General features: G+C 35.1%; 5 protein-coding genes and 1 long non-coding RNA gene across 20 annotated transcripts in view; 4 read left to right on the forward strand and 2 right to left on the reverse strand.

The window, feature by feature from the left end:
- LOC131595968 (rust resistance kinase Lr10-like) overlaps positions 1–1,504 on the forward strand; it is a 2,319-nt gene extending 815 nt beyond the window's left edge. The window contains exon 2 of the mRNA XM_058868509.1: positions 223–1,504. Coding sequence (XP_058724492.1) covers positions 223–1,407 — 1,185 coding nt within the window. The 3' untranslated portion in view covers positions 1,408–1,504. The remainder of the gene's footprint in view (positions 1–222) is intronic.
- Positions 1,505–5,903: 4,399 nt separating this feature from the next.
- Positions 5,904–8,834, forward strand: LOC131600317 ((+)-neomenthol dehydrogenase-like). Its single transcript, XM_058872500.1, has 4 exons — positions 5,904–6,100; positions 6,364–6,622; positions 6,828–7,022; positions 8,075–8,834. Exons 1-4 carry the CDS (start codon positions 6,000–6,002, stop codon positions 8,468–8,470), a joined length of 951 nt encoding a protein of 316 aa, XP_058728483.1. The 5' UTR covers positions 5,904–5,999; the 3' UTR covers positions 8,471–8,834.
- Positions 8,835–12,476: 3,642 nt separating this feature from the next.
- On the forward strand, positions 12,477–15,313 carry LOC131600318 (nudix hydrolase 25-like). The gene is made up of 6 exons (XM_058872501.1): positions 12,477–12,778; positions 13,544–13,594; positions 13,705–13,797; positions 14,168–14,262; positions 14,381–14,492; positions 14,578–15,313. The coding sequence occupies exons 1-6, from the start codon at positions 12,713–12,715 to the stop codon at positions 14,680–14,682; spliced, it is 522 nt and encodes a 173-aa protein (XP_058728484.1). The 5' UTR covers positions 12,477–12,712; the 3' UTR covers positions 14,683–15,313.
- Positions 15,314–22,524: 7,211 nt separating this feature from the next.
- Positions 22,525–37,602, forward strand: LOC131595969 (ATP-dependent DNA helicase homolog RECG, chloroplastic). 2 transcript variants are annotated; one of them, XM_058868510.1, is made up of 17 exons: positions 22,525–22,735; positions 22,890–22,981; positions 23,097–23,223; positions 24,224–24,766; positions 24,872–24,984; positions 25,453–25,681; positions 27,313–27,476; positions 28,043–28,124; positions 32,030–32,119; positions 32,362–32,595; positions 33,696–33,767; positions 34,342–34,494; positions 34,606–34,749; positions 35,829–35,990; positions 36,174–36,257; positions 36,567–37,139; positions 37,255–37,602. In XM_058868510.1, the coding sequence occupies exons 1-17, from the start codon at positions 22,733–22,735 to the stop codon at positions 37,345–37,347; spliced, it is 2,958 nt and encodes a 985-aa protein (XP_058724493.1). In that variant the 5' UTR covers positions 22,525–22,732; the 3' UTR covers positions 37,348–37,602. The 2 variants fall into 2 exon arrangements, with proteins under 2 accessions (XP_058724493.1, XP_058724494.1); XM_058868511.1 differs by having other exon boundaries at positions 22,899–22,981.
- Positions 37,603–38,697: 1,095 nt separating this feature from the next.
- On the reverse strand, positions 38,698–41,376 carry LOC131600319 (pentatricopeptide repeat-containing protein At1g62350-like). Its single transcript, XM_058872502.1, has 2 exons — positions 40,976–41,376; positions 38,698–39,884 (listed from the first exon to the last, which is right to left on the reverse strand). Exons 1-2 carry the CDS (start codon positions 41,267–41,269, stop codon positions 39,459–39,461), a joined length of 720 nt encoding a protein of 239 aa, XP_058728485.1. The 5' UTR covers positions 41,270–41,376; the 3' UTR covers positions 38,698–39,458.
- A 19,046-nt stretch (positions 41,377–60,422) lies between these two features.
- LOC131595970 (uncharacterized) lies at positions 60,423–64,586 on the reverse strand. Of its 14 annotated transcripts, none has more exons than XR_009282121.1 (6): positions 64,216–64,586; positions 64,026–64,092; positions 63,641–63,948; positions 61,620–62,540; positions 61,085–61,191; positions 60,423–60,718 (listed from the first exon to the last, which is right to left on the reverse strand). It is a non-coding gene; the product is annotated as an uncharacterized LOC131595970 (long non-coding RNA). The 14 variants fall into 14 exon arrangements; XR_009282124.1 differs by having other exon boundaries at positions 63,641–63,765; positions 63,872–64,092; XR_009282119.1 differs by having other exon boundaries at positions 63,641–63,765; positions 63,856–64,092.
- Positions 64,587–72,089: the final 7,503 nt, after the last annotated feature.

The raw sequence follows: 72,089 nt of genomic DNA on the forward strand, positions 1-72,089 counted from the left end.
TTTAAGTTTTTCTCTTAATCTAAATTTAATCGTTCTTGCTATATATTATGGGATACAGTTCATGATGTCCACACTAGACAAATTGATAGTTTGATTGTTAATCATGTTTTGTGTATGTTCTTGCAGGAATTGGCAAAAAAATTGTTATAATTGCATCTATCTCAATTTACATAGGTATGTCCTCACATTCTCTTAACAAGATGCAAGACATGTGAAACAAAGTGTAAGACTTATTTTTCTCATTTCCTCTTCTTTATAGGTGAGTTGGTTTTTCTTTACATTCTCAAACTTGTTCTTGGAATGCCATGTATCATTGGATTATTGATATGGAAATGTCGACGGAAACATTTATCAATGTACGATGACATCGAAGGTTTTCTACGTAGTAGCAATAACATCATGCCATTAAGGTACTCTTACAAAGAAATAAAAAAGATAACCAACCAATTCAAGACAAAATTAGGTAAAGGAGGCTATGGATCTGTTTTCAAAGGACAACTTCAGAATGGTCATCTTGTAGCTGTCAAAGTATTGGACAAAGCCAAGTCCAACGGACAAGATTTTGTTAATGAGGTTGTTACCATTGGTAGGATTCACCATGTTAATGTAGTACAACTGATTGGTTTTTGCATAGAAGGATCAGAACGTGCTCTTATATACGAATTCATGCCAAATGGGTCACTTGAAAAATACATATTTTCTCACATTGAAGAGAGTTATTCCTTGAGTTGTGAAAAATTATATTCCATTTCTCTCGGAGTGGCTCGAGGCATTGAGTATTTGCATAATGGTTGCAATATGAAAATTTTACATTTTGACATAAAGCCTCATAACATCCTTCTTGATGAGAATTTTAATCCAAAAGTTTCAGATTTTGGACTAGCGAAACTTTGTCCTACAGATAACAGTAATGTGTCATTAACTGCAGTAGGAGGAACCATTGGATATATGGCCCCTGAACTATTCTATAGAAATGTTGGTACAGTATCTTACAAAGCCGATGTGTATAGTTTTGGGATGCTGTTAATGGAGATAGCAAGTAGAAGAAAGAACTTGAATGAATCGGCTGAGCAATCCAGCCAACTTTATTTCCCATTTTGGGTCTATGGTCGATTACATGATGGAAGAGAAGTTACAATTGAGAATGACACCAATCAGGAAATGAAATTGACAAAGAAAATGATGATTGTGGCTTTATGGTGTATCCAGACAAAACCTGATGAGCGTCCTTCGATGGATAAAGTGATTGAGATGCTTGAAGAAGAAGATGAGGATTTGCAAATGCCCAATAAACCATACCTTTATCCACAAGATTCACTTGATGATGAGTATGTTAGAAATAATAGTACTAGCGGTTCATGGTCTTCTTCTGGTACATTAATAACTAATCCCATGCAAACAACCTAATCTTGTTGTAGTTCTCAGACGAGTAACTCTTCATTTACATCTAACTTTTTTTATTATAAGCAATAGCTATGTATTTATAGATATGTAAATGTTCCTGGTACCCACATATGTTCTTGAATAAAACCTAGAAAGAGTTGAATATGAATTAAAATTTTTATAAAAATTAATTATTTAATCTATCTATCTATAATATAAGAACACAAGATATTTTGGAAAAGTTGAAATTGCCCTTGCTTCTTTTACACACTGTCACAATTATTATTTTTTGGGTATAATTTATCTACTTTGCTGCTTCATCTAGCTATGCTTCCAATTAAACCTATTATTATATTATTCTTACTTTGCACTTTATTTTCAAATTTCTTCCACATTTCCTTTCACTTTTTTGATAAAGATTAACATCTAATCGGCCTGCTCTACAATAATTTCTCACCAGGATCTTCCAAACTGCATCTCCATCTTCTCACTAAATGAAATCATCTTCATCTCTGCTTCTCTATTTCTTCAGCAACTTATTTCTCTCTCCTGCGTTTCGTTTTCTTCATCCATTATTTCTGATCTCTACACCCAAAAACATTCAATCATGTCTACCTATGCCATCAACTTCAGCCTCCAAAAACGCTCAATCATCCTACTATACCTCAAAGCCATTGAAATCCTTGTCAAAGAAAGCAATGTTCAAAGGGTCGACGCTCTTGTCACCGTTAGTCATTTTTTTCTCTTTCAATTTCTCTCTCTATAATATGTTAGGTTAATAATAAGAACTACTCTTACTTGGAATGTCAATTTATCTAGGCCACATTGTAATATTCAATAATACATTTTAGGGTCAGTGTTTCAAGGAGATTTATTAGGTTTTGTGTTTTTTTTCCTATTATTTTCATCAATTTTGAATTTATTTACTATAATATTGCTTTGTGATTTTGTTATTTGAAATGGAACTGATAACTACTTTGCATGTTGTGTTTTTATTGTGTGTGTATATATGTGGGGACATCCATGGACAAATTTATGATATGAAAGAGCTTTTTAAAGTAGGAGGTGATTTCCCCAAGACTAACAATTTGTGCTTGGGAATTTTGTTGATAGAGGATTTTATTCGGTCGAAACGATTTTATTTTTTCTCGCTCTCAAGGTGATACTCTTTTGTTTTTCTCTTACATAATTTTTTGATATGATGTAATTGTAAGTTAGAACTATTTTAATAGGTTGTTTTAGAGAATATTGTAGTTTTGGTTTTAAGTTATGGACCTTATGGTGTATGTTTAAGATCTATGTTTGACTTCCGTGCAACAATTTCAAGAATGCTTCAGTCAATTTGCTCAATGGTTAATTTATCATAGAATAGAAATGTGTTCTTACGGTTTCTAGGTTATGAGATTTAGGATAGGATATTGTACTGCGTTCGAGTGAACTTGATGTTGTTTTTGGGATAAAAAATTGTTAGTTATTGGAATAAAATACTACAAGTCTTCGTGTGGGATGACGTGAGTGACAAAACTTGAAAATCTTCTAGATGAGGCTTTATTGGTTCCAGATGAAGCTTTATTGGTGGTCTTTTGTAATCAGGTATTGAGGTTTTGTTGGTGAAATAAAATCGATAATGAGATGCTTTTAAATTTTGTTCTCATCATCATTATTAGTTGTATTTGTTTGCTTTTTTAAGTCTTACACTCTTACATTTAAACTATATTTAAGATGGATACTAGGTGTTGGAAAACTATCAATAGTGATGGAAAACTTTGTCAGAAAAATTATAAATAAACAACCAACAAGGTTGGAAAAGTACTATGGCGGGGGTGATCCTTGGGGGTGTAGTGTTCAAAGCTAGAGTCAGGGGCACCTCAATGGTTTTGGTGTTCAGTTTGCAGTGCAGCCAAGTTAATTGTGAGTCATCTTTGTTTTATTTTAATCATGCAATGACATGGAAGTTTTATAATTTTGTTAAGGAATGGAAACAATTTTTTGCATCACTTCTGTAATTATTGGTAACTATGACTCGCATTTTGAATCAAAGGATTGAATATGGTACCTATTTGTCAGGTGAGTAAGTTAACCATTTCATGGTTACTGTTATCCATTTGTTGTCTCATGGCCACCATAGAATTTGTGGTGATAGTTTGCATAGCTTGGGAGGCGAATCCCATTCCCAACTGAGGTTGAGTGTTTTGACCAGGGTTACTTATGGCCGATCTTGAAGCTAAAAACGGTGAGTAAGCATTCGTCTCTTTATGAAAAACATTGACGTATTCGTTTGTAAGTCTGCCACCATTGATGTTGGCATGCCAAAAGGTTGTTCTCGACCAAGTATAGGCATTGTGAAACCCGGGACATAAGGTATAAAATCACTTGCCACTGTTGGTCTTAGGGTAGTAGTGATACTCACCTTTATTTTCTAGGAAATTACAGCCCTTTCTAGTGCAATCGATGGTGTGGTTGTTGCACTCGCTGTAGAAGCATTTGCCTTAGTCGAAGTCGCGGCGATGGTGCCTCTACCTGTAGTATTAGGCAGTTTTTCTCTATTGGTGTTACTCCTTGGATTAACAATTTTTCTAACATATTTCCTAGTTGGTCTTATGACGTCCTTTTTGGTTATCCTACCACTCATCAATCTCATGCACACTTAAGACAAAAGTTTCATGAATGGAGAAACGTATATGCAGATTTTAAAGAAAAAGATTTTCGCACAAAGAGTCTCACTAGGCGTGCCAATTTGTTAACTAGGAAATTTGGTAAAGAAAGACAATTTTGATTTTGCTTAAGGGATTAAACTCGAAAAGATCCCAACACAGATTATGCGGAAAAAAACTATAAGTTTGAAAATGTTTGACGTTAAATTCGAAATTGAAAATAACTTTAATGCAGTAAATGATAATATTGAAAAGCAAAAGAAACTAAATTCATAAATGGAACGCAAGAACATACATTTTTATATCACTCCTCTCTCTCTCTCTCACACAAACACAATTGGATACTATAAGTTGTAAAAATTTTGTGAATTTGCATATCCCTTAAACTGCAAACAATCATTTTTTTATATATTATTCCTAATGTTTCCAACGTCGTGCAATTTTCGCCTCTGCAAGCCTTACACCTACTCTTGGATAATCGTCATATGTTATCCGTTTATCATTTGTTCTACTGTGTGCAGTTAGTAGTGTTATACTGAAAACTCCAAATTTTACTAAGTCCAAAACCTACGCGTCCTTGGCCTTTTAGCCTAATGAATATTGCACCAGGATTAACATCTCCCTTCAATGGGGCGAGGCGACAACACCTCCTCTATAATAAAAAAATATATATAAAAAATTGAAAAATAAAATAAAGGGGAGGTGTTATCGCCAGGGGGTGGCGGCAACACTCAGTTTTTGTACATAGTCGTCAGGCTCATTGGCGACATCATTGGATTTTAAGTGTTGTCGCCACCCCCCTAGCGACAACGTGTTTTTTTTTAAAAAAAATTGGCCATTTGTGTAATTATTTTGAAATATTGGTTATTTCTGATTTTTTTTTTAAAAAAGTGGTTATTAAAAAAAAATTGTTTTTGGTCCCTATAAATATTTCAAATTTTATTTTTAATCCCTATTAAAAAAAATGATATATTTTAGTCCCCATAAAATTATTATGCACGTAGTTTTAGTCCCTACTATTAAATCAATGCGTATTTTTGAATGCTTATTTTACAGATATGTTTAGAACGTTATGAAAAGTTTTTTGAAAAAAAGAAACTCAAGATTTGATTTCTAAGTCGAGATTTGTATTACTTTTATCATTATCTTTAGAAATTAAAAAAATTCATATTTAATTCATCTCATTATAAAAAATCTATAATTTGATAAAGAAATATACGGATGAAAAAAATTATTCAAAAATTTAAAATTTTAAGGGTAATTAAATAATTTTCAAAATTTTAAAAACTAGTAGGGACTATAACTCCATGCATAAATTTTTTATAGGAACTTAAATATGTCATTTTTTTAATAGGGACTAAAAATGAAATTTAAGATATTTATAGGGACCAAAAATATACTTAACCTTATTTTTATGTTTCAAATTATTTATCACTTTAGAATATCAATGTGATATTTATTATTTATTTCCAATAACTTACCCTTATTTATTGTATTTTAATTTATGTAACTACTTCACTACCTATTACTAATAAAGTTGTTTTAGTAAATGAGATTCATTTTATCGTTGAAATCAACTTAATCAATTATTACCATTAAAAGTGTGTAAATCTCAAATAAAACATCTATTGTGAGACCGAGGGATTAATATATTGAAAAAAGAATAGTTGAGATTAAATTGTGATCTTTGATAAATCATGTGTCATTAAGAGGAAAGAGAAATTATTAATCAAATTTTAAAAAATATCTTTTAATCTAAATCATTAAATATAAATTCAATTATTGTTATTAGATTCTCACATTCTCATATAACTTACTCATTCTCAAATGGTTGTTTTATATATATATATATATATATGATGAAAATAGTTTTCCAGGCACGGTTGCAGTTACAGCAGCGGCAACACTGATTCTCAAGTGACGTTGCAAAAGCCGAATAGTGGCCAAATTCGGCGAATCTTGATGGGTAAGAAGGAAAAGAGTGAGAAAGCAAAAGAACGAAGAGAAAAGAGATTACAAGAGATACAGCTTTTAAGATCCATTCCTTATTCCGATCAACAAAGGTACTATCACTCCAATTTTCTCCCTTCTTTTATATTTCATTTTGCATTTCACTTTTTATCTTGCATTGCTCTTCTCATAGTTAAGGGTTACCTTGTTATTGCCACTTATCCACAGCTTTGCTTGGATAATCATACATATATAGTATAAGTGCTTTTTATATAAGCTATTTCTAATAATTTTTTGGAATAAGGATGAAATTACATTTTTCTCAACTAGTGGGGCATGTTGATTGTAAATTTTTGGTTACTCTGAGTATATATAGGTGGTGGTCAAAGGAAACTATAGCCGTGGTTACCGGCGGAAACAGAGGAATTGGGTTTGAGATTTGTAGACAACTTGCTTCTCATGGATTAACTGTTATACTAACATCAAGAGATGCTAGTGCTGGTGCTGAATCAATTAGGGTTTTGCAAGAAGGTGGTTTTGATGTGGTTTTTCATCAACTTGACATAGTTGACGATTCATCCATCAACCAATTCGTCGAGTGGTTGCAGGAAAATTATGGTGGTTTAGATATTCTGGTATGTTTCTAAAATGCGATTTCTTACATGAAGTCAGATTTTAATAGAAATAGCATGTGCTGTTGGAATCTATCCAAATGTTTTATCCATTTTGATTGTACGCAGAAAATAATCGATCTAATGTTACTAGGAAGTATGTAAATTGTAGATTGTAGTTTAACACATTTCTTTATTTTATGGTTCTAACCTCCGTCATCTATGGCAGGTAAACAATGCTGGTGTTAATTTCAATCTTGGGTCTGATAACTCTGTTGAAAATGCTTACAAGGTTATCAAAACAAATTATTATGGCATTAAAAATTTGACGGAAGCTCTTATTCCATTGATGAAACCATCTGTTGTTGGTGCTCGAATAGTAAATACAAGCTCACGTCTAGGTCGACTAAATGGAAGACGAAATGTAAGTATTTTTTTTACTTTTTTTTAGATAAAATTGTTGCATATAATGAGTAAACAGTGTTTTTTTTTTTTGTAAAAATGATCTTTGGTTCTTTCCCTTGAGTACTCTCAATCAGTGTAATCAATAGAGACGCTATCCCGCTATAGCTGAGCGGAGCGGAGGCCAGCCACTATGGGAAGAACCTTAGCGGTGCAGAACTCTATAGCGGCCTCTATAGGCTAAATAGCGAGTAGCAGGGGCGGAGTGGTTCCTGGCCTGGAGCGGTTTTTGTCCCACTATCCTTTTCCCCTCTGAAAAAAAAGAACTACCCCTTAAATTTAAAATGATACGGGTAATTTTGGGTTTTTCAATTAAAAATTTGAGTTGAGACTCAACCATAACCTTCCTTCACTGACATTTCTACACTTCAGCTGTTCCAAAGAAAAATCATAAGTTCCTCCCTCGTATATCTCTGCACTTTGTTCTTCCCTCTGTACTTCATATGTTTATAATTATCAGTCATGTATTTTGTCCAAAAAATATCAAATAGCGGCCATCCCACTATATGTTATCCCGCTATTCCATTTTTGGTGTCGGCCGCTCCACGCCACTATCTGGGATTGACTGCTCCCAATATTCTTTTATTTTCCCACTTCCTTCTTTTTTGGGGCTAAACTAGACAATGTCTTCGCACATAAACAGTCATGATCTAAAATTAAAAATTTGGAAAAAAATACTGTTTTGATGTTATCACCAAAATTTGCTTTTTGACATAAATTACTTGTTATGGTGAAGTAGAAGCTTACATAAGCTGTAGTCTGTTTGACATTAAATTGCATATATTCTAGCAAAATTCCAATGTTCAAATCTGCATTCTAATGTAAAGTAAATAAAAAGTCCTTTGAAATGCTACAACTCCTTCTAGCATTCTCTAGTGATGTATTTCCTAAAAAGATCAAACGAACATACACATTTTGGTAAAATATTTTCATTTGTAGCTTTGATTGCATCCTGTTTTGTGCCATATAACTTCTGCAAAATGTAAAACTGATAATGTGTTCCTTGATTAATAGAGAATCAGTAAAGTAGAATTGAGAGAACAACTGAGTGATGTTGAGTTTCTTTCAGAGGAACTGATTGACAGAACTTTATCTTCATTTTTACAACAAGTAGAAGATGGAAGTTGGACATCAGGTGGATGGCCTCAAATATATACTGATTACTCAGTGTCGAAACTTGCTGTTAATGCTTATACAAGGCTTATGGCTAGGAAGCTTTCGGAGCGACCAGAAGGTCAAAAGATTTATATTAACTGCTATTGTCCGGGTTGGGTAAAGACAGCTCTCACAGGTTTTGCAGGGAACAATACTGTTGAGGAAGGTGCTGATACTGGAGTATGGCTTGCCCTTCTGCATGACCAAACAGTTATGGGAAGTTTTTTTGCTGAGAGACGGGAAATTAACTTTTAACAGTTTTGTCAAACTGCGGTGATGAACTGTTCCATGGGGTTATGGTATAGTAAAATTTGTGTGCGCTATGGCATAGCGGAGTTTATGGCAGCTGTCATTGGCTGCAGCAACTATTGTGATTGTCATGCAATATGGAAATCTGTCTGTTGGCATTAGTTTGATAGCAGGTTCAAAGTTTCTTTGTAGCATATAATTATCAGTAGAAAGCTAATTCTTTTGAATTTTGTATGCTTTCAAAGTTGTAATAGCAATTTTATTATTGACTCGGAATGATTTTTTTTACAGAAATTATTAATTAGTATCCATTACTATATATCTTTTATAAGGGGTTACAAATAATGGTTAGAACGTAACAAATCTTGTGTTAGTTAAAGAATAAGTCAGAAATAAGTTAAAGAAAAACATATACAGTTGGCTACAGTATTATTATTTTTATAACAAAAACCAAGAATAAGAAAGTCAGAAATGTGTATCCATATGGTTTCACTCCTAAAATGACTACACTGGTTTGTCTGGAAGTTAACTTCTAGAAACTATTTCTTGCAGAAAAATCTGCAAGAAGTGTTGAATATTAACAAAAACTTCAGGTATTCTTGCAGGTTTAAGAAAATCAGCTATTTTCTTGGTTGTATCTGCAGATTTCTCTGCAAGAAATTTTAATGTTAGGAAGTGAACTTTTGGGTGCACCCTTTTCCATGAGGAAAGGGGGTTGTCTGGGAGTTAATTTTCAGATATTATTACCTGTGGATTCTCTGCAGGTAAATATGCAAGAAATGTTAATTATTAGTAAGTGGAGTTTGCTACGAAAATTTTTAGGTGTGCATCCGGAAGATTACTTTCGGATGTCGTGAATGAGCATTTTTGGATTTTATAGGATTTGAGAGAAACAAATAAGATTGTATTGAGCAACCCCAAACCAAGAAATTCTTATATAATATAGTATGAGCCATATTAAGATGAAATTGGTTTAAAATTACAATGAGTACTTTTCCACGAGGGAACCATAATGGATTGGTGATCAAAGGACATGGATTGTAACGATGGACATGAGATTTCGATGTGGTGAAGAGGGGTTGACTTGCAAGATTAGCACTCCAACTTTCAAATCAGTATGAGAGTAAAATGAGTGAATGAAGTTTGAATTCAAATTGTATTAAAGAAATGGCATGTTTCCCTTTATACAGTAGGATAATCATAACAACTTGTTAATCTTTTAAGCATGGAATGTGGAGATCCTCTTGATGGATCTTATATTTAGATCAGTTGTACCCTAGACTAGAATAACGTACCTGCACTGTGAGTGATGCGGTGGAAACGTGTTATCTAGGTCGTAGCTATTTGGCCTTCTATCCGGTCCATAATAGTTTCCCCCCAAGCTTTTGCCTATGCTCTGTGGGGGTGAGTGTGAAGAAAATATGTTCATCCTTCTAAATTTGGTTTCGATGACGACAACAGATTATCTTAAGAAGAAAAAGATTGAATCAAGTATCAAGTTTATTTCAAGAATTGGTTTTCAATGCTATTGGAACATAAACAAAGGTACAATGATTAAATCAATTGTTATGGTCATTAGATGCTAAAAGAAAACGTTTAAAAATCATTTTATGCAATATTTTCAAAATGGCAAAAAGTGGCATTGTTAAACTTTGAATTTCACTAAGTCCACATAGGGTTAATCGATTAACCTTTTGGTAAAGGAACCAACTTAATGATTAACCATGTCACTATATGAAGAAAACTTGCATTTTTCAAGAGCATAATTGATTAACCTTTGAAAGGAGACCAAGGATAGTCGATTATCCTTTTCATTTTTCATTATTTTTTGAACGTTAAAACTAAGATAATCGATTACCCTTATGGTGCTAATCAATTAACCTTTGTTTCTTTTGAAAAGTTATCCATACCAATATTGGAAGATTTTGATGTATGCCCAACTCATCAAATGGAATTGCGAAAAGGAGATTATTAAGTGGTTGAGGACTCTAGCTTCAAAATAGTTGAAAAGAAGAAGAAAGTCTACCAAGAAGAATACACACTTATGAAAGGGGATGACCATCATATTTATTACACATCCTCTTATATTTGTTTGGAGAAAGCACTCCTCAATCTGATGAAGATCCCATTTCGGTAAAGGCGTGATATAGGTCGTCCCTACTAGAAAAAGAGGAGATGTTGCCCAACGTCTCTTGATCTACCCAACTAGGTGAAATATCTCCCCTCACTTTTCAAATCATGGTTGGCGCGATCTACACGACAAATGACTCTGTAAAAAAGGGAAACAAAGTGAAATAAGTTGTTCAAAACATAGTCAAACCTAAAGCTAACACTCTTGTCGAAACGCACCAACAACGAAGAGGTTCGTCAAAGATAAAACATGAATAACAAAAACAATAGCATCCTCCAAGTGTGGACCATCATCATCTGGTAAATCATTGTTAACAACAATTTCGTCCACCAGACCTCACAACATATGTTTCCAGAAACCCTAACACGGGAAGCAATAATGGGGAGGAAGAAATACGAACATTACCTTGGAAAAAAGAAAATGGGAAGATTGACAAGCCAGAGAAATGGTGTGAATCAGTCGGAAGATCTACATAAGAAATTAGCAATAATGGAAAAGGAAGAAAAACCCCAAAATCTATAAGTGACGAAAGAAAAAACAATGACAAGTTGGAGAGTTCTTATGAATATCCCCCCACTACAATGAGCCACACCATCTCATGTGTTGGGAAGCGAGAAATATTCCACCAAAGATTATGATCTCCTTGAAAATTAGTTTGAACGCTTAAATGTCCTAAGGCATAAGGGAAATCATTGCTAACAAACTAGGTATGTGCGTCAAGACTTCCCTGAGCAACATCACCCACTCACAAGGAAAGCATTCAACACGCTTGTTCCCAATGCTAGTAAATGCCTAATAAGAATTCTTCACTTATTTCATTCGGCGTCTGATCTAGAAGTGTACACGATAAAACCCTTATCCAACAACGCTAAGATAAGGGCTTGAGGGGCACCTGTTCTTGGTTGTTCACGAGGCTCAAGGCGAGATGCCCAAAGGTGAGATAAAGGAAGCAGGTGCGAGGAACAACTGTTCCCCTAACCTCACCTAAAGCTGGCAACTTCATCCTCTAATGCGTCATCTACAATCCAAATCAATCAAACGGTTGTCTGCTCAACGCATTGCACTCTCCGTGAACAGTTTCAACCGCTCCCACTATATAAAAGGAAAATAATGTCATTCTCAGATAATTTCAATTCCATTTCACTCATACATTTCTCTTTGGTCTCCTACTAACTTGGATGTTTGAGTACTAACCTTACAGGTCCACTATTGCACATCCACATCAAAGATTCATTCATACCATCATACCAAGAGTCCACCTCATCAATTCATCGACAATTTTAATTCTTTAACCTAACAACCTAACAGATTCATTGAATAATCAATATATTTAACCAATATATAATTCAAATATATCAATTATTATTTTATCAACCATTCACCTAAGAAATGAATAAGGTGTATCTTAAAGTCTTATAGGAGTACTTATTATAGTCATAAAAATATTTGAAAACCTTAAAGTCTTGTAGTAATTATTAATGTTGAAATTCTACAATATTCAAAATATGTTGAAAGTCATATAGTAGTAATTTCTATTTTTCTTTACCGACTTACTTACATTAGATCACACACAATCTAAAGACTTACCTAAAAATTTGTGGCCATAAAAATGAAAGTGGTGTATGATACGCGCTGGAGTTGAACCTGAACCTGAAGTTGAAGGAAAGTTTAGTTCACTCAACACACACCTGACTTTCTTTGTTTATTGTACTCACTCTGTACCCACCCACTGAATAAATGATTCTTTCTTTTTTCTTTCTTCTTGGATCTGACTCCATAAATGTAAATAAATAAATAACCTGATGAATATGTACAGAAAGTCAACTCCTAATATGGTGGACCCCACTTAACCAGTTTTGTTGGTTAGTGGAGTATTTGTGGCGTAAAGGTCACAAAACTCCACTCTCCCGTGTCTCTCTATCTCAACAATACTACGTCATATTCTTTTCTTATTATTCTCAAACACCAATTCCTCAACGCACTTTCACATTACAATAATCATCATCATCATACAACATCCATCCACTTGTGTTTCTGTTCTTTCTTCCCAATAATCATTCATTTTCTTCATCTTCATCACCACTCAAAGTTCTTTCTCTCTAAGATTCTAACCACAAATGGAGGATCTTCCACAAGGTTACCGTCCTAACGTTGGTGTCTGTCTCATCAACTCTGATGATCAGGTTTGTGTTCTGTTTTGTTTTTTTAAAGGTAAAATATTATTAATGTAGTTAGTGTGTGTTTGTACTTTATTTTTCTTTCCTAATAATAGGTTATGTTGTTTGTTGATTTTTGGTTCTTTGAAGGTGAAAATTTAAGTTAGTTTTTGTTAATTTTTGTACTATTTGGGTGGTTTTCTATTTTGGGATATTAATTAATTGGTCTGTTTTGGTTCAGTGGATGATGCTAAATTGGTACTAGTAATTCTTTTTGGTTTTCTGTTTTTGTATAATGTAGACTATAGTGGTTAATAGATCCTAATTTAACTGGCTTAAAGTAGGAATCCACTTCAATATATAAGTAACCTTTTAAAATAAGCTCTAATGTTAATTTTTTTTAAAAGCAAAGTGTTTTCCTGGTCCAGATTTGGATATTTTGTGTGTATAAGGTTTTAAAAAGCTGTCCGCGGCATGGCCGTGACAAAAACGATATTGTTATTAATCTTTTTTACGTTAAAGAATAAATTGTGGTTTATTCACACAACGACAACTGGAATTAGTGTCGCAACACCTATACTAACCGAAATCGTGAAAGCCTTTATGCGACTGCGAAAGTTATTTAAAACCTTTGTGTATAATAATATGTTTAGCAGAAATATTCTATGATTTGTTCAACACCTATATGTTCTGTAAATTTTTATTGTTCTATGAAATTGAGAGGAAGATGGTTTAATAGTAAATCTTTTGTATGAGGAAGAGGAATCATGATTTGAATTTTGTTTTTTCCAGATATTTGTGGCTTCTAGATTGAATGTTCCAGGAGCATGGCAAATGCCTCAGGTGACTTCATATTATTTACTATATATATGCTTAACATGTATTTAAACTGTAAAGTCTCTTATGGTGTTAAAATTTTCTGCTAAAGTTGGTTGTACTTTTGGAGTTCTCAGGGTGGCATTGAAGACGGTGAAGAACCCAAATCTGCTGCGATTAGAGAACTTCGAGAAGAAACTGGAATAGTATCTGCCGAGATAATCGCCGAGGTTCGTGCAAAACCTTTTCTTTTCTGTATTTAGTTTCTTCTGCAAGAACAACAGTTGTGAATTGTGAATTGTGATACATATGTTTAAACTCTTTTGAGTATAGATCAATGACAGAGCCGATTTTGAGGGCGTGCAAGGCGGGCTATCGCACAGATCCAAAATTTGACACGTTTAAAGTGTGGTTAAAAAATGTCTCATAAAATATTTGTCACAATTAAACCATGACAAAATAGAGTCTTTATTTGAATTGCTACACTTAAATCATAGTTAACCTATACTGGCCTCCGAAAACTTAATGACATCTTCCAAAATTCACTAAGCAGATGTTAAGCTCTGCGAATGTTTGACAGAGTTTTTTCGGGCATTACAGGTTGATAAATGGTTGACATATGACTTCCCTCCTGCTGTGAAGGCTAAGGTCAATCGTCTCTGGGGAGGCGAATGGCACGGACAGGCACAGAAATGGTGTGAATTTTATTTTCATTTCATTTGCTTCACACTTTCATTCACAATCATTGCTGTATTTCCATTTCAGTTCGGTCATTTCAGTTGTTTTTCCGCTTCTGATTGCGAATATTTATAGGTTCCTCATGAAATTTACAAAAGATGAAGGCGAAATCAACTTAGCTACCGGTGAAGCAGACCCGGAATTCGCAGAGTGGAAATGGGCAAACCCTGAAGATGTTATTGAGCAGGTTAGTTACGAAAACATGACTCGTAATGAGTATTTTGTTTTTCTTCATTTCAAAGACTAATCGCCAGGCTAATAACCGATTACAGGCTGTGGACTATAAGAGACCAACCTATGAAGAAGTTGTAAAAACCTTCAAGCCTTACTTTCAAGGAAATGCAAAATCAGCGAAATGTAAATCGACAAAGTGGTGAATTTCATGAGTGTGAATTCTAGTTTAATCCATTTTCTTATCTAATTTTACTTGGATTTGGATTTGCTCCAATAACAAATTTCACGCAGTTAACACATCGATGGCCCGTCTGATCTCGATCCAACTGTCATTGATGTGCTGACTACATGAAAGCACGTGAATTTATAACCGCTGCAAATTCAAATTCATTTCACTTATGAGGTTGGATATAACACTCAGCTATTTGTAAATCGATAGTAGTTAGAACTTGCCTTGTAACAATAAGATGTGTGCAAATGCCATTTTTATTTTCTAAACATGGATGTGATGTGAGGATAATTGTGAATGTGCATAGATTTGTTTAGTAAAGTTGAAAGAACCATGCTGCATAATAGTGAATGACTTGGTGCCTAAGTAGAAAGGAACAATTTTGTTGATGACTTTGTGTCTAAGTTAAAGGAACAATTTTGTTGATGACTTTGTGTCCCAAGTAAAAGGAGCAATTTTACAAGAAAGATTGAGTGTGTCCAAAAGCCTCTTAATAGAATCTTTGAAAAGACATTATGTTTGAGAAATTTCAACCCTTTGTCATATGCTGCTTTTATGATGTTGAAAATATGAAACTTAATATTACTTTAGAATAAGTTTCTTCATGACATTGCTGCAAAGAACTTAGATTTGAATTATTTATTTGCTTTGTACATTTGTATTGTCAAATATACAATTAAGGTTAGGGAATCAATTGAGCTGTTAATTAAATATACAAATAAAAATAAAAATATTTATTTTATTTTACGTTGTTTACATATATAATATTTTTTAATAAAGACAAATTATCGAATAAAAAAACAAAAACAAAAGATATCTCATCAAACACCTAGCAAAAACAACGGTCAGACATGTACAACCATGAACGGAGCTATAGTCCAGTGAGTCCGGACTCAACCCCCCCTTTCGTTGGATACTCCACATACTAATAGTTGATTTTTAGACAACATTAGGGGCAAAATTAGTAATTTTTAGATAAAATTAAAGGCAAAATTAATAAAAACTGGGTGTAAAATTTTTGGGCAAAATCAAGGGCAAAATTTTAAAACAAAATCAAAGACAAAATTAGTAGAAATAAGGTGTAAAATTAATAGAAACAAAGTGTCAAATTTTTGCCCAGGCTTCCTAAAATTTCTGGCTCCGCCACTATGTACTACCTATTTTTCAAAAAACTTTCAAAATCACATATAGAAATTGAATTCCACCTAGTATCATAATAAGAAACAACATGCATTGATTAGTCTATCTGCACATACATTTTTCTATTTGAAAATGTGAGATATTTTTAATCTTGTTCCACGAGGGAATAAGAATGTGAGATGGATCAGTGTGATTGGACTTTTGATGTGGTGCGATGAGTTTTCTAGTACGGAGGCACAAAAGTGCACCTACAAGGTTAGCACTCTAACGCCAAGTCAGTGAGAGAATGAGAAATGGCGAGTAATAGAAATGAATTTGAATTACTTGTAAAATAGTGCGCTTCTCTCTTTAGCTAGCAAATATGGTTATAATCGCTTCGCATGAAATGCGACATGACATGTTGGGGACTGTCTTATTGATCTGAACTGTGTGTCATGAGCTAGAGAGTGGAATGGTATGCGTTCTGGGGAATGAAGGTCCTTTTTTCTTGCGTGTGGTTCCCAATATTGTTTTCTCTTAGTCTCAGGTTTCTCTTATTGGGCTTTTAGGGAGGACCAAAATAATTTCCCCCAAGCCCTTTGCCCTGCCTTGCAAATGAAATATTTTCTCGTGCATGCTTTGGGATCACTGAAGTTTAGGTCGAGTGAAGGGTAGTGGCAAAACACTACTAGCGTTGGGAACTGTATATTAAATGCATTTCCTATGTCATATGTCTTTTCGTTAAGGAACCCTTGACACGTGACCCCTCGCATGCCATCAATGATGATCTTTTGATCCTAGGATACTTGAGTATCTTGGACGACTTTAGAAGAGATTTGAATTATTGGTACTGCTTTATTCTCTACTGATTGTAAGAAATTGCGTTTCCATATGTTGGAAGTACCCATAAAATCTTCTTTGCTTATTTTTCCCTACTCTTTCATCATTTGAAGTTCTTAGGTGTTATTATTTTCCTTCGTTTTGTTTTTTATCACCATTATAGCTATTGGACTCCTAGCTTTGCTTTCACATTCACTCGTATCGCAATTTTTCCTTTGATGTTTTACCTTGGTTTCATTGTTTTAAAGGTAACATTCATCTCTTTGTCATCTTATTCCTTAGTTGAGGTTTCTCATCTTGCTTTGCCCATTTCAGTGTCTTTTGTGTATGATTTCTTAATATGGAGGTTGCACTCATCATGCATTAGAAAACAAAGAAGGATAACCTATTTCTCTAGGTGGACCCAAAGATTTTGAAGACTACTTATACTTTTTCTTACAAAGGCGACCTCGAGCGTGCCTTTCGTAACATGGGACCTACCTCTAACCAAGGGATGTTGACTCCAAACAAGGATAAGAGGATATATAGTAAATATCACGAGTGTGTCACCCCTTTATGAATGTTTATTCTCCATCTTGGGTTTCTGCTTCATGTTCAATGATTTTAAGGTTGGTGTTTGGAATCATTTGATGAATGCTCTCTCACACACGAACCTAGTGGGATAGGCGTTTCTCAAGGCTTTCCAGCATTTGTGGGGGGGGGGGTGTCAACGTTTCTATTTTTATTTCATTTCCAAGACTCAACATAGCACGACAAACCACACACATCACAATGCCTTGATTTTTTGAAATGTGTTACCTATTTTTTGTTTTATGTTTGATTACTCATTTCTTTAATTGTATAGTTTGAGAGAAGTCTATAAGGCGACTGTGTCACAAAAAAAAGGCTTAAAAGTCTTCTCTTTAGGTTTGCATTCTAAGGCGGCCAAAATTCCAGTGTTAACTTGCCTCTTGGGCGATGAGAATTTCTATATAAGGATCCCACATTTTATAGCCTCGTAGGTGGCGAGAATTCCTCCACGAGGATACAACATTTAATAGCATTGTGGCAGAGAGGGTTCCTCCACGAGGATCCAACATGTAATAGCCTCATGGGTGACAATTACTCCATGAGGATACAACAAAATTCATTGCCTCTTGGGACGCCAATTATACTTGATAAAAAATTACATTGAAGACAACCCTTATTATGTAGGATTTAAGGCATTTGGTTGAGTTTAAGGCTATATCACATAGGATTATGAGAAACTCTTTGTATGAATTTTTTGGTGAAGACTCGATCCCCTCCTCAATTATAGGATTGAGGTATTTATGGAAGACTTGCTGGGTGTAAGCGAATTAGAAAAATCTAATTAAACTGACAATCTAAACCAAACCAAACCGAAATAAAACCGATTGTTATTGGTTTGGTTCTAAAACCGAATCAAACCAATAAAAACCAATATGGGTTGGTTCGGTTCTCGGTTTTAATTTTTTAAGAACCTCCAAATCAATGAACCGAACCAATTGAAATGATGACACTCTAAATATTTTATTCCATCCATAATTAAGCTCAAATTTGTTATCGGTCCAACCATTATACATCTTTGTTTACACTTCCTTTCAGCAAAACACGTAGCTAGAACCAAACTCTAAAGTATAGAAAGTAGAAATCATAAGTCATAAAAAACATGTTTTCATTGAACTGCTGCTCTGGCTGCCCGCAACCATTGTTCCTCATGTTTAAGTTTTCTTCGTTAATTTTTTTTTACCGTTTTTTTCCTCTTCTTTAACAAAATTCTTTCTAGTCTTGTTACAATAATTTTCATGTGTGTTTGAGGTGTGAAACATGTTAAATGATGTGTGTTTTGCTGTGTTCTATTTTTTCAGCTTTGAAATCTCTCTCCAACATTTTGATGTCAAGTGTTAATTTTTATATTTCATAGTGAATTTATTTCATGATGCAATAGAAATCATGCCACTCTTTCCTATGAATTAAGAGTAACTTTTAATTTGTTTGAAAAAATAGAATATGAAATGTATTATTTTAAAAAATAGTAGCATAAAATACACCAAAAAAACATGATAGTGGAGAATATACTAATGAATATATTATTTTTAAAAATAAATATTGTAAATCGATCATCCAAACCAAACCATAAACTAGTGAATGGATTGTCTCAAACAAACCAAACCATAAACTAGTGAATGAATATATTATTTCTAAAACTCAATGAACTATTGCAGTACACAATATAAAGATAATTAATGTAAAACATATCTAATTAAAAGTGAATATGATTATTTGAATATTCACCTCACATATATAATATAATTGATTTAAAAATATTAAAAAATATCATGTTTCATATTTAAATTTAATATAATAAATATAATACTATAAATATTTTGAACTATATCTAAATTAAAATAAAATATATTAATAGAAAAATAAAATACAAATAAAAAGATTATTCTTATTTTTTAATTTTTCAAATATATTTTGAAAATAAATTTAACTAGCAAGTTTTTTTTCTTCGTTTTTTCATTTATAAAACAGTTCAAAAATAAATATAAAATTAAAAAAATTAAAGTAGCAAACATATTTTTTTCTTTAAAATATTTTTTCTTAATTAATTTACAAAATAATTTTTAGAAATAAAAAACCAAAATTCGCTCAAACTAGCATTAAAAGTGTGAATTTCTCAATCCACCCCATGAATCTCTTAGCTACCACGCAAAATTCCTATTTAGCCTCCAGCTTCCGTAGATGTACTTTCGAAAACACTCTGATTTTAGAAAAAAATGTTTCCTTCTGTAGATGCATCTACGAAATGTAGTTCCATAGGTACATCTACGGAACAATCTGCTAAAATTTCAAATTATGTTCATTTCACTCCAAAACTCAATTTTAGTTACAATAATATTTTAAATTATAAATGTAAAACTAAAGAAACATATTTTAAATACAATACTAGGTAATTAAACAAAATACATCGTATAAATAATGTCGGTCATAATGTCGAATACATCATCAAAATAACATAAGTAACATACATACATACATCATTAAAGAAAATACAAACATAAAAATAGACCATAGACACTACTACTGTGTGTGTCGGACATCATCCTGATGCTCTCCACCACGGCCTCCGCTCCACGTCCACCACGGCCTCTCCTGACTCTGCCTCTAGTGTCAAGTGCCCCCACTAGTCCTGGCACGATTTCTACGGTATAGAAATGCCTTATGTGCCGACCTAATCATAGTATCCACCACACGCCTCTGCGCTGGCTCCTAGTCCCGTGTCAGCTATCTCACGATACCGATGAAGGAGATCGTGAGTGTGGTCCATCTCAGTCTGATGAGCCTGCAGAATCTCCTCGCGGACTGGTTTGTGTGAATCTCCAGGTGCATTGGGCATCATCTACGGGTGTTACACCCTGTAGTACCAGGTGATGTACCCCTCAACGCAGCTCCAGTTGCTCTCTACTCTCGCCGCCCGAGCCTCCTCAGGAACCATGTGATGCTCCTAGTCTGCAAAGACCTAATCTAATTGCCTACGGGTCATGGTGATAGGAGCAGAGACTATAGGGTCGCGAGGTATCGTTTGTGCAAAGCCAAACTGACGCATGACGCGCTCCGGAAGATACCGTATAATAATGGTCGAGTTGGCGGCCAAACATCAAGAATACAGTGATATCTCATCAAAGGGAACCGTCTCCCGGTGCTGTAGTATCCAAGCCTGAAAAAAAAAACGATTATTTTAATTTACTATCACAAATATATAATAAGTAAAAGAGGATAAGATTGTTACCACTAAAAGGGTACATCTGCCTGCCATCGATCTTGTCTTCCACAGACATCCCTATCACAGTCTGTATTAACTGTACGCCAGTATAGCCGCTCCCTAGCTATACTCATGGATACGTGCTATATCTGACAAGTACCTCAGATAGACGACGTCTGTGTACGTCGAGCTCGTGTCCACAAGAGCTGAGTGCCTATTAAATATAGGACGTAACATCTCAACTAGAACAGGCGTAGAGACCCCCTCAACTGGGACAAATGTAGAAGGCCCGGCTGGAGCGGTTGTATTAGGTGGAATAATAGCTCCATCAATCACCTGAGATAATACACGCGTCCATTCACGCCGCATAGATGCACACTGTGCAGTCCTTCCATGTATATCTCTATTAGGATCGTGAGTCATAATGTCTGCATTGTGATAACACATACTTAGTTAATACATAAACATTTATTTATAAATAAACAAGAAATAAAAAAAACATCTTTCCGTAGGTGCATCTACGGAAGCACTTTAACTTGAAAATGTATGGTGCTTCCGTACATGCACCTACAGAAACACCTTAGTTTCAAAAATGTAAAGTGCTTCCGTGGATGCACATACGGAAAGCCCTAACGTTCAGCTCTTCCGTAGGTGCATCTACGAAAGCCCATGAAGCTCAAAAAAGCAACAGTGGCGTAACTGCACTGTTCAATCACCCAAAAACCCCATTGGTTTTGGTTGATCGTCCAAAATAAAGCACAAACAGAACCTACATTGTCTCTAAGCAATATCTATAATCCTATCCAATCATTTCTACACCTAAATATCATATTGTAATTCGATTTCAAAATACTCTAAAATAAGTCAAAATATCGAAAACTTACCAATTAAATACCGATTTGAACTTGATGAAATGTCTTGATGCTTGATGATGACAATGTACACCGAGTGTTCGAGAGTTTGAGAGTGTTTTAGATTGTTTTGGGTTTAGAGAGTTTGAGAGAAAAAAATTGAAATGAAGAGAATGAGGGAGGAGAAAAGTCTGACACGAGTTATAACGTCAAACATTTCCGTAGATGCATCTATAGAAGAATTTTATAAATGCATCTACGAAATAGTTTAAAACAATGTTAAACAAAAAAAGAAGTACTTCCAAAAATACATCTAGAAAATACGAGGACAATTTTATGACTTTTATCATTTAGTGTTACGTAAGAAGGTCATGGGTGGGAAGAGCTGTCAATATGGGCTACCTGGCCCATATGGGCCGACCCATATGGGCTTCGGGCTTTTTAAGGCCGGACCCAAAAAACCCATTTTTAAATGGGCTCTAATTTTACTACCCAGGTCCGGCCCTGTCTGGGTTGCGGGCTACCTGGTCCTAAATGGGCTTCGGCCATAAACGGGCCCATTTCTATAAAAAATTAAAAATTTCTCCTTATTATTTTTGTAAGTAACCATATAATTGCATGCAAGAATACTTTATATATATATATACATATATATATATATATATATATATATATATATATATATATATATATATATTAAATTTTATATCCAAAATTATAATTTCTAAATAATCCATATAAGTTAATAATTAAAATGTAAAACAACACATTAACTTAATTTAAACTATCCAAAATACATCACAAATTATCTAATGTAGCACAAATAATTAAATAACTTGTTCCAACAAATTTTAAGTTATAAATATTCATGACAATTATAATTTTATGATAATTATAACAAGAAAATGTCATAAATTTTTATAATAACGATAATTAGGAAAGGATAAATTTTAATTACATTAAAAATATTTAATTTTTTCGTGCCGGTGGGCTACCCATGGCCCATACGGGCCGGTCCATATTTTTTAGGGTTTTTTAGAGCCGGGCTAAAAATGGCCCGGATATAAATGGGCTCGAAAAATAAGGCCCAGGCCCTAAAATTTTTCGGGCCAAATGGGCCGGCCCATGGACTTCGGTCTATTTTGACAGCTCTAGGTGGGATGACGAATCATCTTAAAAGTTCATAACAACATTTTTTTTTTGTTCTTCTAAATATATTATTTTCATAGTTAATCTTTCTATGTGACATCAATTGTTTTAAAAAAACACTTTCTAGAGGATATAACACAAATGAAAAAGAACTCCACACAAAACCAAACTATTCTCCGACCAAAAACCGCTCTCTCCGTTTCTGTTTATCTCACTCTCCGATCGTCCGTACCACAACCAAGTCCGGCGCTCACGTCACTGCCGCAACAACGTTCGACGCCTTCAGCAACATTACAATGGTAATTTCTCAACCAACTTCACTATTAACTGACCTAGAATAGATTATTTTCATGCAATGATAATACCGTCTTACTCAATTTGAGCAAGATGGTGTTTTACATACTTGCCCTCTCCATTTCTTTGATGCTCCTATTTGCTGAAGTGAATCTTCAGTCTTTTCAGTGTGTGAGTTGCAAACAACTAAGAAGTGTTGTAGTCTTTCAAGGGAAGAGTGGTTATTCGAACCTTTTTGACAGAAAAATGAGGTATAGTCAATAGTGCATATTCTTTTTATTTCATGCTTAATCTTATTATGATGTATGTGAGGATAGTGAAATTTGAGATGGAAAATACGTGAACAAACTCAATGTTTTATTTCAGGTGTTGTAATTTTCTCCCTTTTAATATTTCAAAAATGTGTTACCGGATGAAGCATAAATTTACCGATAAGAAGTTTGTGGAAATAGATCAACATGGTGGAAAGTGCGCGTTGAAGTCGCGTAAGAAGGTAAATGAATGCTTTTGTATTGGGTGGAATTTTTTAGTTGTATATGATGAAAGTTTGAGCATGTAGAGAGAAGATATGTAGATATGGGGAGATGTTTTTGTGATAAGGAGAGTATATCAGATGGAGAGATGTTAAACAATTAGAGAAAGAGGAAGACCTAGAAAGATTATAAGAGTAGTTATTAAGAATCATCTCGATATTAATGATTTGGATAAAAACATGGTCTTGGATAGAATATTATGGTGAAAGTTGATCCATGTAGTCGACCCCACTTAGTGGGATAAGGCTTCGTTTATAGAAAAAATATTTATGATATTACACATTAAGTGACACTGGGGATATAGTACTAAATGACAGGTAAATAGAAAAATAGCTTAACCATGGGATTTTGAGGGTAGCTGATGAAATGGAGGAGTACTTATAATGATAGAAAACTGATTTAACGGCCAAACTTTGAACACTTGCTTAGCTTATTCTTAGACAGAACTTTTCTATTGCTAAAACTTAAATGGATGATTTGTCATTGTTCGTGATTTACAATACGACATTATGATATAGTTAGTTGTTGTGGAGCCATATAGTTGATTCTAGTCAATGGGAAAAGGATTTTGTTTTGTTGTTCCATACTCAAATTTCTTGAATGAGTACATGAAGAAAAGCAACATTGACCTCTATATTAATGTAGGATTTAAGTTGACTGTGGTTTGTTCTGGTTTATGACTTAGTATTCTAGTTTAGACCAGGATTGCCTCCTTATCCATGTAGAGACTGATATCGGATCGGACTTGACTTCAGATCTAATAATAGTAAAGGAGTTGTGATTCAAGGATGAAAGTTAAGTATTTATAGTAAGCATGGCTGCAATGCAGCTTGTATCAGATTAATTGTGCTTCTCAATGGAGATTGTGAAGTATGGAGAAGTTTGTTTTGATTTTTTTTTATTAATGCTTATAACTGCCCATTTTAAGGTAACATTGATTGATGTTTATTTTACTTACAGGTATTTGATCTTATGGATTATAACATCCCTGACCTAATTGGAAATAGAAGCGGTGAAATAAAATCTAAAATGAATCTGAAAGAGGAAGACATCTCCTTGATATGTAAGGAATTTTCATCGATTACTTTGGGTAGTGCTCCTAAATTGGATTTGTATGATGAGACTGCATCATATTCGGAAGCAACAATCATTTCGGAAACAAAAGATTTTGAACAGCCTTTTTATGATTCTTCAGAGGTAAGAGAGGTGCAAAATACTATCTCTGAAGCTCGGCCTTCTCTGTCTGTCGATATTTCTGGTGTAACAAAATTCACAATGGAAAAAGATGATTCTTTTCCTTGTCCTTTAACACCTCAATCAGTGTCTTCAATATATGAAGAAAAATTGGAACAAGTTACTAGGGAGGATTCTCAAAAGAAAGTGGTGCTGCAATCACAATCAAACCTTACACTTAATGAGTTATTTCTTGACAAATCTGTCAATTGCATACCTGGATTGACTAAAAAGCAATACGAGCAACTAGATAACTGTGGGTTTCACACGGTGGGTACCAAAAACTGCGGGCTTTTGGAAAATATGTACTTCTTTGTATTTTCAGATTTAAAAAGATGGTTTGGATTCCACATTAATCTGATTCTTTGCATGTAGTTACGGAAATTGCTTCACCATTTTCCGCGATCATATGCTAATCTACAGAATGCACCTTCTAAAATTGAAGACGGACAGTATTTGATTTTTGTTGGAGAAGTCTTATCTTCAAGGTGACTATCCTGTGTATTATGTTTACCAGATTTATGTATGTTTGTATCCTTTTATCTTTATATATATGCACTCTTCTACATTTACTTATAGCTACTGGATTTGCCATTTCCAACCTTTGCAATGTAATAAAAATGATATTACTGCTGCATTATATGGTTTATTAAGGACCACATGCATCGGTAATTTTACAAAACCTAATGAGGCAAACTTAGATACTTATGGGTCATGAATGTCCTCACTTTGAAAGATATAATAAAGCGTGTGAGCGTGTGTTATAGATATAATAAAGCCACTCACGTGAGTTGTGACTTTCTCTAATAGCTTAAACTTTTGGTATAGTTGGTTCATGATATTATCGGGCTTCGATGTATATGTCACAATGTATAAAATTACATTTTGCTGATATCATTTAAAACTGGGTAATTTATCATACCTTATGTTGATAAATTTTAGTATTTCTGTTGCAGGGGAGTCAAAGCTAATTGTTCATTTTCTTTTCTTGAGGTGATTGTTGGTTGTCAAATTGTAGATAGAGAATCAGCTAATGAGCATGTGGCTGACAAAGTTGAGGAAAAGAAGACAATTTATTTGCATTTGAAGAGATTTTTCAGTGGCCCACGCTTTACTTTTAAACCTTTCCTTAATAGTATTGCAAACAAGTATCATTTGGGAGATATAGCATGTGTGAGTGGCAAGGTGAGTTTATTTTACTTCCCTTCCCCAACCCCTTTTTATCTTGTACTGCAAGTTTTCATGTGGATGAATTGATTTTAACTCAAGTTCGTAGATAGTAGCCTAAATATGAGTTTTGAAGGCAATGATTGGCCTCCAACATAAATGAACTATGTGAAATAAGCAGCTGCATTCCATTCGATGTGAAACCGAGTTTGAGCCATGTTTAGTTTATACTTGCATACCCCGAATAAGAAACTTGCTTGTGGAGCCTTGATATTTTCTTATTTAGGCACCCTTTAGCAAAAACTAAGGTAGAGAATGAATGAGCTAGACTTTTGCATAGTGGTTCAATTAGTTCAGTATTCTCAGCTATATTGGTTTTGAATTGGACAAGGCATCACCAAATAATCAGGCTGATAAATAACCCAATTGTAAGGGGGTGTTTTGATTCTTCCGTCTAAGACCAGTTTAGACTGTTTAGTATTTCCCCCTAATTCAACCCACAAAGTCGGTTTTTCATCCGGGGATTACCCTTGCTTTATAAGCTCTATTTAGGCTATATCACAATGTGGGACTTGGTTATTTTTCCAATATAGAAATAACCTTAAATAACTTTCAGCAATGATTGAGGTTCTACAGCATTTCATTTAATCATTCCCTTAAAAGTTATTATAATAAGAGTCATTAGTATGTAGTTTTGAGCATACGGGCTCCGCCCACATGTCCTTGTGTATTACTCGATCGACCAAGTATTATAAATATGAGGGTCACTTTGCATCGTATCGTAGGGCATCCCAACATTGCCGTCTTCTCACATTTCGATTTCATTCCAAAGTTGATGGATAATATAATATGCCAGCTAATCATATTCTAATTAGGGAATTTATATCCCTAAATACAAAAGTTAATAATTGGTATCCTATCATGATAAGATAGAATGAATCCCTTAGAATAAGGTGCAAACAAGATAGGTTCCCTAAAATTAAGGAAGCATAATCATCCCTAAGGGTGTGTTTGTTTGAGGGATTAAAATTACAATCCCAGGAATCTCATTCCTAGGAATGTTTACCAGGAACTTTATTCCCATCTATTTGTTTGATAAGTCATTAAGATTCCTAGGAATATTTTTGAATTTTATTTTATTTATAATTTTCAAATTTTAAAAATATAAACAAATATGTTAAAATAATATAGAAGTAGGTAGTTATAGTTGGTTATTTTTTATTCCCATGGGAATAAAAGATTCCCACCCTTTGACATGGGAATAAATAAACTTTCATGAATAAATGATATTCCTTGGAAAAATTTCTGGGCATAATTTGTGAAAACTTGAAACAAACGTAGGAATATATGATTCCCTACCTCACATTCCTGGGAATACAATTTGTATCCATCAAACAAACACCCCCTAATAACATAGATTATGTTATTCTATTAGCCATTCTCTCCTTGTAAAATATTTTGAAGGTATTCTATCCTGTTCGATGTTTGAAACTTTTATTTTATTAGTATGATTGAGTTTGCTTTGCTTCTGTCATACTTGTTTCATGATTGTACTAAGATGAACCATCTCCCTCCCTCAAGTTATGCTTGAATATTCTGTTTTTATCTAAGAATTTTGAACTGTACATAATTTTTGCTTTTTGAAGTAGGTTAGGACTATGAGTGCTATAGATCACTACGAGATGAGAGAATATAATATTGATGTGCTTGAAGATGGAAAAGATTTATCACTTTGTGCTGAAGAGAGGCCATATTGTATCTACCCTTCAAAAGGGGGTTTAAACCCAACATTTCTTCGGGACATTATTGCAAGGTTTGTGCTTCCAAAATCTTATATGTAAAACTATTCTTGTGAAAAAAATTTCTAGTTTAAAAACGGAACATGAGTAGCTACTCAATCAAATCAACTATTTGATTGATTAGTTGTTTTCAAACTATAATCGTAATTCTGTATTTTATTCCAATGCATATACTCCCTCCGTCCCACAATGAGTGACCCAAATAGAATAAAATGATGTCCCAAAATGAATGAACCATTTCAATTTCCAATACACTTTTTTCCAATTTTACCCTCTAATTAATAAAAAGTTTACAATTCCCAATACATAATAAGGGTATTATAGTAAAAATGATATTCTCTCTCTTACTTTTTTACACTTTTCTTAATCTGTGTGAAATAGTGTGCTGGGTCACTCATTATGGGACGGAGGGAGTAATGTCTATACTATTGTCATTCTCGTAATTTTAGGTTTGCAATTATGCATATTATTCTAATGTATGTATATAATGTCTATATTATTGTCAACAAGTAATAATGTTAAATAAATTTCTTTCAAATCATGTATCAATTTATTAAATATATTATTTTATTTCTTCTAGAGCTTTACATACCTTGCCAGACAATGTTGATCCAGTTCCTAGAGATATTACAGAGGAATTTGGACTCTTAACTCTTCATGATGTAAGTATCTCTTTTAGAACTATTTATTCTACTGATGAAGCCTACTTGCCTTATGAAACCTTACCATTGTCACATACTTGGCTGTATAAACTTTAAATATTGTCTGTGAACATCTGTTGAGAATTAGGGCAAAAGTTCTTAATATGACCATGCCATAAAAGAAGGGAAACGTACGGGGGTTGATAATCATTCCAGCTATCTGGCTAAGCCCACCAAGTTATCTTTCTAGCAACCCTCTCTTGCTTTCCATCATCCTTATGTTTCCTATTTAGCCATTGTATTTGTTTGAGTTTAATTTTGTTATGCATCGGATAAATGAAAAATGTTGAGTTAGGTAGTCAACAATCAATATAAAATTTTGTCGAATCTCTATGACATAGATCAAATATATACTAATGTGAATGTTAAGTCCTTGTCCGGAAGCAATGCTCATTATAGCTTGAGTAAGATGTCAAATAAGTGAGGGTTGTCTGTATTGTCGTCTGGATACACTGAAAAATAAGCAAGGGTTTTCACATTTTCATGAATAGGTGTGGGTAAAGAAGTTATTTCACGAGTAGAATTCATTTTGGAACATGGAATATAGGCACTCTTACATAGAAATTTATGGAAATAGTGGACATTATGGTTTAGGATGAAGATAGTTTTATGTGCCTACAAGAAACTAAGTGGATGGGTGAAAAGGCAAAAGAATTAGACAACTTAGTATTTAAACTTTGGTATATTGGTAAAGTTGGGTGGAAAAATGGGGTGGGAATTCCTGATGATGATAAGTGGATAAAAGGATATTGTGGATTTAAAAAGGGTAGGAGATTGGATCATAGTCCTGAAATTTAAAGGGTAGGAGATTGGATCATAGTCCTGAAATTTATAGTGAAACAAGTTACCTTTAATATTATTAGTACCTACGCACCTAAGGTTGGGTTAGCAAAATTCCTTAAAGTAAAATTTTAGAAGGATTTGAAAAGCTTATTTTAGGATATACTATAAGGAGAAATTAATTTTCTAGGAAGAGATCTAAATGGACATGTTAGAAGTGTACTGATAGGTTTACAGGGCATGCATAAAAGGTATGGCCTCGAGGAGGTAATGTGGAGGGTAAGTCCGTCTTATATTTTTTGTCGGTTTTTGATTTTACTATATCTAATAAATGCTTTAGGAAAAGAAAGGAGCATCTTATCACATATAAAAGTGGGGTGACATGTTCTCAGATAGATTTCTCTTTTATTAAGAAATCAAATAAAAGGATTTGTTTGGACTGTAAAGTGATACCTTGAGAGAGCTTGACTACCCAATATAAAATGTTGAATATGGCTGTAAGGGTTAAGAAGAGAGCAAAGAGAATAAGTTATAAAGGGGGTTCCACAAATCAAGTGGTGGCATTTGAAGGGTGAAAAACAAAAGATTTTTCAACACAATCTTCGAGGGAGGCTTCAGACAACCACAAGGTAGTGTAAATGATATGTGGGACAAAATGGTACAGAAGATTATAACAACCACAAGGTAGTGTAAATGATATGTGAGACAAAATGGTACAGAAGATTATAACAGTAACAAAAAAGGTGTTGGGAGAATAATTTTTTTTTAGGACCTAGGGATAAAGAATCTTGGTGGTGGAACGAAAGTGTTTTGGGTAAAGTTAGACTAAAAAAAAGAATGTTTTAAAGACTGGTCTAGCCGTCTAGGTGTAAAATTGTTGAAAATTAGGAAAATATAAGAAAGTTAAGAAAGAGATTAAGAAGCTGTTTGTCGAAGCAAAATCTCATTTTTTTTTTGTACAGATTATACCAATCCTTAAGAATCAAGGAGAGAGAAAAATATATGTATAGTCTTGCCAAGGGAAGAGAAAAAAGACAAGAGATTTGAATCAAATGAACTGTATTAAGACAAGATGAAGTAGGCAAAGTTTTGGTTAAAAAAGATATAAATGATAGATAGAAAAAGTATTTTCACAACTTATTTAATGAAGGATATCAGAAATTATTGAACTCAAACAGACTAGCCATTAGAGAAGAGGATCGAAACTATAATTATTATTATCAAATTTCAAAAACAGGAGGCCAAAAAGCGTTAAAAAAATGAATAATAGCAACGTAGTTGGACGAGACAACGTACCTATTGAAGTGTGAAAAAATATTGGAACTAGAAGTATTAAGTGACTCACCAAACTTTTTAACAATATTATTAGGTCAAAGCAAATGTCAGATGAATGGAGTAATACTTTAATTCCGATCTATAAGAACAAATAGGATATGTAAAATTATGCAAATTATTGGGGGATTAAATTTATGATTCATACCATGAAGTTATGAGAAAGAGTGATTGGACGAAGACTGCATAAGGAGGCTCTAGTTATTGATAATCAATTTGGTTTTATGTTTATGAGGTCGACCATGGAAGCAATCTATTTACTACGACGTGTGATGGAGTTGTATAGATGGATAAAAAAGACTTACACTTAGTTTCCATTGGTTTGAAAAAAGTGTAGAATAGAGTGCCTAAAGAGATCTTGTGGAAAATACTATAAAAGAAAAAAGTTAGGATTGTATACATTCGTGCTAACGAAAATATGTATGAGGGGTCTCGACAGTGAAAGGACACAAGGTGAAGTGAAGACATACACAATTTTGCTGTAACAATAAGATTGTACCAATGATTAATACTAAACCATTACCTTTTAACTTTAGTTTTGGATGTACTTACGAAACACATTCAAAAGCTAGTATAGAGATGTATGCTTCTTGTAGATGATATAATCTTACTTAAATAGTTGTGAGAGGAATTAAATGGGAGGTTGGAGACGAGTCTTAGAAGTGTATGGCTTCTGTCTGAGCAAAAATAAGGCAGAGTATATAGAATGTAGATTATATTGAATGTAAATTTAGCAAAAGGTGAAACGTTGTAGAAGTGAAAGTTGGAGATCATATCATACTATTAGTTACGAAGTTTAAATATCTTGGTTCTATAGTACAAAATATTGTAGAAATAGAAGGGGACTTAAACCATCAAACTCAAGCTGAGTAGTTTGAAATTGAGGGAAGATCTCAAGTGTTTTATCCGATAGGTGTAAATATCGATGATGTTGTACGAGACAAAATATCGGACTATAAAGAACCAAAATGAAAATAAATTAAGTGTAGCATAATTGAGGATGCCACACTGAATGTATGGTAAGAGTAGATGAGATAGGATTAGAAATGACAATTTTAGAGAGAGAGAGTTAGAGTAACATCTATAATAGAAAAGATGGTTTGAACTAGAGGCTTAGGTTAGGTGGTTTGAAGATGTAGAGAAAAGACCTATAGACTAGTAACGAAAGTAGATCATATGAAAAATAGTCAAATCGCTAGAGGTAGAAGAATAAGAAAAATTATAAAAAAAATTATTAAGAAAGATCTTGAGATTAACGAGTTGGATAAAAATTTGATTTTTGATAGAATATTCTGGCATAGTTGACCCATGTAGCCGGATTAGTTGTTGTTAGTTTTTTTTTCCTATTTACTTTTTATTTGTGGGAAAGAACTTGTTTTATTGTAACAATCTGAAAACTTAGTAAGCAGGGGAAAATTATAAAATCTTAGAAATGTCTCAATTTTTTTTTTTTATATCTTACGATTTTAGAGTATCCCAGTCCTATACAATTTTTTAGAATTTACTTTATTTAATGTTTTATCATTTGTTTCACTTTAATTAGGATCTTTAAAATTATTAGCCATATAATTTAGGAACATAATCACTATTTTTATTTGTATTTGTTGCATTAAGCCGTTTTCACTCTTTCTACATGTGCTATGGTCTCTAACCCTGCGAAAAAGATTGACTCATTCATGTTGTTTAAATCTTCACTGTCATCTGTTTCTGCATACTTTTACTAAAATTTTGAATTTTGAATGCTAAAAACTCAGGCATATTTTGGAATTCATAAACCGAAAGATTTTAGTGAAGCTGATCTGGCCCGCAAGAGACTTATCTTTGATGAATTTTTTTACCTGCAGGTGAGGTTATCATTTTATATCACATTTAGTTTGCTCTGCGGACATTTCTAAACTTCTTCTAATTTGCTACCATTATCAAGTCTATATTTGGGTGCATGATGTCATATGTAAAGTCATTTCTTTTAGTTATCTATTTGAAAGTAACTAATGACCATTGTCCTAGGTGTGATTGTTTTTTGTTATATACAGTACTTAATCTTTTTTTGATTTAACCGTACTCTATCTCTACCGTCTTTTGCCAGTTAGGACGATTATTCCAAATGCTCGATGGTCTTGGTACACAAATAGAAAAGGATGGATTGCTAGATAAGTATAGAAGACCTGTAGATAACAGTGTGTGTACTGAGGAATGGTCCTGTCTCACCAAGAAGGTTTTGGAGCTCCTTCCCTACACTCTTACTCCTGGTCAACTGCAAGCTGTTTCAGAAATTATTTGGGATTTAAAGAGGCCAGTTCCAATGAATCGGCTACTGCAGGTTTTGATTTTTCTTGTCGATATTATTTTTTCTATACCCATATCTATATATTATTCCATCCACCTCTTGTTTCAGGTACGTACTAACAACAATAGGAAAAGTAATGCTAGAACTCGAGTGATATGAAACAAGCCCCGCAAGCATGCAAAACGATTTAAATTAAAGTTTTTCCAACAACTTTCATGTGTGAATTCAAACATCAGCCCCCAAGTCTAAACCTCAAATCTTTCAAGATGGTCTTCTGGATTAGTCTAGCCAATCTTTTCTGTTTCTTTGGGGATAAAGAATAATATGATTAAGATAAAAGTAGAAAGTTACTGAGAAATTGGAGGATAAAAAATCCTCCTCCAAAAGGATTCATCAATAAAACATACCCACACTAATTATGCGGCTTAATGTAAAAATCATCATGATGTTAAAACTACTCGCACCCTTCTAATCCACGGAAGTGTGTTTTTTTTGGGGATACTGTTCTTATTTGCCTGTATTCCTAGAATCCCCAGGTCTTTAGATCTGTTCTCTTTTGTCCAAAATCTCACTCTCGGTATTAATAAAATGTTTTCAAAGTCTCTTAAATGCGTCTTTTTGGGTTACACTCTATCTCAGAAGGGTAATCATTGTATATATCCTGAGCTATGCATGTACTATAGATCAATCAAAATCAAACCGAACCGTTTAAGTTCTACAAACCCAAAAAAGTGAACCGAATTATCAGTTCGTTGCACTGGTTCTGAATTTCAATGGTTTTATATAAAAGACTAAGAGATCAATGAAGAATGCAATACTATATGCACTATTTTATAATTGGTTTTATTTTGGTCAGGAATGCAATTTTTTATCATATCAAATGTCATACCATCACCAAACATAGGATAATGATATTGTCTCATACAATTTTGTACGATGTCGATGTCTCACTAAACTCGTGAGAATATGCCACATTCATCTATTAACTACAAGAGACCATTGAAATAGCTTCAATTTCAAGTAAAGCCTAAGGCCTTTTGGATAACCAAATAGTATAAGGCCTATTTGTATACGATATAATACATTTTAATACTGTGTCATGTTTATCTGATGTTGTTTTGTGGTACTCTCAGGGCGATGTTGGATGTGGGAAAACTATTGTTGCTTTTCTTGCATGCATGGAGGTTATTGGCTCTGGCTATCAGGTATTTCACCCGTCTAATTTTGCATTCAGTTAATCTGTCAATTTATTCCCTTCATTTGTCATAGTGATGAATATTTATAGAAGCCAAATAGATATAGAAATATAAACTGATTTGAAGGAGAGAACTTGTCGCAACCAGAGCTGACCAATTTAATACAAAACTATAGAACAAATAGATGGCAATAGAATGGAACCTAGCTACTTGTAAAATTGTAATATAACAGAAAATTGATAAACCAAGCGGAGAACAAACGTGATCCTTTATCAGTACCCAATACTACTCAATTCTTTCATGCATTTGCCATTCGGTTACACTCCTCAAACATACCCGTCCCACTCGTCATGGCACCTGAATCTTCCCTCTTCTCCTATACTGCCAAGTGTCTGATTAAGTAATTTCCTCCTGCTTCCATATCTCCTCTTGCAGTGATCCTTCTATGGACTCGTCCATTGGGATTTTCATATGTATAGGATGTCATAACCAGTCTTTTCATTTGGTTTTTTATGCATCTTAGAAAGATTTGACATATTTATGCATATTAATAATTGATTTGATTCTCTTGTCTAATTATTAGGCTGCTTTCATGGTTCCAACTGAGTTGCTTGCGATCCAGCATTATGAACACTTGCTTACCTTGCTTGAAAACTTGGATGAGGTCGAGTTCAAGCCTACGGTTGCTTTACTCACTGGTTCAACCCCACTAAAACAATCACGGATGATTCGAAAGGTTTGATTACTTATTTTTCCGAGTGAGAGAACTCAAGTCAGAACTATCCAGTTATTACTTTCTTGCACCATATGAAATTCTTATAGTTTTATTTAAGATATGATGTTGCAGGGTATCCAGACCGGAGAAATTTCAATAGCCATTGGAACCCACAGTTTGATAGCAGAAAGTGTGGAATTCTCAGCCTTACGTATTGCTGTGGTGGATGAACAGCATCGCTTTGGTGTGATTCAACGAGGAAGATTTAACAGTAAGGTGTGTTAGTATATTATAAAATATCTTTTATATTATATTAGAGTATCTTATGTTTTTTCCTAGGATCAATTTATAATCTTAAAGTATGCCTTAGAGTTATGTTATTTATTACTAACTATTATTCTGATTTGTTCTTGATTTTCTATTTACTTAGGATTCGGTCTATCCATCTCTATAAATAGATATTAATATTGAGTTATTTGTATCAAGCTACCATCTAGTCAATATCAAGCATATTTCACTATAACAACACTTCTTATTTTCTCTCCACCTTTCATCTAAAATCCCATAACTTCAACAAGGTGGTTCACATGTCTTAGTTCGCAAGTCTTAATTCATGATTTTAATCTGGTTACATTATGGATGCATCCACGTCCAAATAGAACAACAGCCAAGTGTTGTGCCACTAAATGTGTTCAGATATATGCTTCAATTTATGCCATTGAGTTTTTTGTTTAAGATATCCTCGTGTTTTAGGCAACTTAGTATTGTTGTTTAGGAATTTGGTATGAACCTGATCATCCATCTTTCTATCGACATTCTTCAATTGGGGAATGTATTCAAGTTGTAGTTTATGGGATGATATTGTCATTACACATAACAGTTTGTAGTCATCGAGGAACATGCCAGTTGAAGAAACATCTGATCAATCTTTTTCAGAACCAAGACTAGGGGAGACTTAAGTAATTCCTTGGTCTCAAGGTAGCTCTCAGTCTGCCAATGGTAGATGGTTTTGTAGAGAAAAGTATGCTTTAGCTATATTGGAAATAACTGGAATGATCAATTGTAAACACATCAACTTTCCTCTATTAGGGGGTGCCTTATTCAGACCTTGGTAGACACAGCTTATTTGAGGAATTGAACTTTTTGTGGAGATTGTTGGTCATTTTATTTTAAGAAGATTGTTCTTGAGAAACCAATATTTTGTAAACATTCATGTTATAATTTTAAATTATAGCTTCATTGCCTACTGAATCTCATGTTTCGTATTTCCAAAATTGATGTCTTCATTTCTCTTTTTCCTTTTTATCTGATTTTATTTAATGATATTAAAATTGCCGTCTCTTTATTTTTGTCAGTTATTTAATAAATCTTCAATTTCGAGTACGGAAGATGATGCTATTACAGACGGGTCCTCAAAGAATGATGATTATATGGCTCCTCATGTTCTTGCCATGTCTGCTACTCCCATCCCAAGGACACTTGCGCTTGCTTTATATGGTGATATGTCACTAACACAGGTGCTTAATTTTTCCTGTTCATTATTCTAAAGCAAGACTTCCCACTCCCTCTACCGTTTGCTTGAATAAGTTTGAATTCAATGTGATAAAAAAAGGAACACGGGTGCAACACAAACTTTTGTAGTTATTGTTTTGCAAAGTTTGTTACTAACTCTCACAAAATTTACTCTTTTCCCATCACAGATAACCGATTTACCACCAGGAAGAATTCCTGTTCAAACATACACCATTGAAGGAAATGACGAAGGATTTGAGGAGGCCTATAAGGTGACATTCTTATCAAAATATTCTTTAATTATACGCTAGTATTTTTATCTTCACGGCAATTGTTGTTTAATGTTCCACTTTCTTCGTAATTAGGCGTAATTTGATAATTTAAACAATGAAATCCAGACGATAGGACTTAAATATGACTTTGTTGACATGCCACTGAGAGTTACTTGAAATGAAGATCTAGCATTTCTATCACGATGCATAACATAATCAGATTTTCTTATGCAGGATTCCATTAAAATGTATATATTGTATGTTCTTTTTTCCCTATGTTCTTATTGATATTAAATGTGTTTTTGACAGATGATGATGGATGAGTTGAAAGACGGTGGGAAAGTTTATCTCGTCTACCCAATTATTGAGCTTTCGGAGCAGTTACCTCAGCTTCGTGCTGCTTCTGCAGATCTCAAAACTATCTCAGACCGGTTTCCAGGATACAATTGTGGTTTATTACATGGAAGAATGAAAAGTGAAGAAAAAGAAGAAACGTTAGGGAAGTTTAGGACTGGAGAATTGCATATACTACTTGCCACTCAAGTAATTGAAATCGGTGTTGATGTTCCAGATGCATCGATGATGGTCGTGATGAATTCAGAGAGGTTTGGAATGGCCCAATTACACCAACTCAGAGGCCGAGTTGGACGTGGAACAAGGCAGTCAAAATGTATATTAATATCATCAACTGTCAGTGGCCTTAATCGTCTGAAAATACTGGAGCAATCATCAGATGGGTTTCATCTCGCTAATATGGATCTATTATTACGTGGACCTGGTGACTTGCTTGGCAAGAAACAATCTGGGCATCTTCCTGAGTTTCCTATTACCAGATTGGAAGTGGATGGGAATATTTTACAGGATGCACATGTGGCTGCACTGGTAAATATTGTTTTGGTTATTTATAGGAGCTGTTTGCTAATTGATTTTATGATGATTCTTTTTACCTTTATTGCCATAGTTATCTGGTTAATTCTCCGTAACTCATTGTGAACAGAAAATCTTAAGTGCTTCCCCTGATCTGGATCAATTTCCTGCACTTAAACTGGAGCTTGGCATGAGACAGCCGCTTTGCCTGCTAGGTGATTGATCAAGTCCTGATATGGTATTACAGAGTTGCTCTGTTCATTGTGATAATTTTGTAATGTAAATAATCAAATAGGCTCTTCTTTGGTTATGTAGACTGATTTAACCTCTAGGCTGATGTTTATATCTTGGAAGTCCCTTGTTATCTTTTTATCATGTTTTGACTATGATTCTTCTTCTTCTTCTTCTTCCTTGTAATCATTGATGACAGTGGCAGTTGAGCATTCGAGATTCAATTGAACAAGGCCACATTTTTGGAGGGCACCAATTTTTTTACCTGTTAATAGAAAATGACTTGCAGCGTATGTGATGAAGTTTGAACTGTTTCAAACTAATGAAAAACTTCATTATTCGACCATGACTTGAAACTGTTGCAAACGCTTACATCTACTAGAAAAAGTCTGCAATCATATTTCTGCTAAATTCTGTCACATTAGATTAAATTGCTTAACTTAATATTGAAAGTAATTTTTTTAGAGGACTTTGATATGAGGATTATCAATGATTTTGTAATAAAAAGTGCAAGAAAAATCATAATCAAACAACCAACAGTTTATAACTTTTTCAGTTCGAAGACACCAAAAGATGTCTATGTAAACTAGTATCAGATATCTTTGTAATAATGTGGTGTTATTTAAACAGCAAAAATTGGATAAATTTTATGAATATAGTCCAAGTGATTTATTCATTTTAGAAATAAGGTTACTTATAGTTAATATGTATATTTAATATCAAAACTCAATAACCATAAGGTTACAAGTGGTTAACCCTAATTTTTAGGTGATCGAAAGTATGCAACATTTTTAATGGCAACGGTTTAAAGATTTATGAATGGACATTGTAATTGCTGTACTTAGTTGTGTAAAAAATGTTAAGATAGACCAAAGCTCTTACTGCTCGAAAATGGATATCTAATTGTTATTGTGCTTCCTAAATGTAAAAGGATGAATTCTAGTCGGATAAAAAAAGTATTTTTCTTCCTTAACCATCTATTTTAATGAGAGTGGCTTTTATAATATGATATTCCTAAGGTCTTAGATCCTTTCTCAGGTCTTTTAACTTTAGCATTTTATTATCAGACCTTACATGGCTTAATTTGTTCCATTATATCATTATCAGACCTTACATGGCTTAATTTGTTCTATTATGGGGGATAAGTGTTCCTTGATGCGAGTAAATAAGCGTTGGGGAGTGAGTAAAAAAAATGCATACAAAAATGTTCTATTATGGGGGATAAGTGTTCCTTGATGCGAGTAAATAAGCGTTGGGGAGTGAGTAAAAAAAATGCATACAAAAATGAAACATTTGTGACTTTTTACTGTGATGGAAGTACACCTAAGAGTAGAAAGAGCAATTCCCAAAAATAAACAAAACTTGACCTTAACCAATTGTGCCAACTTCTTCCGGCAAAATCCAACATTAAATTTTATAGTTATTTTAGTTCCATTTTTTATAGTGGCCTAAGTTGTATTTTTATGTTTCAATTTCAAAATGACTAATAAAATAGTCATATGCTTTCTTTGGTTAAAAAGATTTCGAGCAGATTGAGCACATTGCATAAAAACTCAAACTCTTGAAAAGTAATGAGGTTTCCTCTAACTTGAGAAGCATATCCAGATACTTCAGTGGTAGTAATAGATTCATAGGCTTGTTAATTTGATAGAAATAGTTCAAGTATGGAACCAAATTAAATACACTGAATACAGTTATCAAAATAAAACATTTGTATACTACTACTACCACATTGAAGAACATTTATTTCTAACCTAAGAAATCAGATAATGTATCATCAATATTCACTCGTACTGTTGAGATTCATATGTATAAAGCACAATGATGAGAGTCCGAGAGAGGGCAATAGGAAAATCTCAACGCTGGGATCATCACAAAAATGCGAACAAATGAGGTTACTCGAAACATCAGCTACCACATTTCAACATTGCATGGCATCAGGCTGCTTCAGTATATAAATATATTCTGCAAACTTTAATATCTCTGTCAAAAGAATTTGTTACAGCACAGTGCATCAGAAAATCTCTTATTCGCCGCATATTTGTTCATGCTCCAGGTGTCAGGTCCTTAACGCAAGGAGGTCCACTAAGATCCATCACCAACTCAATAAAAGTCACTATTTGTTCCATCCCTGTGCTTCTCATGATCTTCAAACAAGTCCTCAGGAGGGTCATAGATGATCATATCCGGGAAAATCTCTAAAAAGTCGTCTTTTATTTTCTCTCTTAACTCTGGATATGGAATGAGTCCTTTTAATATTACACGAAAAGGCAATGACAGAGGGGGCTCAGGAGATTGTCGCATTTCTTCATATATGTCCATAGCCTCTGAGGTCAATCCACTATCTAGAAAGGCTCTAATAATGTCTCCAAATGTATGCTGATCAAATAAAACTCCCTCTCTTTTCAAATCATCCCACACCCTCTTTGTTTCACCCACCCTTTTGTTTCTTGCAAGCATCATAAGCATGTCCCTGTAAAAGAACATGTCCGGCCGGTACCATATTTCTTTACGAATTATATCATACAACTGAGAAAGGAAAGATTTGTCAATAAACAACTGGTGCGTTTCAATATTTTAGATCAATTAGCTAAAGCAATGCAAACACCACAAATTGGATAACATTTCAATAACCTCCTAAAGTCGTTGTTCTTGAACCAAATCATATGTAGGATTTAGTTTACCTGCTGATACTAAGGTTTTCTTCTGAACGGTGATGTTTTATTGATAATTGGAATTTGGAATGAAAACAGTGCTGTTACAATTGATAGAGAGGGGTGTCTGAGAGCTTACTCTCTCCCTAATAAACACTAAATTGAAACTGCATAACTGAATATTGATATTTTGCTTCCCCTACTCTATTCCATCAGATACAAACATACAACAAAATAGAAACAGTTACAAACATATACATCTATTGACCTAGGCAGTTTACAAAAGCAATTAGGTTGGCCCAACATTATTGTAATTGCATCTCACAGCGAAGAAACTTCAACCATTGCGAGAAGGCTCCATTTCAAATAGCCAGAGTTGTGTGAAAATCTTCGATCAAAATTAGTCCTTTTTGAATTATTCAATTTAGTTCCTGAAGTTGCATTTCAAGATCCTATTTTGATTGATAATTCACAAACTCAATGTTCATATGTCAGGACCGTCTTTAAAGGCGGGCTACCGCACAAGGCCAAAATTTGTTACGGTTAAATCACACTTAAATAGGGCTTCTATTTGTTTTGTCAGGGTTAAACTGCGGCTAACCCACACAGTGCCTCCAAAAACTTGAGACGGAGCTGGGCATTGTCTAAAGTTTGGCTATTTGATCACTTTAATGGCGGCTTTAGTATGGGATCACACAGTTTAACTTGTTGAAACATTGTCTAGTGTTATAGCTGGTTCCACAATTGGGTTTATAAAACATTGAAATTCACACACTTTTATGACTAAATTAGAGATAAAAATATTGAAAAAAATAAAAGGATTTAATTTATAAATGCACCAATAGTTCTCTTTTACACATACATTTAATCAAATCACTTCATGAAAATTAATCTCAAAATAAAATAACATATAACTCAGAACAAAAAATTAGGTTAAAGTTTGAAAAAGAAAGATAAAAACTTCACCTTCATGGAGAGGAAGACATTATCCTGTCTTTGGAATTCAAAGAGTACAGAGACGAGGTCGGACTTGAGCAAGCGGGAAACATTAGACCGGACAAAGCGGTCGAGACGAACCGGATCGGGTTGGAGTCTCTTGAGCTCTTTGGTGATGATGAGACCTTCTTTACCCAACTCTTTCTTCCGCCTCCATATTGATAGGCTCGGTTTGGAAGCCGAACCGGTAATAGACCGGGAAGAGGATTTGACGACGGTGGATGTGGAAGTTGAAGAAGCTCTTCGCAGCGCAAGTCGCAGCATTAAGGTGTCGTATTTTTCTTAGTCTATAGCAAGTGACGGTGACTGTGTGTGTTTGAATTGAACGACGGCGTGTTTTACATTTTTTTTTCCACTGTAACTGTAGGCTATCAAATATCAATGTATGAATATTTTATGAGATAATATAATTATTTATTTTTATAAGTAATTATAGAATATAATTACTACTCCAAGTCCAACTTGATTTATAATAAAAAAGACAAGCTTCACGCGAAAGTTAGCTTAGTGTATTTAATTTTTTTATTTCATGTAAGAGACTGAGAGTAGAGATAACATAAGAGAAAATGGGTGATGCACTGAGAGTGTAAAATAGTTTTACACTGTCAACCAATCACAATCATGTATTCAATTAAAACCCTCTTTTATTTTAAAAAGTTTTTAATGACATGGCAGATTTGTGGTTTTCTATTGGATAACAGTGTAAAACAATTTTACACTGTCAGTGCATATCCATTAAACTCTTACCAACATATCTTCCATGGAAATAGATTTTCTCTTGTTTATTATTATTATTATTATTTTTTCATTTAGCAATCTTTCATGTGATGATTTAATGGTAACAAAAATCATGAAAAACAAATAAATAAGTAAAGTTTGCTTTGATTAATAGAAGACTCATATTAATGGGAGAATGGAAGTTGGAGGCAATTGGCAGCAGAGAATCTTGATCCATCATCAATTAAATTGTCATTCATTAACAATATTTGTCATATTAAGTAATTAATATAAGGATATCTTTGAAATTAAAGCATTAAATGAATGTAGGTTTGTTGACGTTTGTTTATATTTAATACCAACAATTTAAGGAGGATTTCTTACCCCATCCCTTGAGAATATTTTTCTGCTTTTGGAGATTTATCTTCGGACGCACTTTTTTTTACTTAACGTCAAAATTTTTTGGGGTTACATTTATGTTGAATGCAGTATAGGGCAAGCAACAAACAAGATTTGGAAATATTGATCCGGGAATTATCGTCCACAGAGATGGAGAGATGCCATTCAACAGTTTCTACGGTTTCGAGCTCGGGATTGAATGAGCAAAAAGTAAACAAAGATATAGACAAGAAAAGAATAAACACATTCTTAGAAGAGAAATAACTTATCAGGAATGTAAATATATTCACTCTTCACAAACATACACTTACCAACCCGTTATACTCAACCTACGATACTCATCTATGTCATCACGTATCTCTCACATAAGCGTCCATCTCTGGAGCACAAACGAGATCATCTCACAACTAAGGTTATCTCTAACGCGAAGTCATGAGAACATCCGTGTTCTCGCGTCGGCGATCTCTCGCGCGCCGCTCAAACACAAAAGCATTACGTACAGATACAAACGGTGAATGCTAGCTCTAAATCTATCTCTAGAGTTCAGAACCAACAGATTATCATCCTAGATAAGGATTTAAGAAGTTTATCTCTAAAGCAACCCAAATCCCCAGCATAGAGCAAAAATCCAGGATAACATCAACACAGATTCATAAAGCAAGTTAAACATATCATTATAATCGGTAAATATACATAAGATTCGAGTAAATATACAAACAAACCCAACACAAAAGAAATACACAGAGAATAGAGAAGATAAACCAAACATCTCGCGGGTTGTCAGCTCCGGTTGATGAGAAATCCACCTCCGATCTTCCAAGTGCATGACCCAGTGTTGTTTTCTAAGCTAATCCTACTCTAAGAATGAAAATGATGGAGTTGGAACCAAAAACTCTCCAAAACCATAACCCTAAAATGGTTCAAATGAAAGAATATAAACACATTTTCTGCTACGGCCGCTTAGCGGCCAAATCTCGCTTAGCGGACTACACGTATTACAAAAATATCAAGAACAGTAAACAGGCCTCCGCTTAGCGGCCAGAGCTGCCGCTTAGCGGCCAGGGAAAATTGGTTCGCCCCTGGAAAGCGCGCTTAGACGCCGCTAAGTGGACCTCCCTGCACAAATCTTGCTTATTTGATCCAAAATCGCGCAATCGGAGCCGTGCCTTCGACACTTTATTCCTCGAGGCTCCAATAAGCATGAATACCTATAAAAACAAAGGAAAAACTATTAAACGGTATATAAAACATATGAAAACTAAATAATGTGAATATATACACAAAAGTGGGGATTTTATTACAAAAACGGAATGAATAGAATCGATAAGTGCCATAATTATATACTCAAAATAACAACATTTTGGCACTTATCAAACTCTCCCCAACTTAAAACTTTGTTTGTCCTCAAACAATGTCAAATAAATCAAAGAATCAAAAGTAATAAACCAAAGAATTGTGAATCAACAAGTTTTGAAAACCAAAAACAAATGTATGGCTCAATACAAAAACGTATAAACAAAGTAAATACTTACCACTATCCTACAACGACAACATGTAAACGAAACGAATCCTAAGCACAAAAAGCATACAAAACATTCTAGCACAATACATGCTCACATCATGAATCACACCTAGCAAAATTTCATCAATGGATGAAGAACACACAAAGGTGAAGGACTTTTAACACTCATCCAACAATCTTGCAAACAAAAGATTAAATTATGCATTCATCCAAAAATCACATTGAAGATACAAAAGCAAGAATCACAAGGACTTTTCAAGGTTGTAATGTGGCTTGGTTAACAAACAAGGGATATATCCTAAGGCTAATCGAAACAAAAACTTGCCTAAACCTAAGGGAGTGATCAATCCACCAAAGATTCAAACAACAAAGTCTCGATTAAACTTACTCCTTAACCACAAGTTTCTCAAACCAATCACAATACTTATTAGCACAATTATTCACTTCTCTTTTCTTTTTCTTTTTTCAAAACTTTTTTGCTTTTTTCTTTTCTTTTCACTTTTTTTTTTCTTTTTCTTTCTTTTCAACCTCATAGCAACAACCAAATAAGTAGCAACCATTTCTCTCCAACTTGAATTCAACCACATCATCATATGAATACTCCATACTTTCTAAGGCAAGGTAAAAATTCATACCAAAAATCATGGTTGAGGGTTCAAGAAAATAAAGAATCAATCATCCATGCAAAAATGAGAACTAAACACTCAAAGATAAGCATTTAGCAAAAACAACATGGACATTGACAAAAAGGCTCAAAAGGGTTAACAAATTATCACACACTCACAAGGTGAATTGACTATTTGGTTTTGGTAGTTGTGCTCAAAATGAAACAAAATGCCTTGATCCTTTTCATGTTTTCATAAAATCAACATAAACAAAAGATTAAGCATAATAAAATCCAGTTAAAACAAAGATCGTGGCCTCCAACATATGTAAACAATGGAAAGCTTCCTCACATTTATGGTTTGGGAACTAAAGTGATTCAATCAACAAGCAAGTAATGCAAAAGAATGAATTGTATGGTAATTGTACAAATGAAAAGTTTCCTAAACATGCTATGCTATAGAAAGCGATAAATGAGTACCTTGAATTATACACTTCAAAAATAATATCCTACCATACATCCGCAAGTTGAAACACTCAAGCTTTGGAAAATCACCTCAAAAATCTTCGAATTACCGACAAAATTCGAGTACAAACAAACAATAAAAGAATTAGAAAAATAAAACTAGTATCTACTACTAAATAGCCTTGGTGAAAGTGGGAAAAATGAGTGAACCAAGTGGAATGGGAATCCCACTGATACAAAGCAAGAAAACAAAATTTTACTGTCATCGCTTAGCGGAGCTAGGCTCGCTTAGCGATGACAGAAAAAACCAGAAAAATCAGAACAGAACAGCTGTTCCAATTTTCCTCCACTTCACCTAAATACCTCATAAACAGAAATATAAACAACATTTACAACCGTTGGGGTGCCTCCCAACAAGCGCTTGTTTTACGTCGTTAGCTCGACGCCTTTATTGTTTCGGTGTTTGGAAAGTAGCTTCCTTCCGTCCTGCCATGGTAATGTCTCACCGCACAGACCTAAAAAAAGTGTCCTAACCAAACACTCAACAAACGTTACAGGTACAAATATATACAATGATTATACGAACATAAAGGAAAACACAAGTATACAAATATGTACATGAACAAACACATATATACAAACATGAAACACATATAACTATTAACATACACAAAGAGAAAGTTGGTGAATGTTGGATGCACAAGTTGAAAAGTGAAGAATTGTAAGGAAATAGCTAATCCGAGATCAACATGTTTCACCAACATTCACCAATAAAAGTATAATTATATGTAACATATACAAGTAAACTTATATGGTGAACATAAACAAGTAAACATATACAAGTAAATATATATACAAGTGAAACTATACAATATATACGATATATACAAAGCTCAAGACCATGGAAACTATTGCGATGCAATCAAACCATCCCCGGCAACGGCGCCATTTTGTTGAATGCAGTATAGGGCAAGCAACAGAAAAGATTTGGAAATATTGATCTGGGAATTATCGTCCACAGAGATGGAGAGATGCCATTCAACAGTTTCTACGGTTTCGAGCTCGGGATTGAATGAGCAAAAAGTAAACAAAGATATAGACAAGAAAAGAATAAACACATTCTTAGAAGAGAAATAACTTATCAGGAATGTAAATATATTCACTCTTCACAAACATACACTTACCAACCCGTTATACTCAACCTACGATACTCATCTATGTCATCACGTATCTCTCACATAAGCGTCCATCTCTGGAGCACAAACGAGATCATCTCACAACTAAGGTTATCTCTAACGCGAAGTCATGAGAACATCCGTGTTCTCGCGTCGGCGATCTCTCGCGCGCCGCTCAAACACGAAAGCATTAAGTACAGATACAAACGGTGAATGCTAGCTCTAAATCTATCTCTAGAGTTCAGAACCAACATATTATCATCCTAGATAAGGATTTAAGAAGTTTATCTCTAAAGCAACCCAAATCCCCAGCATAGAGCAAAAATCCAGGATAACATCAACACAGATTCATAAAGCAAGTTAAACATAACATTATAATCGGTAAATATACATAAGATTCGAGTAAATATACAAACAAACCCAACACAAAAGAAATACACAGAGAATAGAGAAGATAAACCAAACATCTCGCGGGTTGTCAGCTCCGGTTGATGAGAAATCCACCTCCGATCTTCCAAGTGCATGACCCAGTGTTGTTTTCTAAGCTAATCCTGAAGGATAGAAAAACACTTAGAAAGGGGGGGTTTGAATAAGTGTAGCTTTAAAACTTGACAGATAAAAATAAATTGCACATTTATTTTTATCCTGGTTCGTTGTTAACTAAACTACTCCAGTCCACCCCCGCAGAGATGATTTACCTCAACTGAGGATTTAATCCACTAATCGCACGGATTACAATGGTTTTCCACTTAGTCCGCAACTAAGTCTTCTAGAGTATCCTGATCACAACCTGATCACTCCAGGAACAACTGCTTAGACACAAGCTAAGACTTTCTTAGAGTATCCTGACCACCACGTGATCACTCTAATTACAACTGCTTAGACACAAGCTAAGACTTCCTAGAGTATTCTGATCAACACGATCACTCTAGTTACTTACAACTTAATGTAATCTTTCTAAGAGTATTACAATGCTTCTTAAAAGCTATAATCACAAACTGTGATATTTCTCTTAACGTTTAAGCTTAATCTCACTAATATATTACAAAAGCAATGTAGTGAGCTTTGATGAAGATGAAGTTTCTGAGCTTTGAATTGAACAGAGTTTCAGCAAGTTAATATGAGTTGTTTTGCTTCAGAATCGTTAACCTTGCTTCACATCAGAACTTCATATTTATAGGCGTTTGAGAAGATGACCGTTGAATGTATTAAATGCTTTGCGTGTTCCGTACAGCTTTGCATTTAATGTTATACGCTTTTGTCAACTACCTCGAGCCTTGTTCACGCTGTGTCTACTGACGTTGCCTTTAATAGCTTCTAACGTTCCTTTTGTCAGTCAGCGTAGCCTGCCACTTGTACTTTCTTCTGATCTGATGTTTGTAAATACAACGTTTAATTATCATCAGAGTCAAACAGCTTGGTGCAAAGCATCTTCTGATCTTCTGACCTTGAAGTGCTTCTTAGCGTGATACCATCAGAACTTCAGTGCTTCTGATCTCATGTTCTTCTGATGCTTCCATAGACCCATGTTCTGATTCTGCTTCGACCATCTTCTGATGTCTTGCCAGACCATGTTCTGATGTTGCATGTTGAACCTTCTGAGTCAAAGCTTCTGAGCGCTGAATTATGCATACTCTTTATATATTTCCTGAAAAGGAAATTGCATTGGATTAGAGTACCATATTATCTTAAGCAAAATTCATATTATTGTTATCATCAAAACTAAGATAATTGATCAGAACAAATCTTGTTCTAACAATCTCCCCCTTTTTGATGATGACAAAAACATATATAAATGATATGAATTTGCGATCAGAAAGAGCAGACGGCAAAAGACAAATTACACAGCTATAGCGTAAGCATGTGAATATGTCTCCCCCTGAGATTAACAATCTCCCCCTGAGATAAATAATCTCCCCCTGAAATAAATACTCGAAGAACTTTAATAAAAGACTTCCCTGATTATTTCGGTAGAGACGATCACATAAGCTTCTGTCTTCAGAGAATTCATAGCTTCTGACTTCTGCTTCCATTGGACAGCTTCAGAACTTGAATTTCTTTAGATCCCTAGAACACTCACAGCTTCTGATTCCTGCTTCCATTCAGGACAGCTTCAGAACTTGAATTTCTTTGATCTTCAGAACATTCCCAGCTTCTGATTCCTGCTTCCATCTAGGACAGCTTCAGAACTTGAATTTCTTTGATCTTCAGAACATTCACAGCTTCTGATTTCTGCTTCCATTTAGGACAGCTTCAGAACTTGAGTTTTCTGGATCTTTAGAACATTCACAGCTTCTGATTTCTGCTTCCCTCGGATAGCTTCAGAGCTTTGAATTTCTACCAACATCACTTCATGCTAGATTTGTATCAGAACATTGTTGAATGTACCAGAGCATCATCAGAGCATCTCTACATCCTGAAATGTTACAGAACAAAGACTAAACGACAAAAGTCAGCATGAACGAGTCAGAACATAAAATGCATATTAGAACACATGATATGTATCAGAGCCATATAGGCTAAAATAATATATCAGAGCAAATAGAATTTTGTCAAAGCAAATAGACAAGTTTTGGATCAAATTCTATTATTAGTGCTTCTGATTCTGAAGCTTGACAGCACTCAGCTTGCTTCAGTTTCCATAAGCTTCTTATGGTTTTGCTTCTTGTGTTTGCTTTGAAGATTTTCTTCACTTCTTTATACCTGCAAAACACTTAAACCAAATAGAACTTGCAGTTCTTGTTAGTGAAAGCAACTGATTAAATCAAATCATTTATCACATATTTCTCCCCCTTTTTGTCATATCATCAAAAAACATAAAAGATTCAGAGACAAACAAAAAGAAACACACGGAGGAAAAGGATGATTTCATTTAAGTGCAAACAACAGGTACAGAAGTACACACAGAGAAGAAAGACAAGATGCACAAAAAACAGATGCAGCAAAAAGAAAGAAACAACACAGACTCAATCTATGACCCTAGCTTTGACAGGATCTTGGCCAGCATCTCTTGAATCTCATTGTTGTGTCCATCTTGCCTCACCATGAAAGTTCTAAACTCAGCATTGAGTGAGCTTTGCTCATCCTGTCTCTTCTGAATTTCTTCCAGAGTCCTTGCAAGACGAGAAGATTGATCAGAAGAAGTTTCACCGCTTTCAACCACAGGAATGGCAAATTGATCTGTAGCTTCCATGGATAGATCATTTGCAGGATTTTCCTCAACGGGATCTGATTCAGCAACATGATCTTCAGCATCTGCTTCTTGCATAGAAGCATCTCCATATTCTGCAGCAGGAATTTCTGAGTCTCCATTCTCAAGTGCCGGAAGAATGGCAGCTAGATTCCTGGGAGCAGAAGGACCTTCAACTTCTGGTGGGTCAACAACTTCCGGAATGACCACGCTTGGGCCTTTCTTAGAAGGATTTTCCCTCAGATAGTTAAAGAGTGTCTTGATGTCTCCGAGCAGAACAGGGTGATCAGGAATAAAGATAACCATATCCCTGCATGGATTTGCTTCCATTGCAGCAGCCAGTCTTAACTGTTCCATCTCATCCACAAAGGGTTTCTCCTCCAACAGATGTCTTCCCTTGAGACTAGCAAACCAGAAGTCTTCATAATTCCTCAGAATTCCACGAGGCCGTGGGGCAGCAGCTACACAGGCTTCCTGAAGTTCTAAAAACAGAGCATCTGATTTTCTGCGAAAGATCCTCCAGAAGTTCCGCATAGCAACATCATTCAATCCAGAGCTTTCAGCAATTCTGAGAGTATCAAAGGTACTTCTGAGATTCCTCTTTATTGTTTCAAAAACTACACCGATAGGGTATTCAGGGCGGAAGTTTATTTGGGTTCTTGAACAAACAGGGTTGGAAGTGAAGTACGAATGAGGTTCTCTATCCAACCTATAAGAAGATTCTGCTTCAGTATCAGAATCTAACACTACCATTTCAGCTTCAGGACGAGGCTTGGGAGTGTAGTTGCAATCACGGAGCAGCTGCTCATGTGATGCAGAGGTTGGAAGAGGAGAATCACAAGGGTTGTTTTGAGAGGTGGAGGGAGTATGTTCAAAAGTGGCATTGGGAAAAGATTGAGATGGAAAGAGAGTTTGAAGGGGTGGTATATCCAGAACAGGATTGGTGGTAGGTGGAGAGGAAGGAATGGTTATAGGAGAAGATGGAGGTGTAAGAACATGAACAGGTTGTTCTGATATGGCTTTTTCTGGTTCAGGTGTAGGGACAACCTCTATTGGTGCAGCTTCTGAACGAACAGCAGGAGCAGAAACAGGTTCAGAGATGCATATACCTTTGGAACCTCTCAGAAAAGCTTTGGCTACATCCTCAGTCTTCTTTTGCTTCTTACTCTTCGGCTCTTCAATGATTTTTGCTTTGCCGCTAGAAATTTCTTTCCTTCTGACATATGCCAGAACTTCTGATTGATTCACAGCCTTTTGAGAGACATTTTCCTCATCAGATTCTTGAAGAATCATCTTCCTTTTTCTGGTCTTCTTTCCTTCAACAACTTCAACAATCTCAGCATTGTTATTTGACTTCTTCTTCTTTTTCTCAGCTTCCTTCTTTTTCTTCACAAAATCATCAGAAACAGCCTTAACAACCTTTGCAATGACTTCTTCTGGGACCACTTCTTTCTTGGTGGTAGCAGCAGGATGATCAAGCTTTCTTTTGGTCCTTTCTTCCTTCTTGCGATGCACTATAATTGGAGCACCTTTCTCTTGATCTTTAAGACTTTTGTCCTCTTTTTGAGACTTCAGATACCTAGTTCTGACTTTTGGTACCTCACTATTGAAGAAGGTTTTAAATTCAGCTAGAACTGGTTCTCTTCTGATTCTTGTTCCAACAAGAGGTTGAGGAGTCTTAGTGATAGCCTTAATCACTTTCATCTTCTTTAAAGTGAAGGCATTCAGACAGGCCCCAGTTGTGACAGCAAGATCTTTGATAATACCTTCAGATTCCAGGTTCTCAACAATCTTGGAATGAACCAGAAGATTTGAAATAATCCTTCCAAAAGGAATGATTGTTCCACCCTTTTCTCTGAAGGCATTTCTGGACTCCTTCACAGCCTTCCACATATGGTTGAAGATAAGATAGATAGCATCAACCTTCTTCTTAGTGGCAATGCAGTACAGAATGTATTTTTGCTCATTGTTGATGAAGTCAGAAGCATGTGTCCCTTTCCTGTGATAGAAGCATCCAAGGAGAATTTTGGTCCAGATTTTGTAGAGATCTTTCAAATCCTTGACATTCTTTGTTTCATTTATGTCTGAGTAGAGAGTAGATAACACATCTTCCCAATCTTCCCTTTTATCGATTTCAAAAGCTCCTTCAGCATTTCTCAAATCAAACATCACCCTTAAGATGTTCTCAGTTATTATCACAAACTTTCCATGAACGAAAGACAATATGGATTTTGGAGCGACAACTGCATGTACCCAGAATTCCTTGACAAGATCTGGGTAGACTGGTCCACAGAACTCAGCAAACAAAGAAGTCCATCCTTGAAAAATTATATCTTCTTTGAGATGAAAACCATGTTCTTCAATATTATCAAAATCAACCATAAGTTCGCATAAAACATCTAATTTTTCTTTAGGAATGGAGCAAGCAACAACTGGAGTGAGTTCCTGATTAACTTTATCTTGAATATGGAGAAGGGTAGATGAATCAACATTTTGAGATGAAGAGGCAGCCATTGAAATAGAATGGACAACTAGGAAGAACAGAAATCTGGGTTTTCGGTTAGGGTTTTAGAAGCGACTAAGACCTTTTCAAATGAGAGAATGCAAGAAGAAAGAGAAACAAGAGAGCGAAAAAGATATAAGATATGATTTGAAAAGAATATAATGAGACGAATATAAAATAAAAAAATAAACAGAATGAATAGTTACAAAATCAAAAGAAATCATTTTCATTAAATGACGAGTGACGTGGGGAGAGAGATCGTGGTAAATGAAATGATTTAAAGCAGTTACCTAGGTCGGCGTCTTTTCAACTGCACGCTTTGTACTAACCGCACAGACACGTGTTCATCATCAGATAATGGATGTCAGTTGTAGAATATGAATAGACTTTACGCCTTTTGATTCTGATCACTGCTTCTGATTCATCAAGTTTCTCTTCTGGAAGCGCTCCTTCTGAAGTGTGCTGATGTAAATCTGAATGATCTTCTGATCCATTCCTTCTGATATACATATATAGCTTCTGGAGATTTGCTTCTTGGTTCTGCATCTTCTGATAAGATAAACTGTATTTGCAAAATTCTTAAGCTGCTTTGTTTCATCAGAAACGAGTTTATCATCAAACCAGATATTGATTGATTCTTCCACAATCAATGTTTCAATTATTTTATATTCTGTAGCTTTTAGAGCATTCAGAATACTCAAGAACGAAACACCATTGCTTTAGAAACAAACTTAAACAGATGGTTCCAGATCTAATAAATTTGCTCTTCTGATCTCCTCCAAACTTGACTTCTCCTCCAGACTTAAGCACCAGGTCTTGGAACATAGACCTTCTTCCTGTCATGTGTCGTGAGCATCCAGAGTCCAGGTACCATGACATGTTGTGCTTTGTCCTTTTTGCAGCCAAGGATATCTGCAATAGGAATGATCTTATCCTTAGGTACCCACATTTTCTTGGGTCCTTTCTTGTTAGATTTTCTCAAGTTCTGATTGAACTTGGGTTTAGCAATATAAGACATAGGAGGAACAACATGATAATCTTTAAAAGGAGATTCATGATATTTCTTAGGTCGTGTCACATGTTTCTTGGTGTGAACAGTGTTAAACTTCTGTGCATGTGATGTGTGCCTAATATCATGGGAGTGGCCATACTTGAACTCATCATACAATGGCTTGTATGTGATTTTCATCTTATCAACAGATTCAAGTTTGTATGGGGTTTCACCCTCATAACCAATGCCTACTCTATTATTTCCAGACACAGCATATATCATAGAAGCAATTTGACTTCTGCCTATGCTTCTAGATAAAAATTTTCTGAAGCTCAAGTCATATTCTTTCAGAATATGATTCATGCTAGGAATGGCTTTTTCTGTTTCAGAAGGAGATCCACTGTTTTTGGATAAATTTAAAACTTTTTCCTTCAGTTCAGAATTTTCCAATTCCAGCTTCTTAGTTTCAAATTCAAATTGCTTCTTCAGCTTTTTGTATTTGATATTAAGATGAGCTTTGAGTTCCAGAAGTTCTGTTAGACTGGAAACTAACTCTTTTCTAGATAGTTCAGAAAATACCTCTTCAGAATCTGATTCTGATGTAGATTCTGATCCGTCATCTTCTGTCGCCATCAGCGCACAGTTAGCCTGCTCATCTTCAGAGTCTGAATCAACTTCTGACTCATCCCAGGTTGCCATAAGACCTTTCTTCTTATGAAACTTCTTTTTGGGATTTTCCTTCTGAAGTTTCGGACACTCATTCTTGTAATGTCCAGGCTCATTGCACTCATAGCAGACAGCCTTCTTCTTGTCAGATCTTCTGTCATCAGAAGATTCTCCACGTTCAAATTTCTTTGAACTTCTGACGCCTCTGAACTTCCTATGCTTGTTCTTCCAGAGTTGATTTAGCCTTCTGGAGATCAAGGACAGTTCATCTTCTTCTTCAGATTCTGATTCTTCAGAATCTTCTTCTCTTGCCTGAAAAGCGTTAGTGCATTTTTTAACATTAGATTTTAATGCAATAGACTTACCTTTCTTCTGAGGCTCATTTGCGTCCAGCTCAATTTCATGGCTTCTCAAGGCACTGATAAGTTCTTCCAAAGAAACTTCATTCAGATTCTTTGCAATCTTGAATGCAGTCACCATTGGGCCCCATCTTCTGGGCAAACTTCTGATGATCTTCTTTACATGATCAGCCTTGGTGTAGCCTTTGTCAAGAACTCTCAATACAGCAGTCAAAGTTTGAAATCTTGAAAACATCTTTTCAATGTCTTCATCATCCTCCATCTTGAAGGCTTCATACTTCTGGATTAATGCAAGAGCTTTGGTCTCCTTGACTTGAGCGTTTCCTTCATGAGTCATTTTCAAGGACTCATATATGTCATAGGCCGTTTCCCTGTTAGATATCTTCTCATACTCAGCATGAGAGATAGCATTCAGCAAAACAGTTCTGCATTTATGATGATTCCTGAAAAGCTTCTTCTGATCATCGCTCATTTCTTGCCTTGTCAGCTTTACGCCTCTGGCATTTACTGGATGTTTGTAACCATCCATCAGAAGATCCCATAGATCACCATCTAGACCAATAAAGTAACTTTCCAGTTTATCTTTCCAGTATTCAAAGTTTTCACCATCAAATACTGGTGGTCTAGTATAACCATTGTTTCCATTGTGTTGCTCAGCAGAGCCAGATGTAGATGGAGTTGGATTTGCTTGAGATTCACCAGCCATCTTTTAATGAAGCGTTTTTCTCTTCCTGAATCTTTTCTAGACACGGTTAAGTGCTTGCACCTTAGAACCGGCGCTCTGATGCCAATTGAAGGATAGAAAAACACTTAGAAAGGGGGGGTTTGAATAAGTGTAGCTTTAAAACTTGACAGATAAAAATAAATTGCACAGTTATTTTTATCCTGGTTCGTTGTTAACTAAACTACTCCAGTCCACCCCCGCAGAGATGATTTACCTCAACTGAGGATTTAATCCACTAATCGCACGGATTACAATGGTTTTCCACTTAGTCCGCAACTAAGTCTTCTAGAGTATCCTGATCACAACCTGATCACTCCAGGAACAACTGCTTAGACACAACCTAAGACTTTCTTAGAGTATCCTGACCACCACGTGATCACTCTAATTACAACTGCTTAGACACAAGCTAAGACTTCCTAGAGTATTCTGATCAACACGATCACTCTAGTTACTTACAACTTAATGTAATCTTTCTAAGAGTATTACAATGCTTCTTAAAAGCTATAATCACAAACTGTGATATTTCTCTTAACGTTTAAGCTTAATCTCACTAATATATTACAAAAGCAATGTAGTGAGCTTTGATGAAGATGAAGTTTCTGAGCTTTGAATTGAACAGAGTTTCAGCAAGTTAATATGAGTTGTTTTGCTTCAGAATCGTTAACCTTGCTTCACATCAGAACTTCATATTTATAGGCGTTTGAGAAGATGACCGTTGAATGTATTAAATGCTTTGCGTGTTCCGTACAGCTTTGCATTTAATGTTATACGCTTTTGTCAACTACCTCGAGCCTTGTTCACGCTGTGTCTACTGACGTTGCCTTTAATAGCTTCTAACGTTCCTTTTGTCAGTCAGCGTAGCCTGCCACTTGTACTTTCTTCTGATCTGATGTTTGTAAGTACAACGTTTAATTATCATCAGAGTCAAACAGCTTGGTGCAAAGCATCTTCTGATCTTCTGACCTTGAAGTGCTTCTTAGCGTGATACCATCAGAACTTCAGTGCTTCTGATCTCATGTTCTTCTGATGCTTCCATAGACCCATGTTCTGATTCTGCTTCGACCATCTTCTGATGTCTTGCCAGACCATGTTCTGATGTTGCATGCTGAACCTTCTGAGTCAAAGCTTCTGAGCGCTGAATTATGCATACTCTTTATATATTTCCTGAAAAGGAAATTGCATTGGATTAGAGTACCATATTATCTTAAGCAAAATTCATATTATTGTTATCATCAAAACTAAGATAATTGATCAGAACAAATCTTGTTCTAACAATCTCCCCCTTTTTGATGATGACAAAAACATATATAAATGATATGAATTTGCGATCAGAAAGAGCAGACGGCAAAAGACAAATTACACAGCTATAGCGTAAGCATGTGAATATGTCTCCCCCTGAGATTAACAATCTCCCCCTGAGATAAATAATCTCCCCCTGAAATAAATACTCGAAGAACTTTAATAAAAGACTTCCCTGATTATTTCGGTAGAGACGATCACATAAGCTTCTGTCTTCAGAGAAATCATAGCTTCTGACTTCTGCTTCCATTGGACAGCTTCAGAACTTGAATTTCTTTAGATCCCTAGAACACTCACAGCTTCTGATTCCTGCTTCCATTCAGGACAGCTTCAGAACTTGAATTTCTTTGATCTTCAGAACATTCCCAGCTTCTGATTCCTGCTTCCATCTAGGACAGCTTCAGAACTTGAATTTCTTTGATCTTCAGAACATTCACAGCTTCTGATTTCTGCTTCCATTTAGGACAGCTTCAGAACTTGAGTTTTCTGGATCTTTAGAACATTCACAGCTTCTGATTTCTGCTTCCCTCGGATAGCTTCAGAGCTTTGAATTTCTACCAACATCACTTCATGCTAGATTTGTATCAGAACATTGTTGAATGTACCAGAGCATCATCAGAGCATCTCTACATCCTGAAATGTTACAGAACAAAGACTAAACGACAAAAGTCAGCATGAACGAGTCAGAACATAAAATGCATATTAGAACACATGATATGTATCAGAGCCATATAGGCTAAAATAATATATCAGAGCAAATAGAATTTTGTCAAAGCAAATAGACAAGTTTTGGATCAAATTCTATTATTAGTGCTTCTGATTCTGAAGCTTGACAGCACTCAGCTTGCTTCAGTTTCCATAAGCTTCTTATGGTTTTGCTTCTTGTGTTTGCTTTGAAGATTTTCTTCACTTCTTTATACCTGCAAAACACTTAAACCAAATAGAACTTGCAGTTCTTGTTAGTGAAAGCAACTGATTAAATCAAATCATTTATCACATATTTCTCCCCCTTTTTGTCATATCATCAAAAAACATAAAAGATTCAGAGACAAACAAAAAGAAACACACGGAGGAAAAGGATGATTTCATTTAAGTGCAAACAACAGGTACAGAAGTACACACAGAGAAGAAAGACAAGATGCACAAAAAACAGATGCAGCAAAAAGAAAGAAACAACACAGACTCAATCTATGACCCTAGCTTTGACAGGATCTTGGCCAGCATCTCTTGAATCTCATTGTTGTGTCCATCTTGCCTCACCATGAAAGTTCTAAACTCAGCATTGAGTGAGCTTTGCTCATCCTGTCTCTTCTGAATTTCTTCCAGAGTCCTTGCAAGACGAGAAGATTGATCAGAAGAAGTTTCACCGCTTTCAACCACAGGAATGGCAAATTGATCTGTAGCTTCCATGGATAGATCATTTGCAGGATTTTCCTCAACGGGATCTGATTCAGCAACATGATCTTCAGCATCTGCTTCTTGCATAGAAGCATCTCCATATTCTGCAGCAGGAATTTCTGAGTCTCCATTCTCAAGTGCCGGAAGAATGGCAGCTAGATTCCTGGGAGCAGAAGGACCTTCAACTTCTGGTGGGTCAACAACTTCCGGAATGACCACGCTTGGGCCTTTCTTAGAAGGATTTTCCCTCAGATAGTTAAAGAGTGTCTTGATGTCTCCGAGCAGAACAGGATGATCAGGAATAAAGATAACCATATCCCTGCATGGATTTGCTTCCATTGCAGCAGCCAGTCTTAACTGTTCCATCTCATCCACAAAGGGTTTCTCCTCCAACAGATGTCTTCCCTTGAGACTAGCAAACCAGAAGTCTTCATAATTCCTCAGAATTCCACGAGGCCGTGGGGCAGCAGCTACACAGGCTTCCTGAAGTTCTAAAAACAGAGCATCTGATTTTCTGCGAAAGATCCTCCAGAAGTTCCGCATAGCAACATCATTCAATCCAGAGCTTTCAGCAATTCTGAGAGTATCAAAGGTACTTCTGAGATTCCTCTTTATTGTTTCAAAAACTACACCGATAGGGTATTCAGGGCGGAAGTTTATTTGGGTTCTTGAACAAACAGGGTTGGAAGTGAAGTACGAATGAGGTTCTCTATCCAACCTATAAGAAGATTCTGCTTCAGTATCAGAATCTAACACTACCATTTCAGCTTCAGGACGAGGCTTGGGAGTGTAGTTGCAATCACGGAGCAGCTGCTCATGTGATGCAGAGGTTGGAAGAGGAGAATCACAAGGGTTGTTTTGAGAGGTGGAGGGAGTATGTTCAAAAGTGGCATTGGGAAAAGATTGAGATGGAAAGAGAGTTTGAAGGGGTGGTATATCCAGAACAGGATTGGTGGTAGGTGGAGAGGAAGGAATGGTTATAGGAGAAGATGGAGGTGTAAGAACATGAACAGGTTGTTCTGATCTGGCTTTTTCTGGTTCAGGTGTAGGGACAACCTCTATTGGTGCAGCTTCTGAACGAACAGCAGGAGCAGAAACAGGTTCAGAGATGCATATACCTTTGGAACCTCTCAGAAAAGCTTTGGCTACATCCTCAGTCTTCTTTTGCTTCTTACTCTTCGGCTCTTCAATGATTTTTGCTTTGCCGCTAGAAATTTCTTTCCTTCTGACATATGCCAGAACTTCTGATTGATTCACAGCCTTTTGAGAGACATTTTCCTCATCAGATTCTTGAAGAATCATCTTCCTTTTTCTGGTCTTCTTTCCTTCAACAACTTCAACAATCTCAGCATTGTTATTTGACTTCTTCTTCTTTTTCTCAGCTTCCTTCTTTTTCTTCACAAAATCATCAGAAACAGCCTTAACAACCTTTGCAATGACTTCTTCTGGGACCACTTCTTTCTTGGTGGTAGCAGCAGGATGATCAAGCTTTCTTTTGGTCCTTTCTTCCTTCTTGCGATGCACTATAATTGGAGCACCTTTCTCTTGATCTTTAAGACTTTTGTCCTCTTTTTGAGACTTCAGATACCTAGTTCTGACTTTTGGTACCTCACTATTGAAGAAGGTTTTAAATTCAGCTAGAACTGGTTCTCTTCTGATTCTTGTTCCAGCAAGAGGTTGAGGAGTCTTAGTGATAGCCTTAATCACTTTCATCTTCTTTAAAGTGAAGGCATTCAGACAGGCCCCAGTTGTGACAGCAAGATCTTTGATAATACCTTCAGATTCCAGGTTCTCAACAATCTTGGAATGAACCAGAAGATTTGAAATAATCCTTCCAAAAGGAATGATTGTTCCACCCTTTTCTCTGAAGGCATTTCTGGACTCCTTCACAGCCTTCCACATATGGTTGAAGATAAGATAGATAGCATCAACCTTCTTCTTAGTGGCAATGCAGTACAGAATGTATTTTTGCTCATTGTTGATGAAGTCAGAAGCATGTGTCCCTTTCCTGTGATAGAAGCATCCAAGGAGAATTTTGGTCCAGATTTTGTAGAGATCTTTCAAATCCTTGGCATTCTTTGTTTCATTTATGTCTGAGTAGAGAGTAGATAACACATCTTCCCAATCTTCCCTTTTATCGATTTCAAAAGCTCCTTCAGCGTTTCTCAAATCAAACATCACCCTTAAGATGTTCTCAGTTATTATCACAAACTTTCCATGAACGAAAGACAATATGGATTTTGGAGCGACAACTGCATGTACCCAGAATTCCTTGACAAGATCTGGGTAGACTGGTCCACAGAACTCAGCAAACAAAGAAGTCCATCCTTGAAAAATTATATCTTCTTTGAGATGAAAACCATGTTCTTCAATAATATCAAAATCAACCATAAGTTCGCATAAAACATCTAATTTTTCTTTAGGAATGGAGCAAGCAACAACTGGAGTGAGTTCCTGATTAACTTTATCTTGAATATGGAGAAGGGTAGATGAATCAACATTTTGAGATGAAGAGGCAGCCATTGAAATAGAATGGACAACTAGGAAGAACAGAAATCTGGGTTTTCGGTTAGGGTTTTAGAAGCGACTAAGACCTTTTCAAATGAGAGAATGCAAGAAGAAAGAGAAACAAGAGAGCGAAAAAGATATAAGATATGATTTGAAAAGAATATAATGAGACGAATATAAAATAAAAAAATAAACAGAATGAATAGTTACAAAATCAAAAGAAATCATTTTCATTAAATGACGAGTGACGTGGGGAGAGAGATCGTGGTAAATGAAATGATTTAAAGCAGTTACCTAGGTCGGCGTCTTTTCAACTGCACGCTTTGTACTAACCGCACAGACACGTGTTCATCATCAGATAATGGATGTCAGTTGTAGAATATGAATAGACTTTACGCCTTTTGATTCTGATCACTGCTTCTGATTCATCAAGTTTCTCTTCTGGAAGCGCTCCTTCTGAAGTGTGCTGATGTAAATCTGAATGATCTTCTGATCCATTCCTTCTGATATACATACACTACGCCAAACAAGTAAAAAGACAGCACTTTTTTTGGCTTTAGGCAGCGCTTTAAAGCGCTATCTATTCCCCCGCTGCCGTAGGTAAAGGCAGCGCTTTTTTTACCTTGAAAGAGCTGCTAAATGCCCCCTTTAGCCAGCACTTTTACCTATAAAGCGCTGCAAAATGCCCCCTTTAGACAGCGTTTTTTTATAAAAAGCGCTGCTAAAAGCCCCCTTTAGACAGCTCTTTTCTCAAACAAAATTTTTAACACTTTTCATTAAAAGCGCTGTCTATTCCCCCTATATAAAGGGCTGCCTATTATGAGTCACCATATATGCACCAGATTTTCACCATTTTTGCACCAGGTTTTTACCAGAATTTGTAGCTTCAATATAAAATTTGAAACAACAACAACATCAATATACATCTTCAATCCATACACTAAGAGAATACTCAGAACAATAACTCATACAAAATCTCAGAACCTAAGTTATGTCAACATGGATTCTATACAAGAGGATTCAATTTTTTTAAAAAAAGCCTAAGTTATGAATAATGAATGTCACCCTAAGGCTACAAAAAAAAATTATGTAATATTTGAGACACTTGCAGATGCAATATTTGTATCTTCAGACGGTAGCGACTCTTGGGCATGTTTCAGGGCAGCCATTATCTGATTTGTGGCAGAAGAATCCTGCAATGAAGTTGTGTAAGACAAAGGCAGGATTGGCACAATACTCTAATTCTGATGGTGCAGTGTGCAGATACAAATTATATAACGAAATACATTATATCTAATTAGAAATATAAAAGGGAATTGATGTGCACATATTTGTCAGATCAATCATCTCACCCCTTCTGCATGAGCAAAGTAGTTTTTAGCACCTTGAATGAGACCCTTTCCAACATAACCAATTTCAAATACCAGTGAAACACCCCACCACAAAAGTTTAAGTTAGGTTGTTAGCAAATAAAGTAATTCTAGAATGGTCATAAATTTAAACAGTGTGCATTAGGTCAACCTACAAACTACACAGTGGGCATATTTACTACAAAGTACCTTTTCAATTAACGAGCGATTAAGGCCATGAACAGCATCTGAGTGCTCGTCAAGTTCTATTAAAAATCTTCTGCTTCCGAGATAACCCCATGCTTCTCCAGTGAAAACTACAAAAACAAATTGCATTGAGTTTATGAAACTATCAGCAATAAAGTTCAGACAACCATTAACATGTCGGTAAACTACTTGGTTCTTGAGTATTATAAATCCACTTGTTCATTTTTTAAAATAACATTTTCTTTAAGGGAAAAAATGTTTAAATTTGTTTATCATAATCATAAAAGAATTAAAAAGAGAAAAAAGCCAATATTTTTTTGTGCTTCTCTAAAAGGCTAGGAAAAGTAGCTTTTGAATAAAAGTTACATGCATCTATCGTAAATTTATTTCTGTCTTCTTTAATTTAAAAGCTTATCCAAGTGCCTCCTACACAAAGGTTTTAAAAAAGCAATCCTGATAGTTATTGCATAAGCAAATATATTGAGAATTAACTTAAAATACAAAGAATGAACTTAAAATACAAAGAATTAACCTATACCTCTATGTGTCTCTCGATTATCAATTGTTCAGTACTAGAAAATCACACGTAAAATATTTCTCGGTTCAAATCAACACACGTAAAGATATTAACACCTGACGACCATGTTAAGAAAACCAACATGAATGCAATTAGTACAGCAGTTTCAAATCACACATCTTGGATGTTTTCTTAACCAAGATCAGATACTTGACAGACAGCAGGCATGTTGTTCCATCCAAAAGAACTTAACTCCCATACCTGACTTGGGTTAGAAGTTCCAGCAGCAGTCATATGTCTATAGTCGGTGGCTAATTGATCTTCCTGAAACATCAATGTAGCATCAGTGGCAACGGCTTGGTTATTTCCATGCCCAGAACACGACTCATACCAACCTGAATCAAGCACAAAATCTGGCCGACTATTGTTCAACAGAGACTTGATATAAGAACTGTCAGGGGACCACACATGATCAACATACTCTGATTTCACAATGTTTCCTGCACATGAATTTTAAGGAATTAATAGGAAAACCATATGCATAGATTTTCATAATATTGATTTCACAATGTTCCTGTTCCATTGTGTAGTTTGTTGGGAATATGCTAACCTTCATAAAAAATAAAATTTAGTGACTACTTAAATTAACTTATTTTGACAAGACTGTTTTCTTAAACTATTATCAGCCATGAGTCGAGTAAACATGTGTACGCTGCATGAAGACTTCTATGCTTTGTGAGTTAAAAAAGGGTTCATTAAAACTCCTTTTATGCAAGAAATCAGAATGCACTTTATTGCCAGCGTTAATTCTACCGGTGCTTTGGTTATTAAGAGCCGCTTGATATACACCAGGAGGATAAAACGGCAAGCCAGCTCGGGTACGCCTCTTGATCCAAGTGTTCCAATAGTTTTTTATCTCATTGTCTGTACGACCAGGTAACTCTACAAGCCAAGAAAATAAATCACTATAATGAATAAAGATATTGAGCACAAAATATTGAACATAAAAATGAAGAAAATACTAACTGGCACAATTTATAAAATCATGTGGAATGCATGATCATCATTCCTGAAAAGTTTTAATCTAAAGTACATACATACATACATACATGATGTTCTAATTCAAAGTACTATATACATACATGATACATAACTGATACCACTATATATTAGGACATTACACCAATCCATTAGCAACTGAATATGCTTTATAATCAATACAATAGGTTTTTTCTATTAAGGCAAGCAAATAATTAGAAGCATGATATCATAATGTTAAACAAAGTGTTATGACACAGCTTTATAAATTAAACTAACAAGTGGCATGACGTTTTCTACTAACTACTGTATATAATGGGTGACATTATGCATTAGGAATCTAACAAAAGACAAGTGAACTGCATTCTACCACATTTGTTAGTATGGATCTCTACGTAATCTTAACGCCTGCAAGTATATCCCATGCCATACACTATTTAGTTAATGTTCTTTATTATATGCACAAATCTAACAAGAGTGTTCCATACTTTAACAATCCACCAATTCAGTTCAATATCGATTAGCCTTTAACCAGATTCAATTCACCCACCAGTTCACACAATTAGAACAAAAATAGATTACTTCATATATTAGTTCACCATTAATTTAAAAAACCTCCTCAACTAACACTTTTACTAACTATTTATTTTAAAAGAGACTGTTAACAGTAACAACTTTTATACCAACTTAGCCTAGATTCCAGCTTCACCAAACAGTTCCAAAAGTGAAGCACCTCAATACCGAAACAGAGAAAGAAGTTACAAACTCAAGGCATGCGCACAAATCACCTTAACAATCAGGTCAATATATTAATTCTTTAGCAGTTTGAAATCACTCTTTTGTCAACAAAAAACAAGATAATCAAACTCAAAGGCTAGAAAACTTCAAAGAGATTTAAAGTGTTACCCAATGATATGGACTACACATCATCACCCCGTCTAACTGTTCTCATATGACTTCGACAAATATACAAAAGACTAAATTCAGGAAACAGAGTTGTGTACCTTCAGAGAATTCCAACTTAAAATGATCCTAGAATGGCTATGTGTATCATAACAGGCCTCTCAATTTTGGCTTCATCCTCAGCTGAGAATTCCAACTTAAAACAATCAGGAAGCTGGAAGTCAAGCTGCAAGGAGCCAGTTTAATCAATTATCAGTAAAAATAATTAACAACTGAACCATGGGAGTGCAAGCAAGTAAAGCCAAACAGGGTAAACATGTAGATTTGCACACTGGAATTTTCTACTCAGCGCATCAGATACACTGATATCTATATTTGGTCCATAGAATGCTCCATCCCCTTCATTCAACTGCAAAGTTTTACTTAGTTTATAAGCACATAATTGAAGGTAACAAATGATGCATTACTTACTCATCATGTACTTACTCATTGGAACCCTAATCCCCATCGTGTGTCTCGATCCCGTGCATTTCGAGGAGAAGTTGATGGAACCCTAACCGGCGGCGATGGTGAAAGCGATTCCGGAAACAGAGAAGTTGATCGGTGGAGAAATGCTTAGAGAGAGAAAGAATGAACTACAAAGAATGAACTTAAAATACAAAGAATTAACCTTTACCTGTAACCGCTTCTCGAACAAAAGCCCAGAGCTTTTGGACAACACGGGCATGACGGCGCAGAGGATACCGGTATTATCCATGGCGGTTCTGAGATTATCTAGGGTTTCCTGATGGTAATCGTAAGAGCCATGAGAGAAGTTGAAACGAATGACGTTCATGCATGTTCGGAGAAGCTTCTCGATCATGGGAAGGAACTCTGATGCGGGACCGATGGTACAGACGATCTTCGTTTTCGATTTCTTGTCCGCCATAACCGTCGCCATCGGAGATCAACGAAGGAAGTTGCTTTATGTGAGGGATGCGATAAGGGACAAAATTGTGTGACCTGCGTTTCATTTCTGGGCTTAGGTTTTTTTGGCGAGAGAAGAGAAATGAGAATAGAAAGAATGAATAGAATTTATTTTTTAATTTTAATTTTAAATGATTTTAGGCAGCGCTTCTGTAAAGCGCGGTCTAATGTGGGCATTTACCAGCGCTTTTGCTAAAATGGCCTTAAGCAACGCTTCCTACGTAGGTCTTTACCAGCGCTTTTGTAAAGCGCTGTCTAAGGTGTGCCTTTTAGCAGCGCTTTTGATAAGCGTAGTCTAAGGTCGACCTTTTAACAGCACTTTTAGAGTACAGTTTCCGTGTTTTTTATTTATTTTATTTATAGCAGCGCTTTTATATAAAAGCGCTGTCTATGGTGTGCTGCCAAAAAGCAATTTTGGCGTAGTGATAGCTTCTGGAGATTTGCTTCTTGGTTCTGCATCTTCTGATAAGATAAACTGTATTTGCAAAATTCTTAAGCTGCTTTGTTTCATCAGAAATGAGTTTATCATCAAACCAGATATTGATTGATTCTTCCACAATCAATGTTTCAATTATTTTATATTCTGTAGCTTTTAGAGCATTCAGAATACTCAAGAACGAAACACCATTGCTTTAGAAACAAACTTAAACAGATGGTTCCAGATCTAATAAATTTGCTCTTCTGATCTCCTCCAAACTTGACTTCTCCTCCAGACTTAAGCACCAGGTCTTGGAACATAGACCTTCTTCCTGTCATGTGTCGTGAGCATCCAGAGTCCAGGTACCATGACATGTTGTGCTTTGTCCTTTTTGCAGCCAAGGATATCTGCAATAGGAATGATCTTATCCTTAGGTACCCACATTTTCTTGGGTCCTTTCTTGTTAGATTTTCTCAAGTTCTGATTGAACTTGGGTTTAGCAATATAAGACATAAGAGGAACAACATGATAATCTTTAAAAGGAGATTCATGATATTTCTTAGGTCGTGTCACATGTTTCTTGGTGTGAACAGTGTTAAACTTCTGTGCATGTGATGTGTGCCTAATATCATGGGAGTGGCCATACTTGAACTCATCATACAATGGCTTGTATGTGATTTTCATCTTATCAACAGATTCAAGTTTGTATGGGGTTTCACCCTCATAACCAATGCCTACTCTATTATTTCCAGACACAGCATATATCATAGAAGCAAGTTGACTTCTGCCTATGCTTCTAGATAAAAATTTTCTGAAGCTCAAGTCATATTCTTTCAGAATATGATTCATGCTAGGAATGGCTTTTTCTGTTTCAGAAGGAGATCCACTGTTTTTGGATAAATTTAAAACTTTTTCCTTCAGTTCAGAATTTTCCAATTCCAGCTTCTTAGTTTCAAATTCAAATTGCTTCTTCAGCTTTTTGTATTTGATATTAAGATGAGCTTTGAGTTCCAGAAGTTCTGTTAGACTGGAAACTAACTCTTTTCTAGATAGTTCAGAAAATACCTCTTCAGAATCTGATTCTGATGTAGATTCTGATCCGTCATCTTCTGTCGCCATCAGCGCACAGTTAGCCTGCTCATCTTCAGAGTCTGAATCAACTTCTGACTCATCCCAGGTTGCCATAAGACCTTTCTTCTTATGAAACTTCTTTTTGGGATTTTCCTTCTGAAGTTTCGGACACTCATTCTTGTAATGTCCAGGCTCATTGCACTCATAGCAGACAGCCTTCTTCTTGTCAGATCTTCTGTCATCAGAAGATTCTCCACGTTCAAATTTCTTTGAACTTCTGACGCCTCTGAACTTCCTATGCTTGTTCTTCCAGAGTTGATTTAGCCTTCTGGAGATCAAGGACAGTTCATCATCTTCTTCAGATTCTGATTCTTCAGAATCTTCTTCTCTTGCCTGAAAAGCGTTATTGCATTTTTTAACATTAGATTTTAATGCAATAGACTTACCTTTCTTCTGAGGCTCATTTGCGTCCAGCTCAATTTCATGGCTTCTCAAGGCACTGATAAGTTCTTCCAAAGAAACTTCATTCAGATTCTTTGCAATCTTGAATGCAGTCACCATTGGGCCCCATCTTCTGGGCAAACTTCTGATGATCTTCTTTACATGATCAGCCTTGGTGTAGCCTTTGTCAAGAACTCTCAATCCAGCAGTCAAAGTTTGAAATCTTGAAAACATCTTTTCAATGTCTTCATCATCCTCCATCTTGAAGGCTTCATACTTCTGGATTAATGCAAGAGCTTTGGTCTCCTTGACTTGAGCGTTTCCTTCATGAGTCATTTTCAAGGACTCATATATGTCATAGGCCGTTTCCCTGTTAGATATCTTCTCATACTCAGCATGAGAGATAGCATTCAGCAAAACAGTTCTGCATTTATGATGATTCCTGAAAAGCTTCTTCTGATCATCGCTCATTTCTTGCCTTGTCAACTTTACGCCTCTGGCATTTACTGGATGTTTGTAACCATCCATCAGAAGATCCCATAGATCACCATCTAGACCAATAAAGTAACTTTCCAGTTTATCTTTCCAGTATTCAAAGTTTTCACCATCAAATACTGGTGGTCTAGTATAACCATTGTTTCCATTGTGTTGCTCAGCAGAGCCAGATGTAGATGGAGTTGGATTTGCTTGAGATTCACCAGCCATCTTTTAATGAAGCGTTTTTCTCTTCCTGAATCTTTTCTAGACACGGTTAAGTGCTTGCACCTTAGAACCGACGCTCTGATGCCAATTGAAGGATAGAAAAACACTTAGAAAGGGGGGGTTTGAATAAGTGTAGCTTTAAAACTTGACAGATAAAAATAAATTGCACAGTTATTTTTATCCTGGTTCGTTGTTAACTAAACTACTCCAGTCCACCCCCGCAGAGATGATTTACCTCAACTGAGGATTTAATCCACTAATCGCACGGATTACAATGGTTTTCCACTTAGTCCGCAACTAAGTCTTCTAGAGTATCCTGATCACAACCTGATCACTCCAGGAACAACTGCTTAGACACAAGCTAAGACTTTCTTAGAGTATCCTGACCACCACGTGATCACTCTAATTACAACTGCTTAGACACAAGCTAAGACTTCCTAGAGTATTCTGATCAACACGATCACTCTAGTTACTTACAACTTAATGTAATCTTTCTAAGAGTATTACAATGCTTCTTAAAAGCTATAATCACAAACTGTGATATTTCTCTTAACGTTTAAGCTTAATCTCACTAATATATTACAAAAGCAATGTAGTGAGCTTTGATGAAGATGAAGTTTCTGAGCTTTGAATTGAACAGAGTTTCAGCAAGTTAATATGAGTTGTTTTGCTTCAGAATCGTTAACCTTGCTTCACATCAGAACTTCATATTTATAGGCGTTTGAGAAGATGACCGTTGAATGTATTAAATGCTTTGCGTGTTCCGTACAGCTTTGCATTTAATGTTATACGCTTTTGTCAACTACCTCGAACCTTGTTCACGCTGTGTCTACTGACGTTGCCTTTAATAGCTTCTAACGTTCCTTTTGTCAGTCAGCGTAGCCTGCCACTTGTACTTTCTTCTGATCTGATGTTTGTAAATACAACGTTTAATTATCATCAGAGTCAAACAGCTTGGTGCAAAGCATCTTCTGATCTTCTGACCTTGAAGTGCTTCTTAGCGTGATACCATCAGAACTTCAGTGCTTCTGATCTCATGTTCTTCTGATGCTTCCATAGACCCATGTTCTGATTCTGCTTCGACCATCTTCTGATGTCTTGCCAGACCATGTTCTGATGTTGCATGCTGAACCTTCTGAGTCAAAGCTTCTGAGCGCTGAATTATGCATACTCTTTATATATTTCCTGAAAAGGAAATTGCATTGGATTAGAGTACCATATTATCTTAAGCAAAATTCATATTATTGTTATCATCAAAACTAAGATAATTGATCAGAACAAATCTTGTTCTAACAAATCCTACTCTAAGAATGAAAATGATGGAGTTGGAACCAAAAACTCTCCAAAACCATAACCCTAAAATGGTTCAAATGAAAGAATATCAACACATTTTCTGCTACGGCCGCTTAGCGGCCAAATCTCGCTTAGCGGACTACACGTATTACAAAAATATCAAGAACAGTAAACAGGCCTCCGCTTAGCGGCCAGAGCTGCCGCTTAGCGGCCAGGGAAAATTGGTTCGCCCCTGAAAAGCGCGCTTAGACGCCGCTAAGCGGACCTCCCTGCACAAATCTTGCTTATTTGATCCAAAATCGCGCAATCGGAGCCGTGCCTTCGACACTTTATTCCTCGAGGCTCCAATAAGCATGAATACCTATAAAAACAAAGGAAAAACTATTAAACGGTATATAAAACATATGAAAACTAAATAATGTGAATATATACACAAAAGTGGGGATTTTATTACAAAAACGGAATGAATAGAATCGATAAGTGCCATAATTATATACTCAAAATAACAACATTTTGGCACTTATCAATTTACTAAATATGTCCGTATGCATATTTACGGAAGAAAACCATAAACAAAATACTACTAAATCAACATTGCAACAATAAAATCAACAATCATAAAATAAAATCGGCATTACATTGATGATTTCAACAGAAAATTAAAAATTACATTTCAATAGCCCGGTGGACGCTTGCACATCTCTAAGATTTGCTCGACCGTTCTTTGTACCGTCGCTACCAACTCGAGCGAGATTTTCTCTTTGAAACCGAAATACGTTTGCCACATCGCCAAAACATCCTCTCGATTCTTGAGCTCAAAGTTGTTGTAAGCAATGTTCCCTTCGTTGTCAACTGAAGGTGAACGATACTCGAGCTTCACAACCTTTCGTTTGTTTCCATAAGGTCGACGATATTGGATTTCGTCAATGATATCGTCAAGCGAGGTGTACTCGGTGAGTTTGAACGTCCGCCCCGGTGTTGTGCCGTCGGAGTAAGAGACACTTGCGACATACCAACAAATGTTGATATTATACAATTGAGACATTTTTGTGTTTGTGTGAAAGACAACATAAGAAACCCCAAATTTATAGAAAACATAGGTGAATATGGACCAACCATTTTTTGTCAAACTTCTTTCCGTATCTATATCTAGGAACGACCCCATATTTATTGGTTCAAGAGGTACCTCTCTGGAACATTCTCTGGAACTGCAAACTTAAGAACCTTCCGTAGATACATATCTAGAACTTTTGCTGATACATTTTTAAACCAGAACAGAATATAGAAAGTGAGTGTATTACAATGTTAAAAATTGAGTATATTGCACTTCAAACCAGAACAGAATATAAAAAGTGAGTATATTATACCTCTGGAAGCAACATTACTTTTTTTTTTACAAAAATTTGATGATTAATGTGAGCAATGTAATTGACAAAGTTGAATCTTTACCTGAAATTCAATCTTCTCTTGCTCCCTTTGATTTGTTGCACGAAAAAGTTAGAGTTTTGGAGTGAAAAATGATATTGATGATTAGGGTTTTTTAGGTTGGTGAAGGTGAGTGAGGAAGAAGAAAAACAACAATGAGGGAGTGATCATGCATGCTTAAAATAATTGGTCCCCAATACGCTAATCACACTTGATATTGTGTGATCTTCAAGTTTTGAGGTCTAAAAATATGGTGTCCACGCAGACAAATGCAAAAGTAAATGTTTAACATTACAAGTCCTTACACTCCAAATTTTGTTGAGATCCTCCCTTGATTTGAATGAAAATTCAAAATAGCTACGTACCAAAGAAGTTAAATTTCAATTAGTGATTAGACTCCATAATTTCATGAGTTTGTCAAGTAATTCTGATACCTTCAATGACATGTTATCTTTACTAGTGATCAATCTCTCGTATAAATTATTTCTACAACATTTGAGTCATGCTTTGTAAGCCTCTTCATATATCTTCACCGAGAGATGGTTACCTTTGTGGCAATAATTGGCAAAATTAGAAACTAATATGTTAAACATATTTTGAAGAACTTGTGTAAAGGAATTATTTTGTGCTTGGGTTTGGGATGGAGACATAGGAGTCATTTGAAGAAGAAGAACTGACCATGAAAGGTCTCCATGCTGGTGACCTACACCGGAATAGCCCATGTCAATTAGGTTTCTTTCAAATCCTAGTTAAACATTCCTAAACACGTGATATCATGCGAACACAATATCTCTTTCTTCAGACTTTTTTTCTCGATGATCCGAACGGGAGAAGTGTAGAGCTTTGTCTCAAGAATCTTGTGTTCAAAAATCAACTTGATCCAACAGTTAACAAAATTGTAATCGCTATTTTTCTCAAACTGATTAGAGAGAAATGAAAAATCTCTAACCCTGGCTCTCAAATTGCGTCTTTTTTAAATATCAATATTGATTTTTAAAAAAAAAATCTCTGTCTTTTATTAATACTATTTTTTATTTATTTTATAAAATCACTCTTAAATGAGCACTCTAAAAACTTAAATTTCTCGTGGTAATCTTTTATTAGAGATTATGTTGTTAGTTTGTTTGTCACTGTTGTCAACTAGCATTTGTATTCAACTTTTGCTTAACATTCATTGAATTTAAAACCTTATATATCAATAACATTATTTTAAGGTGAATTCTTATTTACCCAATTCAAAAAGTTGGGTAAAGTTACCTCTTTTATAAAATGCTTTGAAAACAACAAACAATTGTAGTATTTAATAAATAACTAATTGTGTTAAAATTTAATGGTATCATATAATTAGTTAGGATACACTATCCAACTTTTTATGATGGGTAGAGAAGTTGTTCCCTTATTTTAAATTTTATAAATGCTTATGATTAAATGTTCATAAATACAAATTACAAGTCTTGATTATTGAAGCATTTTATAAAAAATTATAAGTCATTACAATCTTTTAAAGTTTTTCTAAGTCTAATTTAGTCTTTCATAACTTTATAGAATCCACAAAATTTTTCATAACTTTATAGAATCCACAAAACTTTTTCATGTTACAATTATTTTTAAAACTCTCAATCCTCACTGTCATTAATTCAAGTTATAGGTGGTCCATTCATGCTCTAGCCATTGGTCTTTGACTGTTAATACACCTTTAGAACTCATAATAAAGACTATAAACCTTAATCATCACATGTTGAAGTAGGGTTCAATAGAAAAGAAGGTATTATAAGCTCACTTAATTGACTATGATGATCACTATTTAACCAACACTTGCTTACTTCAAAAACAGAAAGAAAAAAGAGTGATTGATTGAACTACTCAACTTATTGGGACCATTAAGTGCATGTGAAAACCTTTAGCCCATTGCTTTTATACTGCACATGTCTTTGATTCTTTTCTTTGACCCTATAATTGGCCTAACCAAAAATGACTCAACATGTGGGTCTATATATATCCTATTCATCGATAGTTACCCTTAATCTCTATACAACTTTAATTAACACATTTTTGTGACTTTTAATTATTCATTATACATAGCAAGTAACTCAAAAATCATCTCTAATTATATTATTCACTATTAAAAAAATAAACAAATGCAGAAAGAATATTTGTCATTAGAAAAAATTAACATCAAAGGTTATTATTATAAATGACATTCGTGCATGTTTATGTTTCTATAATATGTTAAT

The sequence above is a fragment of the Vicia villosa genome, linkage group LG4 (assembly GCF_029867415.1).
Source record: "Vicia villosa cultivar HV-30 ecotype Madison, WI linkage group LG4, Vvil1.0, whole genome shotgun sequence".
Taxonomy (NCBI): Eukaryota; Viridiplantae; Streptophyta; class Magnoliopsida; order Fabales; family Fabaceae; genus Vicia; species Vicia villosa.

Bases quoted from the DNA above. Each gene is read 5' to 3' on its own strand.
- LOC131600317 (XM_058872500.1), top strand. From the start codon at position 6,000: ATGGGTAAGAAGGAAAAGAGTGAGAAAGCAAAAGAACGAAGAGAAAAG. The intron at 6,101-6,363 runs GTACTATCACTC...GAGTATATATAG, and splicing joins CCTTATTCCGATCAACAAAG to GTGGTGGTCAAAGGAAACTA. The intron at 7,023-8,074 runs GTAAGTATTTTT...CTTGATTAATAG, and splicing joins GACTAAATGGAAGACGAAAT to AGAATCAGTAAAGTAGAATT.
- LOC131600318 (XM_058872501.1), top strand. From the start codon at position 12,713: ATGGAGGATCTTCCACAAGGTTACCGTCCTAACGTTGGTGTCTGTCTC. The intron at 12,779-13,543 runs GTTTGTGTTCTG...TGTTTTTTCCAG, and splicing joins TCATCAACTCTGATGATCAG to ATATTTGTGGCTTCTAGATT. The intron at 14,263-14,380 runs GTGTGAATTTTA...GAATATTTATAG, and splicing joins CACGGACAGGCACAGAAATG to GTTCCTCATGAAATTTACAA.
- LOC131595969 (XM_058868510.1), top strand. The intron at 24,767-24,871 runs GTGGGTACCAAA...CTTTGCATGTAG, and splicing joins ATAACTGTGGGTTTCACACG to TTACGGAAATTGCTTCACCA. The intron at 28,125-32,029 runs GTAAGTATCTCT...CTAAAAACTCAG, and splicing joins GACTCTTAACTCTTCATGAT to GCATATTTTGGAATTCATAA.
- LOC131600319 (XM_058872502.1), bottom strand. From the start codon at position 41,269: ATGCTGCGACTTGCGCTGCGAAGAGCTTCTTCAACTTCCACATCCACC. The intron at 39,885-40,975 runs GTGAAGTTTTTA...TTCCTTTCTCAG, and splicing joins ATGTCTTCCTCTCCATGAAG to TTGTATGATATAATTCGTAA.